Raw genomic sequence first — 72,089 nt, 5'->3', positions numbered from 1 at the left:
GATAAATTTTATAAAACATATAATTAAGCTAATATATCTTTTTTATGAAAAACATGAATTATAAGCCTAAATCATATTTCATGAGAAAAGATAATTAAACAGTTAATATATTTATTTTAATTAAGAAAAACATGGTATACATTTTCTTTTAGTTTTTTTATGAAAACCAATATTTAAACAATTATAATAACTATTAATAATTTTAATTTTTAGAGATACAGAAACTATTTTAAATGTTCATGACATTATTGTGAAGCTAACAAAACAAAAGTTGTTTCGTTTGGACTTAAAATACACATTTGATACTGAAAATACCTATACAACAACCCATTTGCAATAAAATATAGATTACTGGGGTTAGGAACTAAGAAAACAGGGCTGATAGCTTAGTTATTCAAAAATACTAGGGCTATGATGCAAGAAGACTGCGGGTTCATTGTCAACCTTACGACAACGGCGCTAGCGAACTCTGATGCTGGGCTATTTCATAAAATAAATTGCGCATAAAATGAGAAAAACTCAAGGGCCAGACCGAAAGATGTTCATCGTCAACCTTGCGGAAGCTAAACTAGTGAACTCTAATGATGAACGAACGACCACAACGACACGAGATTGGGGCAAAGGAGGTGCAGGGAAGTAAGAGAGCACTTTGGGAAACTCTATTGTGGCCTCGGCGGGGTCGGAGAATCTCCGAAGAGCTTTGTCCACGACGAACAGCGGTGGCAGCACAATAGTGTATGGGGGTAGAGCAGAGTAGGGCTTAGGAGTAGGGATGGCAGTGGGTACAGGTATGGGTAAATAATCATGGATAATTATCCATTGGATATGGGTATGGTGGAATTCGATATTCGCGGGTATGGTTATGGATATAATAAGGTATCCACGGATATGTTTTTCGCGGGTATGAATATCCAGAATCCATACCCATTACCCAGTGGATATCTAACATGTGGGCCATCTAGATTTATATATTATCATAAATTCTTATTTTCAATTTTTATCCATAACATGTTGTTTGGTGATGAAATTATCATTTAATGCTATTGGAATGATAATTATTTTGAAATGTAATAAAATTGTTGTTTGGTGTTTAATGCTAAAAGTGTAGTGGGCGGGCGGGTAAGGGATATCCACTAGATAGCGGATACTCGGCGGATACGGGTATGGATACAGATCCATACCCACGAACGTTTATGGGTACGTGTATGGGTTGAGTTTTGTCTCGTGTGTATGGATTCGCGAACTATATATTCATGTACTACCCGCCCGATTGTCATCCCTACTCAGGAGAGGGCAAGGAGGTGCAAAGGAGAGAGTAGGGGTCAAAGGTTCTTATAGGGGCCAAGGGGAAGATATAGGAGTGTTGGTGCGGTTTTAATTCCTCGCCGAAGTGCGACGGGGAGAGGAGAAGGTGGTGACGCTTGAGTTGACGAAACGACAGTGGGAGTGGGTTTTCCACTAAGCGAGTGCGAGTGTGGGTGGTTTGCAGTGCATGGGGAGGCTAGCGGACACGGCCACAAATCCAACTAGTAACTGGCGCGCGCCAACGCGCGTGTAAATTGTTTCGTGTTCAGAAGGCTCCAGATGCATGTAAACCGTTTTTTCTAGTTCTCTCTAAATGTAAGGAACACCTACTTCTTACGGTGACATAATCTTCAAGATTTATGTTTCACGTTGTTGTGCACAAAAGGAACCATGCAAATTAGTTTCGATTAATCAAGGACAAATAGTGACTGCTTCATATTCAGCTAGAGAAACTCGTTGGGGCTTTATGACTTCTTAGTATCACTAAGCAAGCACAGACTTAACAAAGGGCTTCATGATTTGTTAGTAATACTAAGCAAACACAGGTCAAGCAAAGGGCTTGACACAGGAGGTATTTGATAAGGTAAAAATGGAAGTCGTAGGACCTCACCCGTTTTATATGAATCCATAGTTCTCTGAATATGCGGTCCTTAAGATGTTCGTTAAGCAGAGCACATTTATAGCTCATAAAAAGGTTAGTGATAATCTGAGATCGTCTCTTGTTTCCAAGAATGAAGGAGACCTGTCCTCTTTAAAATAAGAAGAAAAACAGATTTAGTTCTTAGTTCTTACAATGTGTAATCCACCTCGCGAGGAAAACAAAGGTAAACAATTCATTTAAGATATATCTAAGCTTTCTAAACGAAAAGAAAAATGAATACAATTTGTAAATAACTATATAATGAACGAAACATAATTTTATAAGCAAGTTTAAAACACATACCTATCTTGAATCGAGCTCCTTTTCTAGAGTATATTGGATGGTAAGTAGAGTAATAAAATGTTCGTGTGGCAGAGAGCAAAGGGAAATCATTAGTTTTCAATTCCTTATGGTTAAAAAACACTGACGTAAGTGACAGACATTTGAAAAGGTAAAAAAGAAAGCAGTAGTACCTCACCTATTTTATATGAATCTACAATTCTCTGAAGCATCGCTGCAGTCCTTAAGATGTCCATCAAGTAGAGCACATTTAGTTCCTAAAAAAGTTAGTGATAATCTGAAATTGTCTTTTTTTTCTTTTTTAAAAATACAGGAGATCTAACCCCCTTTAAATTAAGAACAAAAAGATTCAGCTCTTAAAATGTGTAGGCCACCTAGGATTGGTTCTAGCCATTTGAGCCTGGTGGTGTGAGACTGACTGTGGATTGCCAATGTCACCCTGTACACCATTGCAAAAGCACGTCTATTCTCCTTCAACTCCATGGTGAAGGAAAAGATCAGGCAGTGACATTCTTATCACCGTACATAAAACTTCAGTTTCTGTGACAGGATAAGCTAGAAACATAAGCTAGATAGATAAGTACGTAACAGGTAGCTTCGGTCTTCAAGACAATAAGATAATTTTAGTCTCCTCAGCAGTGCTTTTCAGTCTCCTGGACACCACTCTTCACGGTAGCAGCAAGTGCAGCACACAACAGGGAAACATAACGAAGGAGAAGATCAGACAAACTTCCAGGAAAACGATACAATTTTAAAAATATAGAGGACATGACATAGTATATCCGAAGGCTACTAAAGCAATACAATCATGAGTTCAAATGCATTTGCAGGTCGCTAACAAAACTGCATCACCATACTTGCGGCCAATAGTTGCATAGGGACAAGATGTGTAGATAAAACACGAAGCGAAAGGAGATGGGAAGGGAGGAGTCGCACGGATGCACCCGGACATGGCTAACTGCACCTGGAAGAAGGGGTAATCTCAGAGCGGCACGGGCGCGAGCATGTAGAGGACGTGGTTCCCCATGCCCATGGCCGCGCCGGCTGCGATGGCCACCTCCATCTTAGCACTCCTCTTGACACCCGCGACCCACACTATTGTTCCCAGTGACCTGCCCCGTCGCCGCGCACTTCGCTGTGTCGCCCTGCCCCTTCTTGAGGTTGTTCAGACACGCACCAACACCCACGAATCCACCGTGATCCACTGGGCGTGCGGCCGCACCGCCGCCACCAGCAGCAACTCTCTCCCCCACAGCGGCACCAGCAGCGCTGCCCCGTCAGCAGCGCTCGGCGTGAGAGTGCGAACCAGCATCGTGTGCTATCACGCTGCGGATGGGTGGCACATGAGGGAGGGAGGGGGACGACGCCATCCCCCGCGGGGTCACCAGATTTGGTCGCCGGGTTGGAGGTAGCGAAGGTTCGAGAGCGCATTTGCGAGAGATATTTTCGAGCGTCCACTACGGCTCCAACTAGACGTCAATCGTTATTTAGTCGTCGGATTGAGATCTGGCAGTTGGAATAAAAAGAATGACGTGGACACCACCAGAAGCGAGCTTTGCTCCCTGCTCTATTATATAAGAACTAGTAGTTGACACGCGCATTACGCGCGTGGTTCAAATCCTATACATCGAGGTCTCTGAGTGGATACAATTATATAGCTAAATTAAAACGAAAGTCATGTGTGTGAAAGATATTGTCCTTTCATAAATTCACGCCCTATGTGCATTATTCTTTTATGGTCCTACTAAAATATGTACATTTTAAAAGGATTATATATATTTATAGTATCGGTATAACATAATATTGATTGTTATTTTGCCACACAAACAAACGGATGGTATGATTACATATACACAATCTTGCTAACGGTTCGAAATTGTTCGTCTTCTGAAATTCACAGGTTGCAATGATCATTTATAGCTTGAGTAAGTAGTACTAAGACTAACTATGTATACATCGATCGTACCTACTTAAAAAACGACAATACATGCAGATTGTACCTATTTACAAAATGTCAATATATACAGAGTAGTGTTTTTAAAGTCTAAGGCGAGGCAAGTCATTGGACCGCCGCTTAGACGCCTAGGCGAGCAAAGCGGGCAAGGCGTCTAGGATTTATAGGAGTTGGTCCACTGACTAGACGCATAGGTGACGCTTTAAAAATATGATGCAGAGTGTTGATACCATATCTAAATGAATCGTCGTACGAAATAAATGTAATTGATGGTGCTTTAATTTCTCTTTAAAAAAATTGCGTCTTTGGTTTGAAGTTTCTCCATGCAATACGTATGTATGAAGTGTAATTAGACACAAATTTATATTTTGGTTGTAATTAGACACAAATTTATATTTTGGTTTCTAAATTAAGAAGATATAGAAACATCATTAAGAGGATCAACTTCTCTTCAGCTTACCTGATTAGGTAAAATCTCAAGCTGGTGCATTCATCTTTAGGTGACTGATTGCAATCTGAATCTGAATTAGACTGACTTTGGAAGCTGAAAAAAATTTGTTACCATGAAACTATGTATTCTCTTCACGAAGCCCACTGCTAGCTCTGTTGCATTGCTACTGCATACTCATGAACATGCTATTCCAACTATGACACAGACATCAGAACACATGCATCTTTACAGATGTATATAATAATACTAAAGAGGAACTAAATATGGCCATTCTCACAGTAACTATGCAACATGTTTGGTGCTCAGTTCACAACCAGCATATCGAGTTCAAAGTGGAATAAGGTTTGATGCAGGAACCCGATTTTGGTAAATTAGATGGTAAATATAACCATAATGTTGCTAAACATCTGAATTGACTTTCATAGTGCAAACAATAAATTAATGACCTTCGAGCTGAAACAGTTTTTTTTGCAAAAATAAAAGGAGAAATGTGATGTTTTCAATGCATGTCTATATATTCTTGACATAGCACAGAGTACCTTATTATGTGCAATATCCAAACTGAACCATGATGCTTGCATTTAAATTTTTTCGACATGAGACAGACAAGCAGATTGCAGCCACACGCGACGAATGAAAAAAGAATTTCACAAAATCCCTAAACCAAAATTGCAGGATCAAACCTTCTGCAACCAGCAGCCCCATAACTGGAACACCTAAGAAACAGCAAAAAATAAATGAAAGCACGGAGCCAGCCGGTGCTCACCCAGATCAATCGTGACGCGCTCGCTCCTCAGTCGTGGCCCTTCTCTTTCGTCTCTCCTTTGCCTCAGCTTCGGCATTGAATATTTGGTCCACCGGCTTGTTTTGCTACAACTCCCTCGCGTGCTCGCTTCTACCAGCCTCATCCTAAGAGAATACGACGGGGTAGAAAGGGGTGACAGTGCGGCAAGCGTGGCCATAGTGAGGATGCAGAGAGACAGTGGATCCGTGGATGGCAAGCCGTGGGGAAAGGAGGAATAAAACATCGAGATGATGTGGGGAGAGGAGAGCGTTGAAGGCTGGGGAACGAAGGAGGCGGTGGAGCGTGCAAGACACAGAGGCGATGGGAAGTAGTTCGGTGATGGGGTCAAGGGAGAGGATACACGGAGATGACGGGAAATAGTTCGGTGATGGGGAGGAGGGAGATGATGCGCTCACAGAGGTGCAACAGCAGGGCATCCCAGGGTTGAGGGGCAGGTGTCGGCGTCGACGGAGGCCATGGCCACATATGGAGATGGGGAGGGTTGGGATTCCGCTCTCCTCTCCGATGTTTGTGGTGGATAGTGCTGGTGGCGGCGTGCTGTGAGCGAGCAGGCGAGTGGAGCCGGCGAGCTGCTATAGATGCTTCGGGAAAGGTCAAGCGAAGATGTTGTGTGCGCCGTTTAAACCACATCCAACGCTCTAAGCTTTTTTTGCCGACGTGGACTATCGAGAAGCGGCTTTTGCGTCCGCGTTTAATATATAGAATTTAGTTCTTAGTTCTTACAATGTGTAATCCACCTCGCGAGGAAAACAAAGGTAAACAATTCATTTAAGATATATCTAAGCTTTCTAAACGAAAAGAAAAATGAATACAATTTGTAAATAACTATATAATGAACGAAACATAATTTTATAAGCAAGTTTAAAACACATACCTATCTTGAATCGAGCTCCTTTTCTAGAGTATATTGGATGGTAAGTAGAGTAATAAAATGTTCGTGTGGCAGAGAGCAAAGGGAAATCATTAGTTTTCAATTCCTTATGGTTAAAAAACACTGACGTAAGTGACAGACATTTGAAAAGGTAAAAAAGAAAGCAGTAGTACCTCACCTATTTTATATGAATCTACAATTCTCTGAAGCATCGCTGCAGTCCTTAAGATGTCCATCAAGTAGAGCACATTTAGTTCCTAAAAAAGTTAGTGATAATCTGAAATTGTCTTTTTTTTCTTTTTTAAAAATACAGGAGATCTAACCCCCTTTAAATTAAGAACAAAAAGATTCAGCTCTTAAAATGTGTAGGCCACCTAGGATTGGTTCTAGCCATTTGAGCCTGGTGGTGTGAGACTGACTGTGGATTGCCAATGTCACCCTGTACACCATTGCAAAAGCACATCTATTCTCCTTCAACTCCATGGTGAAGGAAAAGATCAGGCAGTGACATTCTTATCACCGTACATAAAACTTCAGTTTCTGTGACAGGATAAGCTAGAAACATAAGCTAGATAGATAAGTACGTAACAGGTAGCTTCGGTCTTCAAGACAATAAGATAATTTTAGTCTCCTCAGCAGTGCTTTTCAGTCTCCTGGACACCACTCTTCACGGTAGCAGCAAGTGCAGCACACAACAGGGAAACATAACGAAGGAGAAGATCAGACAAACTTCCAGGAAAACGATACAATTTTAAAAATATAGAGGACATGACATAGTATATCCGAAGGCTACTAAAGCAATACAATCATGAGTTCAAATGCATTTGCAGGTCGCTAACAAAACTGCATCACCATACTTGCGGCCAATAGTTGCATAGGGACAAGATGTGTAGATAAAACACGAAGCGAAAGGAGATGGGAAGGGAGGAGTCGCACGGATGCACCCGGACATGGCTAACTGCACCTGGAAGAAGGGGTAATCTCAGAGCGGCACGGGCGCGAGCATGTAGAGGACGTGGTTCCCCATGCCCATGGCCGCGCCGGCTGCGATGGCCACCTCCATCTTAGCACTCCTCTTGACACCCGCGACCCACACTATTGTTCCCAGTGACCTGCCCCGTCGCCGCGCACTTCGCTGTGTCGCCCTGCCCCTTCTTGAGGTTGTTCAGACACGCACCAACACCCACGAATCCACCGTGATCCACTGGGCGTGCGGCCGCACCGCCGCCACCAGCAGCAACTCTCTCCCCCACAGCGGCACCAGCAGCGCTGCCCCGTCAGCAGCGCTCGGCGTGAGAGTGCGAACCAGCATCGTGTGCTATCACGCTGCGGATGGGTGGCACATGAGGGAGGGAGGGGGACGACGCCATCCCCCGCGGGGTCACCAGATTTGGTCGCCGGGTTGGAGGTAGCGAAGGTTCGAGAGCGCATTTGCGAGAGATATTTTCGAGCGTCCACTACGGCTCCAACTAGACGTCAATCGTTATTTAGTCGTCGGATTGAGATCTGGCAGTTGGAATAAAAAGAATGACGTGGACACCACCAGAAGCGAGCTTTGCTCCCTGCTCTATTATATAAGAACTAGTAGTTGACACGCGCATTACGCGCGTGGTTCAAATCCTATACATCGAGGTCTCTGAGTGGATACAATTATATAGCTAAATTAAAACGAAAGTCATGTGTGTGAAAGATATTGTCCTTTCATAAATTCACGCCCTATGTGCATTATTCTTTTATGGTCCTACTAAAATATGTACATTTTAAAAGGATTATATATATTTATAGTATCGGTATAACATAATATTGATTGTTATTTTGCCACACAAACAAACGGATGGTATGATTACATATACACAATCTTGCTAACGGTTCGAAATTGTTCGTCTTCTGAAATTCACAGGTTGCAATGATCATTTATAGCTTGAGTAAGTAGTACTAAGACTAACTATGTATACATCGATCGTACCTACTTAAAAAACGACAATACATGCAGATTGTACCTATTTACAAAATGTCAATATATACAGAGTAGTGTTTTTAAAGTCTAAGGCGAGGCAAGTCATTGGACCGCCGCTTAGACGCCTAGGCGAGCAAAGCGGGCAAGGCGTCTAGGATTTATAGGAGTTGGTCCACTGACTAGACGCATAGGTGACGCTTTAAAAATATGATGCAGAGTGTTGATACCATATCTAAATGAATCGTCGTACGAAATAAATGTAATTGATGGTGCTTTAATTTCTCTTTAAAAAAATTGCGTCTTTGGTTTGAAGTTTCTCCATGCAATACGTATGTATGAAGTGTAATTAGACACAAATTTATATTTTGGTTGTAATTAGACACAAATTTATATTTTGGTTTCTAAATTAAGAAGATATAGAAACATCATTAAGAGGATCAACTTCTCTTCAGCTTACCTGATTAGGTAAAATCTCAAGCTGGTGCATTCATCTTTAGGTGACTGATTGCAATCTGAATCTGAATTAGACTGACTTTGGAAGCTGAAAAAAATTTGTTACCATGAAACTATGTATTCTCTTCACGAAGCCCACTGCTAGCTCTGTTGCATTGCTACTGCATACTCATGAACATGCTATTCCAACTATGACACAGACATCAGAACACATGCATCTTTACAGATGTATATAATAATACTAAAGAGGAACTAAATATGGCCATTCTCACAGTAACTATGCAACATGTTTGGTGCTCAGTTCACAACCAGCATATCGAGTTCAAAGTGGAATAAGGTTTGATGCAGGAACCCGATTTTGGTAAATTAGATGGTAAATATAACCATAATGTTGCTAAACATCTGAATTGACTTTCATAGTGCAAACAATAAATTAATGACCTTCGAGCTGAAACAGTTTTTTTTGCAAAAATAAAAGGAGAAATGTGATGTTTTCAATGCATGTCTATATATTCTTGACATAGCACAGAGTACCTTATTATGTGCAATATCCAAACTGAACCATGATGCTTGCATTTAAATTTTTTCGACATGAGACAGACAAGCAGATTGCAGCCACACGCGACGAATGAAAAAAGAATTTCACAAAATCCCTAAACCAAAATTGCAGGATCAAACCTTCTGCAACCAGCAGCCCCATAACTGGAACACCTAAGAAACAGCAAAAAATAAATGAAAGCACGGAGCCAGCCGGTGCTCACCCAGATCAATCGTGACGCGCTCGCTCCTCAGTCGTGGCCCTTCTCTTTCGTCTCTCCTTTGCCTCAGCTTCGGCATTGAATATTTGGTCCACCGGCTTGTTTTGCTACAACTCCCTCGCGTGCTCGCTTCTACCAGCCTCATCCTAAGAGAATACGACGGGGTAGAAAGGGGTGACAGTGCGGCAAGCGTGGCCATAGTGAGGATGCAGAGAGACAGTGGATCCGTGGATGGCAAGCCGTGGGGAAAGGAGGAATAAAACATCGAGATGATGTGGGGAGAGGAGAGCGTTGAAGGCTGGGGAACGAAGGAGGCGGTGGAGCGTGCAAGACACAGAGGCGATGGGAAGTAGTTCGGTGATGGGGTCAAGGGAGAGGATACACGGAGATGACGGGAAATAGTTCGGTGATGGGGAGGAGGGAGATGATGCGCTCACAGAGGTGCAACAGCAGGGCATCCCAGGGTTGAGGGGCAGGTGTCGGCGTCGACGGAGGCCATGGCCACATATGGAGATGGGGAGGGTTGGGATTCCGCTCTCCTCTCCGATGTTTGTGGTGGATAGTGCTGGTGGCGGCGTGCTGTGAGCGAGCAGGCGAGTGGAGCCGGCGAGCTGCTATAGATGCTTCGGGAAAGGTCAAGCGAAGATGTTGTGTGCGCCGTTTAAACCACATCCAACGCTCTAAGCTTTTTTTGCCGACGTGGACTATCGAGAAGCGGCTTTTGCGTCCGCGTTTAATATATAGAATTTAGTTCTTAGTTCTTACAATGTGTAATCCACCTCGCGAGGAAAACAAAGGTAAACAATTCATTTAAGATATATCTAAGCTTTCTAAACGAAAAGAAAAATGAATACAATTTGTAAATAACTATATAATGAACGAAACATAATTTTATAAGCAAGTTTAAAACACATACCTATCTTGAATCGAGCTCCTTTTCTAGAGTATATTGGATGGTAAGTAGAGTAATAAAATGTTCGTGTGGCAGAGAGCAAAGGGAAATCATTAGTTTTCAATTCCTTATGGTTAAAAAACACTGACGTAAGTGACAGACATTTGAAAAGGTAAAAAAGAAAGCAGTAGTACCTCACCTATTTTATATGAATCTACAATTCTCTGAAGCATCGCTGCAGTCCTTAAGATGTCCATCAAGTAGAGCACATTTAGTTCCTAAAAAAGTTAGTGATAATCTGAAATTGTCTTTTTTTTCTTTTTTAAAAATACAGGAGATCTAACCCCCTTTAAATTAAGAACAAAAAGATTCAGCTCTTAAAATGTGTAGGCCACCTAGGATTGGTTCTAGCCATTTGAGCCTGGTGGTGTGAGACTGACTGTGGATTGCCAATGTCACCCTGTACACCATTGCAAAAGCACATCTATTCTCCTTCAACTCCATGGTGAAGGAAAAGATCAGGCAGTGACATTCTTATCACCGTACATAAAACTTCAGTTTCTGTGACAGGATAAGCTAGAAACATAAGCTAGATAGATAAGTACGTAACAGGTAGCTTCGGTCTTCAAGACAATAAGATAATTTTAGTCTCCTCAGCAGTGCTTTTCAGTCTCCTGGACACCACTCTTCACGGTAGCAGCAAGTGCAGCACACAACAGGGAAACATAACGAAGGAGAAGATCAGACAAACTTCCAGGAAAACGATACAATTTTAAAAATATAGAGGACATGACATAGTATATCCGAAGGCTACTAAAGCAATACAATCATGAGTTCAAATGCATTTGCAGGTCGCTAACAAAACTGCATCACCATACTTGCGGCCAATAGTTGCATAGGGACAAGATGTGTAGATAAAACACGAAGCGAAAGGAGATGGGAAGGGAGGAGTCGCACGGATGCACCCGGACATGGCTAACTGCACCTGGAAGAAGGGGTAATCTCAGAGCGGCACGGGCGCGAGCATGTAGAGGACGTGGTTCCCCATGCCCATGGCCGCGCCGGCTGCGATGGCCACCTCCATCTTAGCACTCCTCTTGACACCCGCGACCCACACTATTGTTCCCAGTGACCTGCCCCGTCGCCGCGCACTTCGCTGTGTCGCCCTGCCCCTTCTTGAGGTTGTTCAGACACGCACCAACACCCACGAATCCACCGTGATCCACTGGGCGTGCGGCCGCACCGCCGCCACCAGCAGCAACTCTCTCCCCCACAGCGGCACCAGCAGCGCTGCCCCGTCAGCAGCGCTCGGCGTGAGAGTGCGAACCAGCATCGTGTGCTATCACGCTGCGGATGGGTGGCACATGAGGGAGGGAGGGGGACGACGCCATCCCCCGCGGGGTCACCAGATTTGGTCGCCGGGTTGGAGGTAGCGAAGGTTCGAGAGCGCATTTGCGAGAGATATTTTCGAGCGTCCACTACGGCTCCAACTAGACGTCAATCGTTATTTAGTCGTCGGATTGAGATCTGGCAGTTGGAATAAAAAGAATGACGTGGACACCACCAGAAGCGAGCTTTGCTCCCTGCTCTATTATATAAGAACTAGTAGTTGACACGCGCATTACGCGCGTGGTTCAAATCCTATACATCGAGGTCTCTGAGTGGATACAATTATATAGCTAAATTAAAACGAAAGTCATGTGTGTGAAAGATATTGTCCTTTCATAAATTCACGCCCTATGTGCATTATTCTTTTATGGTCCTACTAAAATATGTACATTTTAAAAGGATTATATATATTTATAGTATCGGTATAACATAATATTGATTGTTATTTTGCCACACAAACAAACGGATGGTATGATTACATATACACAATCTTGCTAACGGTTCGAAATTGTTCGTCTTCTGAAATTCACAGGTTGCAATGATCATTTATAGCTTGAGTAAGTAGTACTAAGACTAACTATGTATACATCGATCGTACCTACTTAAAAAACGACAATACATGCAGATTGTACCTATTTACAAAATGTCAATATATACAGAGTAGTGTTTTTAAAGTCTAAGGCGAGGCAAGTCATTGGACCGCCGCTTAGACGCCTAGGCGAGCAAAGCGGGCAAGGCGTCTAGGATTTATAGGAGTTGGTCCACTGACTAGACGCATAGGTGACGCTTTAAAAATATGATGCAGAGTGTTGATACCATATCTAAATGAATCGTCGTACGAAATAAATGTAATTGATGGTGCTTTAATTTCTCTTTAAAAAAATTGCGTCTTTGGTTTGAAGTTTCTCCATGCAATACGTATGTATGAAGTGTAATTAGACACAAATTTATATTTTGGTTGTAATTAGACACAAATTTATATTTTGGTTTCTAAATTAAGAAGATATAGAAACATCATTAAGAGGATCAACTTCTCTTCAGCTTACCTGATTAGGTAAAATCTCAAGCTGGTGCATTCATCTTTAGGTGACTGATTGCAATCTGAATCTGAATTAGACTGACTTTGGAAGCTGAAAAAAATTTGTTACCATGAAACTATGTATTCTCTTCACGAAGCCCACTGCTAGCTCTGTTGCATTGCTACTGCATACTCATGAACATGCTATTCCAACTATGACACAGACATCAGAACACATGCATCTTTACAGATGTATATAATAATACTAAAGAGGAACTAAATATGGCCATTCTCACAGTAACTATGCAACATGTTTGGTGCTCAGTTCACAACCAGCATATCGAGTTCAAAGTGGAATAAGGTTTGATGCAGGAACCCGATTTTGGTAAATTAGATGGTAAATATAACCATAATGTTGCTAAACATCTGAATTGACTTTCATAGTGCAAACAATAAATTAATGACCTTCGAGCTGAAACAGTTTTTTTTGCAAAAATAAAAGGAGAAATGTGATGTTTTCAATGCATGTCTATATATTCTTGACATAGCACAGAGTACCTTATTATGTGCAATATCCAAACTGAACCATGATGCTTGCATTTAAATTTTTTCGACATGAGACAGACAAGCAGATTGCAGCCACACGCGACGAATGAAAAAAGAATTTCACAAAATCCCTAAACCAAAATTGCAGGATCAAACCTTCTGCAACCAGCAGCCCCATAACTGGAACACCTAAGAAACAGCAAAAAATAAATGAAAGCACGGAGCCAGCCGGTGCTCACCCAGATCAATCGTGACGCGCTCGCTCCTCAGTCGTGGCCCTTCTCTTTCGTCTCTCCTTTGCCTCAGCTTCGGCATTGAATATTTGGTCCACCGGCTTGTTTTGCTACAACTCCCTCGCGTGCTCGCTTCTACCAGCCTCATCCTAAGAGAATACGACGGGGTAGAAAGGGGTGACAGTGCGGCAAGCGTGGCCATAGTGAGGATGCAGAGAGACAGTGGATCCGTGGATGGCAAGCCGTGGGGAAAGGAGGAATAAAACATCGAGATGATGTGGGGAGAGGAGAGCGTTGAAGGCTGGGGAACGAAGGAGGCGGTGGAGCGTGCAAGACACAGAGGCGATGGGAAGTAGTTCGGTGATGGGGTCAAGGGAGAGGATACACGGAGATGACGGGAAATAGTTCGGTGATGGGGAGGAGGGAGATGATGCGCTCACAGAGGTGCAACAGCAGGGCATCCCAGGGTTGAGGGGCAGGTGTCGGCGTCGACGGAGGCCATGGCCACATATGGAGATGGGGAGGGTTGGGATTCCGCTCTCCTCTCCGATGTTTGTGGTGGATAGTGCTGGTGGCGGCGTGCTGTGAGCGAGCAGGCGAGTGGAGCCGGCGAGCTGCTATAGATGCTTCGGGAAAGGTCAAGCGAAGATGTTGTGTGCGCCGTTTAAACCACATCCAACGCTCTAAGCTTTTTTTGCCGACGTGGACTATCGAGAAGCGGCTTTTGCGTCCGCGTTTAATATATAGAATTTAGTTCTTAGTTCTTACAATGTGTAATCCACCTCGCGAGGAAAACAAAGGTAAACAATTCATTTAAGATATATCTAAGCTTTCTAAACGAAAAGAAAAATGAATACAATTTGTAAATAACTATATAATGAACGAAACATAATTTTATAAGCAAGTTTAAAACACATACCTATCTTGAATCGAGCTCCTTTTCTAGAGTATATTGGATGGTAAGTAGAGTAATAAAATGTTCGTGTGGCAGAGAGCAAAGGGAAATCATTAGTTTTCAATTCCTTATGGTTAAAAAACACTGACGTAAGTGACAGACATTTGAAAAGGTAAAAAAGAAAGCAGTAGTACCTCACCTATTTTATATGAATCTACAATTCTCTGAAGCATCGCTGCAGTCCTTAAGATGTCCATCAAGTAGAGCACATTTAGTTCCTAAAAAAGTTAGTGATAATCTGAAATTGTCTTTTTTTTCTTTTTTAAAAATACAGGAGATCTAACCCCCTTTAAATTAAGAACAAAAAGATTCAGCTCTTAAAATGTGTAGGCCACCTAGGATTGGTTCTAGCCATTTGAGCCTGGTGGTGTGAGACTGACTGTGGATTGCCAATGTCACCCTGTACACCATTGCAAAAGCACGTCTATTCTCCTTCAACTCCATGGTGAAGGAAAAGATCAGGCAGTGACATTCTTATCACCGTACATAAAACTTCAGTTTCTGTGACAGGATAAGCTAGAAACATAAGCTAGATAGATAAGTACGTAACAGGTAGCTTCGGTCTTCAAGACAATAAGATAATTTTAGTCTCCTCAGCAGTGCTTTTCAGTCTCCTGGACACCACTCTTCACGGTAGCAGCAAGTGCAGCACACAACAGGGAAACATAACGAAGGAGAAGATCAGACAAACTTCCAGGAAAACGATACAATTTTAAAAATATAGAGGACATGACATAGTATATCCGAAGGCTACTAAAGCAATACAATCATGAGTTCAAATGCATTTGCAGGTCGCTAACAAAACTGCATCACCATACTTGCGGCCAATAGTTGCATAGGGACAAGATGTGTAGATAAAACACGAAGCGAAAGGAGATGGGAAGGGAGGAGTCGCACGGATGCACCCGGACATGGCTAACTGCACCTGGAAGAAGGGGTAATCTCAGAGCGGCACGGGCGCGAGCATGTAGAGGACGTGGTTCCCCATGCCCATGGCCGCGCCGGCTGCGATGGCCACCTCCATCTTAGCACTCCTCTTGACACCCGCGACCCACACTATTGTTCCCAGTGACCTGCCCCGTCGCCGCGCACTTCGCTGTGTCGCCCTGCCCCTTCTTGAGGTTGTTCAGACACGCACCAACACCCACGAATCCACCGTGATCCACTGGGCGTGCGGCCGCACCGCCGCCACCAGCAGCAACTCTCTCCCCCACAGCGTGCAAGACACAGAGGCGATGGGAAGTAGTTCGGTGATGGGGTCAAGGGAGAGGATACACGGAGATGACGGGAAATAGTTCGGTGATGGGGAGGAGGGAGATGATGCGCTCACAGAGGTGCAACAGCAGGGCATCCCAGGGTTGAGGGGCAGGTGTCGGCGTCGACGGAGGCCATGGCCACATATGGAGATGGGGAGGGTTGGGATTCCGCTCTCCTCTCCGATGTTTGTGGTGGATAGTGCTGGTGGCGGCGTGCTGTGAGCGAGCAGGCGAGTGGAGCCGGCGAGCTGCTATAGATGCTTCGGGAAAGGTCAAGCGAAGATGTTGTGTGCGCCGTTTAAACCACATCCAACGCTCTAAGCTTTTTTTGCCGACGTGGACTATCGAGAAGCGGCTTTTGCGTCCGCGTTTAATGTATAGAAAATGGCGCAGTAGACGGGACACCGACGACGATGTAGGGCGATGAAAGGCCTGATAGGTGGGCCCCACCTGTCAGCTAGAGCAGGATACAGGAAGTGTGTGCCAGTACACGAGTTATTGGGCTGAGCAGGGCGATTCATGTTTTCCTTTTTTTATTTTCCATTTTTTCATTTACAAATCCATATATATTCCAAAAATCTGAATAAATCCAAGAATATTATTAACTCAATAAAGTACTTATTTTGCAGAAAAGATTGCTTTATGAAAATCCTATTAATAAATAAATAGGGTTTCACACTAATAGATAGAAATCAATAAAATTGGGAATTTGATAAATCCTTTCAATCAAAAATATGCTCCAACATGAGTGCATCAAATACTATATTGTCGAACTATATCTTTATAGGTCTATTTATCCTTATTTGTTGTGATGTTGCCATATTATGTTAGGATCTCGATTTATCTTCCATTCCGACAAAATCTCTTCTAAATTTGTGCTTCTGGAATCATCCTAGCGGCAGACCTCCTCTTGTTCAGTCCTTGGGCTCTCAATCGAGCCCATGAGCTCGTCCATACAGGTCTTAATCTTCACGAAGATTCGTAAGTATACCCATGGTACATATTGTTGATAATAATTTTGGGGAAATAGTTTTATTTCTTATGGTTCCTAGACTAGATATTTTAAGCAACACATACATTAGGCATCATCACCATTTTATAATACAAATATTAAAAAATTATACATATTCTAATGAAAATATTCATAGCACAAGCTATTGTGTCGGTATTGTGTCGACACTAGTTGTTTCTCGTCGTTGTACGCCCATAACGTCTAATGCCCCATTTCCTCTCTAGAACCTCACTGCATAATTGTCGGACTTTGTCGTTATCGAGGCCTCTTGTGAATGTGATGGTGGGACTATTCAGTACGCTGCCCTTCCCTCAATGAGTCTTCTAATGTCTTTGTTGAGGTGATGATCATCTCGATTACTACTTTGATATCACCCATGTCCATGTTGCACCCATTGGACTATAATAAGAGACATTAGCAAATATTGTGAGTCCAAATAATTATGTTGATAACCAAACACAACAGGAATCAGGATGACTCCCGTCGGCCAAACGAATTCCTGATGATTTTATAAAAAACCATCCAAGTGGTGGTTATCCCTGAGTATGGTACTTTTGGTCGTCTTTGTTTCTTAACTTGTGGATGGTTTCCCACAGTAACTTAAACCAAATGGTGGTGGTCTTTGATTTTTAAACTTTGAACCCTATGTGTTTTCATGAACTAAACACTTTAACTTATCTCGTTGTTGCTATTTGAAATGGTTATGTGAGTTGTGTTGGTGATGTGAAGTTTATGATGTGTTAATTGATTGTGGTTGTAATGTGAAGTTTTGTGAGCTATGTGAATGAATGTGTTGGTAATATGTGACCAATATTGATGTATGTGACTTTACGTGATGATATATATCATATGAGTACTATTGTGTATAAATTTATAGAGAAATTGAGTCTAATTGGTTGCTGGTTTGCACTAGGAAAGGTTAATTCCCGTCGACCTGACCAGAGCCGATAAGGATAAGAAAGTTAATTACCATGGGCGGGCTAGACCATAGCCGAGGGGGATAAGCAAGATAATTCCCATGGGCCAGACATAGCCAACATGAATTAGCTAGTTAATTCTCGTCGGCCTTTCTCTTGTCGACGGGAATAAGGCCAACTAATTCCCATGGGTCAGAAGACGACTAACGAGAATTAGCTGACTCCTACTTTCAAGCCGATGGACCAAGTAAGCCGACGGAAATTAACTAAACCCCGTCCAGGGATTCCCGTCGGCCAAGAGGAATTAGTTATTCCTGTCGGTTAAGGCTCCTTTTCGTTGGTTCTTGGCCGACGGAAATTACCTGGATTTCTGTTGTGAAATATGGAAACCCTATTATCGAATAGGTCTCACCGCTCAGTCCATTTTTTAAAACTAGATGAGTACTCGTGCGTTGCAACGGGAACATATAATAACATGATAACTTATATACAAAATGTGTCTTATATTGTTCAAAAAATGTTTCATGATCCATTTGTAATCCTGGTCATACATAAATTTTGTTATTTTAATTTAGCTGTTTCACTACTACATTGCAACCATTAGTATCATGCAGACTTCGATATATGCCACGACTTGCATGGTCTCATCATTGAAGAGCACGTGCCACACCTGCCGGTACAAGTTCCCTCGTACATTGTCAGTCATCAGGTACGCACCACCATACACGCTTGCTTAAACAAAAAAGGCAAGTGTATGTGTCTGCGAAGAGAATTAAAGGCAGGCCGGCACAAAATCTACCCTGACGATGGCAAGTGGTCATTTCTGTCGGTCCTCTTCTGCGTCACCTCTGGCGCCAAGATGAAGCCACATACCTTGATATAGTAGTCGTCGAACGCGCACGACATGGCGAGTACCGATGACTCTTGGCTGGGCTGCAGTGCACCTCAGGCTCATCAGCGAGGTAGTACACCTAGTCATTGCACCATCGGATGTGCTACTCCTCTACATACATCTTGTTCGAGGACACTCACACAACGTCAGCAACGGTCGTCGTCCCAGCGCACAAGAATTCATGGCCGACCAGTAGCGACTTACGTGACAGGTTGAGCTTCAGATGGATGATGAGCTGAACGACGTGACAGCGCCGTCGTCGGGTGTGGTGCCTAGAACAACCCGAGAGTCGACAGCGTTGGGGACGACCATGAGGTCCCCTGTTTGAAGATGGACAGCGCGGTGCAGCCACTCTGGACCACGTCCAAGCGGCGGCTGCGCCGGAGCTTGTCGAACACATCGGCGCATGCGGACACGTAGGACTGCTTCCAGAGGTCGAACTGGCAGTCACCAAGCTTCTTCTCGTCGTCGATGAGCAACGCCAACGCGAGCGCCTCCTGCCAGTGGTGTTTGTTCGGGGTTTCCAAGTAAGAAACATGGATTCATCTTTGGCGTTGGTTTATGAAAATGACTTACAAGTCAGATTCATGGAAAAAATATTACGGAGAATAAATGTCACACATATAAAAAAGGAATTTAAGCTGAAAATATTATAAAAATCAAAGAAATTGCATGCATGTCTCTTCTTTAAATATTACTGCATCCGTCCAAAAATATAATTCAGTAATAATCTCGTTGATAATTATCTACTACTACACATTGTGCAAGGGTAGCAGGTGGGATTTGGGAGAGATATAGTAGATATTTTTACTATAACAAATATTGACATAAACACACATGTGTTGTAGTGATAGCTACCATTTGTGTTTTTTAATTTAATTTTATCTATGCGTGGGATGCACATGGGAATGGGAATGAGCTTTGTGGAAGGGGGATGAGAAAGACAGTGCGAGGAGAGCGGAATGAGAATGATAGAACATGGAATGGCAGCCGGGAATTGGAATGGGCGCGGAGAGGGCGGAATGGGAATGGCAGAACACGGAATGACAGACTACTCCTTACCGCCTTAATAAGTAGTAGAGATTTACAACATACCGTCGTTATTTTGGAGGCGATCAAGATAGATGTATTTCTACAGCAACCACCACATTAATAAGATTAATGGAGGCGATCATGTTGTCCGTCTCTGTAAAGAACAATTAGCGCAGACTTTGAATTGAAGGAAGACGACCTGTCCGCCTCTAAAAATATTTAAAAAATAGTTGACTGGAATAACCGAACCACATCTGAAAAATGCTTGTCTCAGATAACTGAACCCATATTGAGATATACAGAGTTAAATATTTCGCTCGAAATCCGGCGGTTACCGCCTGTTTTTCTCGTTCCCGGATTAAGGCGGTTTTTTATCCTGACGTTTTTTCCCGTAAATTTTGTTGGAAATTTTTAAATTTCAAAAAAATCAGAAAATCAGAAAAATAAAACTTATTAAAAACTAGAGGGTACCATAAACTAAAAAAATTGTTGCCCAAAATAATTATCTTTTGATGTGAAAAAGGTGCTCATTTTCTCGACTCCTCATCGGTGAGATCCGGTCGCTGGAAGGCAGTTACCGATGGGAAGTTATCCTCAAAGCGGATGCACACAAGTTGTGGCTAGGCTCGTGGTAGTAAATTCCTGCAATAAAATGTCTACTACATATACATGTCCATTAGGACGTGCCGGGCCAACCTGGCTCTAGCACGACTTGGCCCGGCACGGATATAACTGGGCCGAGCCCGGCACGCCAACAGTTCCATGCCAGGCCGTGCTGCACTGTTTGTTGTGGATTAGGCCTAGGCCCAGCACGCCTACCACTTAATCGGGCCGGGCCGGGGGCACAATTTACAAACCGTGTCGGGTAGCCCATCAGCCCGGTAAAGTACACAAATTTCAATATAGTAACAACAATACACAAATTTAGATGACAGTACACACATTCAAATAACATAATTCTAGTATACTAACAAAATTAAAGTACATAAATCTAGAATCTACAGAATTCACAACATTCAGATAAGAGCACAACACTAGTGAATAATAATGGAGCCTTAGTGCAATATGCTGCCTCGTTAAAAACCTTCCTAGGTAAAAACTCACACCTCGCGAAAACCCTAGGAAGGAAAAGAGTACAGCCAGCTCCTTTTAGGTTTTAGTCCAAATGTCCAACAGTTCATGTCCAGGTCAGGTTCATAGACATTACAAGAGGTATACAAAACAAATAAACAGAACTCATCACTACTTGCTTAGGTCTTCATCCAGGTACGTAGCATCAAATGTAGCTTCAAGTTCTTTGGTTTCCTTGTCCACTGCGTGCTGCTTATGCCGATCTCCTAGTTCCCGATCCTTGATGCAAGAGAGAACATCCACCATGTCTGTTGTTAGGCATCGTCGCCGCTCCTCGAGCACCATGCCAGCTAAACTAAATGTAGACTTTGAAGATATAGTGGAGGCAGGAACAGTCAAAACATCTCTAGCAAGTATTGAAAGAATAGGATAAGTAATCTTATGTTGTTGCCACCATTTGAGTATATTGAAGTCAGGTCCAAACTTAGCTTCAGGATCACTGTCAAGGTATGAAGAAAGCTCAGACATAACATTTGTAGAGGTTGATACTATAAGAGTCATCATCACCATATATATCATCACAAGCCTTTGTGGCATTACCAGAGCCACCTGATGGTTGGGGATTGATATTCAAGCAAACCTCACCAAACTTGAGTTCATAGATCTGAAACATCCTAGTTAACTTGTTACAAATAACTGAATGAAATCTGGAGTAATCGGTATTAGTTAGATAATTTAACCATAGAAGAACTTTATGGAACTCCCTCATCGTAGCTCAAGGATCAAGAATGAAAGAAATGCATAGAGAGTAGGGATATCCCTCCAGTATTTTAGAAACTTTGATTTCATAGGAAATACTGTATTTCTTAGTTGTCTGTCATTCTCATATGTATTTAAATACCAAAAACAGAGAAGTTAGGAGGTAATGGAGGACAGGAGGGGACAATGGTAGGTGGTAGAGGTCCTATCACCTGCGCTGCGCAGCCGGAGCACCAGATTCGCCGAGAAGGGGAAAATAGAGCGGAGATCTTGAAAGATCGACGATTAGGGTTTCCAAACAGAGAAGTTAGGAGGTAATGGAGGACAGGTGGAGTAGCTAGAAGGTAGTAGAAGGCAAGAACAGAGAGGATAACACAGACACAGGCACACAACACTAGAAGTCGATACCTAGAGCAGATCTCAAACCTAGCAGCGGAGCAAGCGAGCAACGAGCCAGCGATGGAGCACCAGACCTAGAACCAGAGCACCAATTGGGAGGACGAGAGGAGCTCCAACGGTCGAACCTGGACGCCGAGTCATTGAGCACCGATCGGAGCAGGAGACGACGACACGAGCGAGTCCGTCTGCGAGAGGCGGCGAGGGAGGCAAACTAGGGTTTCTCGAACGGGCGCATGTGTGTGCGGACTGGCCGACTGGGGATGGCCAGGCGATGGGGGCAACCGGGCAGGTGTACATGCGCGCCATAGCAGGCTGGTGTCGAGCCGTGCATGTTAGCTGGGCCGGGTCGTGCTTACACCATGGCCCATACATGCAGCCCAAACACGGCCCGTACATCGTGCTGGCCCAGCATGGGCACGCCATCTACTAGGTCGGGCCGTGCCGGGTTTCTAGCGGGTCGGGTTGTGGGCCGGCCGACGGGTCGGCCCATGTGGACATATATACTACTACATGATGAATTGAACTAGCTACTACTACTAGCACAGCCGACACAGCTGATGATGGTCTGCATGCCTCAACTTGCACGTAACTTGCACGTCGGCTGTCACAGTCACACTGCCAAACGTGAAAAAGTATTTCCCAGGGAAAAAGCATCGAAAACCGGCCAGGATTTAACGAAAACCGTCCGAGAGTAGTGCTGCAACTTGGGTCGTGCCGTGCCGGCCCGGCACGAGCCCGCCGTGCTTCAGGCCTCAGTTAGTCGGGCCTAGCAAGCACGGAATAGAATCGGGTCGTGCCTTACCGGGCCTGGTGAGTAGAAATAAGGCCCAGCATGGCCCTAAAACACGACGGGCTTCCGTCGGGCCGTGCTGGCCCAGGCACGACACACAATTCAAGTGGAGCTTGGGCAGTCCCGATAAGCACGCATCGGCCTCTGCATCTCGGTCGTCGTGGCCCGTGGGGAGATCAGGAGATGGCCACTGGGCTGAAGGCCTGACGCTTGGGAAGATGGCGCTTGGGGAGATGGTCGTTGGGCGCCAGGGAGATCCGGAGATGGCCGTCGGGCACCTGCCTGGCGTGCGCGCCTGCGCGGTGCGCTCTGCGCATCGTGGCGTGGGCACCGAGCACAGTCAGGCACCTAAGCTGAGATAGGGCGTATCTCACGGAGGATGCGCTCGACGTCCTCGACGGGTTTGGCGCTGCTCGTGGCCGTGGCCGGGTCCGCGCGGTTGCCGAGGCTGCCAGCGATGTAGACGAGGTGGCGGTTGACGAGGAGCGTGACGAAGGCGCAGAGGAACCGAGGAGGAGGGAAGGAGCGGCGGTTGGCTGGGCGGTGTTCCTAGTCGCGGACTCGCGGTCGCGGTCTCGCGGAACGGCGGAAGTCGGAAGAGAACGAGCGGACTAGCGGAGGAACCAAGGGAGGAGGAGAAGTAAAGGGACCGAGAGCCGCCGCGGCACCGCCACAGGAACCGAGCAGTCGCTCAACCCTAACCCTAACTGAGAGCCGCCGCCAATAAATATCGCGCTAATAAAAATCGTGTCGGGCTGGCCCGAGCACGGCCCACGAAGGCGTGCCGGGCTACTTGGGCCGTTGGGCCACAAGCCGGAGCACGGCCCAGCCCGTCTAACGTGCCGTGTTAGCCCGGTTTTTCCTAATTCGTGCTGGGCCGGGCTGCGTGCCTTCCATTTCGTGCCGAGCTCGTGCTGGCCCAGTAAGCACGGCCCAAACTTGCAGGACTATTCGAGAGCAACGAAAATCAGGGTTTTCAAATTTGAAGTAACAAAGCGCTCGAGATTTACCAAATTCAACGAATTTCTAGCGATTTTTCGTTTTCGCAGACGACCACCGGAAAAATGCGTTCAAAACCTGCACGTACTAATTCATCAAAGAAGATTACTACGTACGTGCATCGCTTTTGAGAAACGAGCAGAGCAACCTGCATTGTATGAAACTGGAAACCGTTGGCCATGGCTACTCAGAAGATCAAAACGGTGGCAAGCTTGGCCAGTAGCTCCTTGAGAACAGCAGGGCAGCTGGCGTTGAGCACCTCGAAGCCATCCGTCGTCTGAGTGAAGGAGCCAAGGTTGCCGCTAGAAGAGAGGAAACGGAAGCACGCCTCCTTGAGCGCAGGGCAATGGTGTCGGTCAGCTAAAACCAGCATCGTGGCCACCGAGTCCGCGCGTATGTGCTTGCACAGCTTCTCCTGGCAAACCAGCTTCATCCTGTCGACGCCGTACCTGTCCGCGGCGGCAAGCAGAAGCTGATACTGCACCATGGCTTCATCGTCGTCGTCGTCGTCGTCGTCGCCGCTGCCAGTCTCCGGCGGCAACGAGTCGGTGTAGATGAAGGCCAGCAGGGCGCTGAACACCTGGGCTTCCATGTCCTCAACCGGTATGACGACGCCGGTGCCCTTGCTGCTCTCCATCATCTCGCCGAACAGCTGCGCTCTGAACACGGGCGACCGCGCCGCGAGCACGCACCGGTGCGCGGAGAACGTCTCGCCGCCCGCGTCGACCAGCTGGAACGTGACGTCCGCGCCGTCCTTGCGCGCCAGCAGGTCGCCGAGGTGCCGGTGGAGGTCGTCGGACGGGGGCGCCGCGACGAAGGCGTCGCCGTCGCCGGCCGTGGCCGCGGCGAAGGGCTTGATGGCGATGTCGCAGCGGACGCGGAAGCAGCGGCCGCCGTCGCTGTCGAGGTAGTACTCGTGCCGCTCTAGGTCGTCCCTGGTGAGGAAGCCCGGACACTCCCACTGCCACATCTGCTGGATCAGGCAGTTCTGGAACAAGGTGGCTCGGGTCCTGGACGGCACCGGCAGGCCTCCTCGGTCCAGCAGGCTGAGCTTGAACGAGGCGTTGAGGGGCTCGCGGGTGCTGCTGTAGGGAAGAGAGACGGTGAAGGACGCCGTACCAGCAGCGGGGTCAGCGGAGCAGACGCATCGCCAGTGGTAGCCCTGTATGCAGGGAGACCATGAACAGTAGTCCTCGTCCAAGAAGGCAGAGCTACGCTCGAGCCGGGCGGCCGCGATCTCGAACAGGTGGTGCTCACTCTCCATAGTGGTACGTCTCGTCTCGAACTCGACGGCGGAGGCTCAGGGTGCTCGTCGTCGGTGGTGGTGGATGAGGCGCCCGGCAACAAGTTATATATACTAGGTGTTGATGGCGTAGGGTCACAAGTACGGATGGACGGCTGCCGATGAGATGAGGTGTGGGGCTGCTGAGCTGCTGAGACCCTGAGCACCAGACCAGAAACAGTTTGCAAAGTTGCACGATGTGCATGCAGCTGGTTGGAAGAGGGAAAGCTCAATGGTGGTAGCCACCATGTGACTCTGAGAATAAAGGAACGCCGAAAGTGCTTTCATCTGATACCCTAGCTGACGCTGCAATGGTGCTTTATTAGTCAGTACGTACTAGTAATTCAGTAAATTTTAAAGTTTCTTTTATTTAGAAGGAAAGGAGACATATGCACATCTTTATATTTTCGTCCAAAGATTCCTCCTCCCTCTTTAACTTTTTTCCCCGGATGCCCCTATAGAAATAGGGAACCCATCAGGTATATATATATAGGCTTTTGGTGCACATATTAAATCACAAGCATCCATTTTAGATCTAACGTCATTCTGCACCTCTTGTTACTGTCATGTATATTTTCCAAGAACATCCCTCCATCATCCTTCTCTGTTTTCTCCAAAGAGCCCCCTCCCTTAAATCTAAGATGGATGACAACGATTCAATATCATCGTGATTGGTTGCCGGCCTCGCTTCTGCCCGGCTTGTGCTAGCCTGAGCCGATAGAAAGGCTCCAGCCTCTCGTTTCCACGCATGCTAGACTACTAAGAAAATACCTTTGTTGTACCCGCACGTACAGATTAGGCGCATGCTATACAAGTAAATAATCAGAGGCACAAGCACGGTCAACACACGTGCTTGGCCTATGCACCGTTGGCCTGGTAACCAATCACACAGTATTGACCTGTTTGTTTGTTTTACGCCAGCGTGCATATGCACCCGTGGAATTTTAAAGCAAGTCGTGTTTGGTTGACTGCACTTTATGTACTGGTTCAACAGATGTAATTCAAGGGCTGCAATCAGGCTGAGGGCATACGCGGCTAGCGGACGTATGCCCGCGTGTAGGCGCTGCCAATGCAGCGGCACACAAACCGATGTAGAGTTTATGTGTGTTTAGATTTAACCACTACACCGATTTTATATTCAAGTTCCTCATATTCTTGCGAACAAAACTATACCACACATATTGTATAATATGTGGAGATTTATTCATAAATTTTTCTCTAGTACATGTTCTGATATAAACAGCCAAACAAAGTCTGTGTCTGGTCTGCACGTGTCTGTATGAGCAACCAAACAAAAGCGCTTACATGAACTCATTCTGGTTGTATCAATACTGGCTAAGATCATACGAGCCAGGCTCAACTTCTAAGAGAACCAAACACACCCTATGTGTTCTATGTGCATCTTAAATGGTCATAAGAGACCATTTGGGACGGCTCCCACTCTGGCTACTAGACAGAGCGCTCCCAAACACGTCAGCTAAAACAGCTCATTGGAGGGAGCAGGAGTCGGTTTAGCCCATGAGGCCTTGTTTGGCAACGGGTGTAAAAGCGAGTATTGAGGCCCAATACATGTCCCACGTGTAATCAGGTCCACGACGGGAGCATGTTCCCTGTGTGGCCCATATTTATCTTTGGCAAATCAGGTGTTCAAGTGTATTAGGGTCCTATACACGCCAATACGCCGGGGATAGAAAAATCCCCACCGAGGCGTGGAAGACAGCCTGTCGTTCTCGCGTGGCGGCGTCACTAACCCTAGATCAAGACGAGTGCATCCACGGCTCTCCACGCCGCCGCCGATCTCGTCGAGAGGCATCCACGACTCTCCACGCCGCCGCCGATCTCGTTCGTCCAGCGTGTGAGTTTTACTTCATCATGTACTGCATTTCTTCCTGTTCTTGAGCGTCGGCACTGGCTGGGCGCCGGCACCTGTGCGGGATGAACGAACAAGAGAAGAGAATAGACGACACGGAGAGGGGGGAGGAGCCGCGAGGTGCGAGAAAAAGGAGGCCAAAAGCAGCCGCTGCTGCCTTGTTGGTTGAGTGGCACGGATAGGCCAAAAGCAGTCGCTGCTGCCTTATTGGGTGAGCAGCACGGATCTTGATTTCACGCATCTGGCAGGGTGAGCGGCACTAGAAAAGCAGCTCCAGCTAGCAGCTACTAATCCTATAGCCAAATATTGGCCAGAAGCGTAGTCAATGGTAGAATGGCTGAAAAAGTTATTTCCTCATGCGTTTGTTTTTCCGACTGCAATTATTTTCTAATCCTGTGTTTTCCTTTTTTTCTCTGTTTATGAAATAGTTATTTCCTCATACATGTTAGCAATAATAATTAAGTTTTGCATATACAATGACTCTTAACCTTTGATTTGTTATATTCTGAAATTTATTAGCCCATTTTTTTGTTTTGTATGCTATGATATCAGATTGCATTGTACCAAGGATAAGAAAAATGGATCAACTAATTAGGAATAGAAGAGAAGAGGAGGACGAGGAGTTAATGCTCTTTCTTTTCCCTGCTCTTTATTTAATTAGTAATAGAGGGAGAGAGAAAAGAGCAAGGCATGCTTCTATTCTATCTCGCAAGGAGAGACTTAATGAGATTCTCGAAGGACATGAGAAGAATTGTCTTGTCGCATTCCGTATGGAGCCTAGTATATTCAAAGATATAGCATCATTTCTTAGAGAAGAACACATCCTACGTGATACAAGGGGTGTTACTTTGGAAGAAAAATTGGGAATGTTCCTTTTCATGTTGTCCCATAATGCTAGTTATGAGGATTTACAACATGAATTTAAACATAGTGGTGAAACTATCCATCGACACATCCAATCAGTTTTCCATATAATCCCATCTCTCATGTATAGATTTGTGAAGCCTGCCACTGGAATTTCAGTTCATTGGAAGATTAGCATGGATGAATGGTTCTTTCCTTACTTCCATAATTGCATTGGAGCTATTGATGGAACACATGTTCCAATTACCATTTCAGCAGAAAAGCAAGCTCCCTATAGGAATAGAAAAGGCACACTAAGTCAAAATGTAATGTTGGTTTGTGATTTTGACTTGAACTTTACTTTTATATCATCTGGTTGGGAGGGATCCGCTACAGATGCTAGGGTTCTAAGGTCTGCGCTACTTGGAGGATTCCATGTTCCTGAGGGAAAGTATTATCTTGTCGATGGGGGATATTCTAACACACCATCATTCATTGCACCGTACCGTGGTGTTCGATACCATTTGAAAGAATTTGGCCATGGTCACCAACGACCAAGAAACTATAAGGAATTATTTAATCACTAGCATGTTTTATTGTGGAACCACATAGAGAGAGCAATAGGAGTTTTGAAGAAGCGTTTCCCCATTCTAAAAGTTGGAACACACCACTCAATTAGGAACCAAGTGAAAATACCAGCTGCAGCAGTGTTGTTCCATAATATTATACGGATGCATAATGGGGATGAAGATTGGTTGAATAGCCAAACAAGTAACATATCGCCAGAAACTTTTGTTGATCTTCCTGGAGGAGACAATTACTATAGCAATGATGTCGTGTCGCTTAATAGCCAAGTGGATAATGGGAACTCTGTTAGAGATATGATTGCATTGAATATGTGGAATGATTATAGTCAACATCGTTCATGATATATGTAAGTCTCACTTGTTTGGATGTTTAAACTCATATATTTCTATATATGTAAGTCTCAATTGTTTGGATGTTTATATATGCAGCAAGAATGTTTAGAAGAGGATCTCCTAGGATGAACCTGATCCAAGCTGCAGCTATGCAAAGAGTATCCCCTAGATCTACTACTAACAAGCGCAAGAAGAGAACATCACCAAAAGGTACTTTGTTACCTATTCTTGCTTATTTTATACTATCACCTACTCATTTGCTTTATTTTCTTGTCATAGTTGGTCGTCTTAGAGCAAACTGGAATAGTGGACTAGAAAAGGGTTTAGTTCAAATTCTTCAAGACCACAACAATGACTGTTATAAGGGCCAAAATGGGTGGTCATCGGAAGCATGGAATAGAATTGTCAAGTTATTCCATGAGAAATTCCCTTATGTCACATTTACAAAATGTCAAATCCAAGATAAAGAGAAAGAGTTAAAGAGAGACTACAAGGCTCTTAAAGAGGCAAGACAACAAAGTGGGGTATCATGGGATGAGCGGTTGTGTAGAATAGAGGCAAAAGAACCCATTTGGAATAACCTCACCACTGTAAGTTAATTGTTTCTGTTATAATTTTTATCCAGGTGTTAAATTCTGTTGAAATCTGGATTTTTATTTTGATTATTTTTGTTATAATTGACTAACTCAAGTGAACCACTTTCTTGCTTTGTTTAGAGTAACGAGAGACTTAAGAAGTTTCGGACTAAATCTTTCCCACTATTTGAGGCTTTAGGAGAGCTACATGATGGTATGTTATCTATGTTTTTCTTTATCTTAGTATTGAGCCTCTTATTTTTATCCTAGTATTGAAGTCTTAAAGACTTACAACGCTTCTTGGTTTAGGGAATATTGCTGAGGGAACCATGAATTTTACTTCTATTGAGCCTTCTCGACCTCCAGTCACACAACCTTGTCAAGGTGCTGCTACACATCCTTCTCAAGCTGCTTTTACGCTCACACAGCCTTTTCAACCCGCTTTCACACAACCTTCTCAACCCGCTTTCACACAACCTTCTCAAGCTGCTTTCACACAGCCTTCTCAAGCCGCTTTCGCATAACCTTCTCAAGCTGCTTTCGCACATCCTTCTCAAGCTACAATCACACAAGCCATTTCTAATGAAGATGATGACCTTAGAGTATTAGATCTAATAGCCCCTACATCAATGAGCAAAAGGGCAAAAAATGTTGGTGCTGGTAGTTCAAGGACAAGAATTGACAAGCGTGGACAAGATGGGAAGGTGGTTGAAATGATGGAAAGGTTTCTAGAGATGAAAGAAAACAAGATGAGGTGGAGAAAAGGGTGACAACTAATGCAAATGAGGATGATTTCCCTACTACAACATGCATTGCTATTGTGGATGGAATGGAAGAGCTTTCTGATGATGAGAAGGTTGATGCTTATGATGTGTTTAAGGACGCCCAAAATAGGGCCATTTTCATGACTACCAAAGATGCTACACGCATAAAATGGTTGAGGAAGAAGATTGCTAGAACATGATATGGTACTGATCTTCTTGTTATCCCTCTTATACTGTTTACTAAATATTGTTTGGATATTGAAAGTTGGGATGTTTGCATCAAATACTCTGATAGCAGCAAAATATAGTGTTTAACTAGTCTTCTATGGATGTTTCACTAGTAGCAACAAATACATGCCAAGAAGTTGGGAAATAGTTCATACTATTATTAGAAAATAGTTCATACTTTGATATTATCTTGTCTAATCCCTTTTGTGATCCTTATCTCCTGCAGTAAGTAATTTTTCCTAGCTCACAATGTGTCTTTGTTTTGCAGTGTTGTTTGAAACTTGAGGGCTCAAAGAAAATGCAACGAAGAATTTGGAAGACCTTGAAATTATTACTAGCAATTGTTTGAAAGCAATCTAGTAGGCGAACTTTCAGTTGGAACATGTCATAGCACTTGTGAAATCTTCATTTTTTATAAGCACCTATGAATGTGATCCTTCTTGTCATTAAATCAAGACTACAAAGATGGATGTTTATTTAATTTGACATAAGCACCTCTGAATGTAATACTTCTTGTTATTAAATCAGGACTAGAACGATGAATGTTTTTTCTAAGCACTTTTGAATGCTATGTTAATTTGCACATTCGATGTGTCATGGTCTTTAGTATTTGTGCTAATTTTTCAGTGCTATTTTAAATTTCAATATGAATATTAGTATTTTTGTTTTATTTTAAATTTCAAATATGAAAATTACAATACTTATTTAGTATATAACGCTAGCAAAGCATATTATAATGTTTTTATAGTGATGGCAAACAGTCAATATGTTACACTTGTACTTATATGGAAATCAATACACGTGTGTGGGGATCGGTTGGAGGGGGATTGGGTGGCTAGACGGGATCCATCTTATACACGGGTGATTTAGGTCACATGTGTATTAGATCCTACACTTGCCAAACGAGGCCTGAAGCTGGAGCCCCCAAAAACTCGCTCCCGCGCCGCTCCACGCCCAGCACAGCCACCACGCGCAGCCTTTGTACTTTGTAGCCACCTCAAGTGGTTCACATTTACATCTAGGGCCACACAGATCATTGACTGGAAAGTCGGATCCGTGACCGTGAACCAAGGCTTTCCCAATGGGAAGAAACCATATTTTCACCAAAATATGTTGCTTTTCCAATATTAGTCCATAAAACATTTTTTCACCATAATATTCCTTTGTTGTAATATTACTCCTTAAACTATGTTGCTTTGTCTAAGTCATAGAAATGCTCAAGAAGTCAGCCAAACCAAGACAAAGAAGAAAAGCCCCAAAAGAACTTAATTGTGCTGCTCTGCGTTACATAAAGAAGGATTATTCTTGCCTTGGATGGGTTAGTGCACCGAACCAGTTTGGTGGTGCATCGGACCAATCCTATGGTGCACTAGATCCATTACACAGAGATGATGTTTCTAGACTTCATGGAGTTGGAGCATCGAACTTCGGTTTAGTGAGCACCGGTCCACCCGTATACCCAATAGCCGGATGAGTTTCCTCAGCGATCGAATGACGTAGCATCGACATGGCAGGTCCAATGGTGCACCAGACCGGTCTAGTGTACCTAACAAGTTGATAAAGGGATCAGAATGGTCACTGAATCTATAGGCACGGTAGAGGTTCAGTCACTGTAGCAGGTCCGGTGCATCCATAAACTATGCAGTTTGGGAACTTGTCCCAATGGCTATTTGGGTGGTTGATGGCTATAAATACACCCCATCCAGCTCATTCAATACATTAGAGCTAAGCAATAAATCTAATACACTAGAGCAACACTCCCAAGTGATCAAAGCCTCCCAACTGCCACAAAGAAGAGAATTGAGCAAGTGATGGCCATCCGAGTGTGAATTGTAATAATGCCTTGTGAAGAGTGCAATATAGAAGAGTCTGTGCTGCATTTTTGTGATCTTTGAGCTTGGAGCTCTGACTCTGATTCATTATAAAGCTAGCAATAGGCTTCGACGTGGAAGGTACCTTGCGGAGACTTTGGTCTCTCAGTCAAGAAAAGCAAGAGGACTCAAATTTGATCTTTGGGGGTCACTTAGGAGAGTTGCAAGAGACATGATCCCTTGTGACACCTCAATGGAAACATAAGTTATATTGGAAAACTGAACTTCGGTAAATAAATCATCGTGTCATTTGTGTTTGTTTGTTTGTTTGCGATTTTATTTTTCTTCTTCCTCTCTAAGTTCTCTTGCTTTGATCCTCATTCAAATCCTTAAGTGTTGCTTCAAAGTTCATTCAGCACATTTGCAAGAGAAACACTTTATTGCAAGGTAGAGCTTCCCTTTATACTCTGATTAAATTACTTCTTGTTCTAACACCTAATTGAGGATCAAGCTTTTGTTATTAAGTGATAAATTTCAGATTTCACCTATTCAACCCTTAGGTTCTTGCTTGTCATGCTCTCCATATACGATAATAAGCATTTTATACAGATTTTGTATAGTGTATTTCTGAGAAATAGTACAAAGCAAGCAGTCGAAGCAGTCGAACTCGTGGAGGAGTCGGCTTTCCTCCGTTTTGTTCCTCATTGAAGACTATCTTCTGAATACGTCTATCAAAAAGGTATCATATCATCAATGTCATTGTCGTCGTCGATCGCAAGATTACAATCCAGAAAGTTAGGGTGCTTGCATCACACAGATTATTATAGGCAAATCAACCGTGCGCATCAGAAGGAAATGGTTCTTTTGATCATAGACAAGCAAATGAGTGAACTTAAATGTTTATTGGTACACACACAGTCACACACACACATACACTGAATTGAAATTGAAATTAAAAATAAGAAACGGTGAATCTGCAGAAAGAGCACATGCTGTGACCGAGAGGTATTTATTAGTTGGAGTTGAGATTGCTCTTGCGTAGCTTGCGCTCGTCAGAGAGCTGCTTGGCGAAGTCAGCTAGCGACTGTGCATTTGTGCCCTCACCCTCGCAGGACTCGTACAGCCCTGTGTCGATGTTCACTCTCGCCACTGGCTTGTTGAGCAGCTCCTGGCCGATCGATATCAGAGACTCCATGTTCTCCTTGGTGGCGATGTCCACGGACGATGCGTTCCCAGTCAAAGTATCATCCTATACATAGTACATGGGTTTTTTTTAAGCTGGTGTCCTTTTTGTTGGTGTCATCATTTTTACTTTTAGTCATTTTTTTCTCAGTTTTCCCTTAGTATATATTAGCAAGAACAAGATATATATCTATATGCATCAGTATATATATCGTACTCGTACCTGGATGCGAAGGTACTTCTTCTCGCAGTGCAGGGCCTGAAAGAGGATCGACGCATGGATGTCAACCATGTCGGAACTGGCATGCGAGAAGATGTCGATGATCGGCGTGAAGCCGCCGTTGTAGAGCCACTGGATGAGGCCCCACTTCGCGCACTGCTCCGCGGTGTACTTCTCCGCCTGCTTGGCCGACCCGGTGCCGACGGAGATGATGAGGTAGTTGGTGTACTCGGTGGGGCTGCCGGCGTTGAAGTTGGGGTTGCGGCGGTGCACCTCCTTGGTGAGCATGGACATGGCGACCATGGTGGGGTTGTTGGCCGCGACGCCGCCGTCCACGAGGTGGTACTCGCGGGGGGGCCGGCCGTCGGTGGCCTCGGTCTTGAAGAAGTGCGCCGGGAAGTAGGTGGGCGCCGCCGACGTGCTGATGCAGATGTCGGAGAGGTGCGCGTTCTTGAGGGTGTCGGTCTTGGCCTCGTACGTCGAGAAGATGATGGGCTGCAGGGACTTGACGTCGAACGCCGGCACGATGACGTTGGTCACCGTGTCCGCCACCCTGACGTCGTGCGTCAGGCTCTTGATCTTGTCGTGCAGGAACACGCCGTCGTACTTGGGGCCCCGCACCAGGCCCAGCAGGTTCCTCAGCGGCGTCAGCAACCCAGCCCTGCATATGCAGTGAGTGCAGCACCATTAGGTAGGATCGATAGATGGAAGAAGAACAGAGATGGATGAGCATACTTTTTCTGTGGGAAGATCTTTGGGCCGTTCTCGAGGTAGAACGTGGTGAGGTCCTTGGCGGCGAACAGCGGCCGGTTGTTCTCGTCCGGCGCCGCCAGCATCGACGCGAGCAGGGCGCCGGTGCTCGTCCCGGCAATCACGTCGAAGTAGTCGGCGATCCGAGCGTCCGGGCCGTCCAGCTCCTGGAGCTTGGCCTCGAGGTACGCAATGATGGTCGCCGGGATAAGGCCGCGGATGCCGCCGCCATCGATGCTCAGGATCGTGATGAGCTTCCCTGTCGACGGCGGCGGCTGCGGCACGGTGGCGCAGTTGGCCGTGCCTCTGCCAATGCTCCCCATGTGTGTCTGAAACTTAACTGGACTAGCTGCTAGACTGAAGAGAATCCAACCAACAAGTAGTGCTCCTCGCTTCTGTGTGTTTCTTGGGTGTCTCGTGCTCTGCTGGATCCGCTGGCTCTGGCAAGCTATTTATAATCCAAAGATGGTCGCAACAGGATGAATGGTGAAAATAAATGAAAGGTTTTAGCTCAGCTTGAAGGTGCACGTTTTCTACATGACTTATTAATAGCTCTCTCTCATTCGAGTTACACGCCCGCAGCAGCGATTGGACTTTCTCTGGCCCTTTCCTCTCATGCTTTTCCCATGTTTCTTGGCTCGAAGCAGTCCCCACTAGCTAGAGGTCTGACCATGGAATGATGGAATTGGGTTGATAAGGACGAGGAAAGAGTGTCACAGAATATGATTGCTTGTGTCGTGGACGACGATGATCACCGCTAGTAAAGCTAGATGCATGGTCGACTGTTGCACTGTAATCTATAAAAATAAAATACTGTACAACTAGTAGAAGTTGATATTGCTTATATCTAGGACACTGCTAACGCACTCTCCCACCATGAAACTAACTTGTTAACAACCATTAATAATCTTGTCACTGCCCACTTGTTACAAGCCTACAAAAGCCTGCACTCAGAATAATACTCAAAACAACACATTTATCGAAGGCTGATAAACCAGTAATCTATCGCTAAGACATGATCGAACGCATCCGACCGAGTCAACCACCTGTGTCTCGTTGATCCGACTGCGTCATTGGCTACGGGTGATGGATGGTTAGGTCCCTCACTTGAGATGACAAATAATATATATACTAGTACATATCCGCATGTTACGACGACACATAAACATTCGATACCCAGCAATATATATATATTATTATCGACCATAATATATCACAATTTCTTTGTCAACAACTAACATAAAACTAAACTCGAGATCCGGAGCGTCTCCTCCTCTCACTCGGTTGTTCTTGCCTTATTGTCTCTCCGAAGCGCTTGTCGACGGGGGAAGGTAAAGACGGTGTCGCGGTGGGGCGCTGCGGTTAGCGAGTCGGAGACCAGCAGGATGGCCTACTCGATGTCATCTATGGTGGTACAGAAGAATTTGGGTGAGGAAGAAGCAGACGAGGAAAGAGATGGTAGGTTGTTGAGGTTAATATACGACATCATCAACAAGGGGGAGGAGAAAGCACTCGTGGTGGTTGTATGGTTGGTTGCTCATGCAAGAGGTAAGGCTTATCTTATCTAGTTGTTAGACGAAACTTGGGAGAGAAAATTAGATATATGTGCTTCGTGTATGACACACAATACACGAAACTCATGCTTTAAACGAGTATATATGTAAGCAAAGTGCATCAATGGGCCTCGAACTTGGCACGATGTGTCACTTGGGTTTCTGAACTCAGAAAACTAGGAAAACGAATCCTAAACTTGGTCGACCCATTCAAAATCATCTAAAACTGGATTTGCTCAACCGGATGCGACGTCGCGTGCCATGCTAGAACCTCCCCCTATGCGCGTCGTGCGCCACCTGGTATGTGCAGTCCCTAAACTTGACATGTTGTGTCACTTTAGGTCCCCGAACTTGGCATTTTATGTCACTTGAGTAATCGAACTTTCTTTAGTGCGCTCCAACGTGGCATGCCACATCAACATCTAGTTTGAGCAAACCCGATTTTGCATGGGTCGACCAAGTTCAAGACTCGTTTTCCTGGTTTTTTGAGTTAGGATACGCAAGTGATAAATCGTGCCAAGTTTGAGGATCGTTGATGCATTTTCCAACCGGTAATGGCTAAAGATTGCTCGGTCATTTCACAGTAATGACTGAAGATCATTCAGTATCAATAGTTGGGTGAAGCTTCACCTAGGATGATGAATAGCGTGTGTGTGTATATATATATATATATATATAGTGATGCTTGATCATGGAGTATAGTAGCCCCAGTTGTCTTCTTGAGTGAAGTTGATTTCTACAATCCATGACATTAACATATATATTTTACTATTATATGCGAGTTTCTCTTTTATTTCTCTTTTATTGGACCTTGAATTGACATGCTAACATATATAGGTAGGGGTGTTAATGGATAGCGATCCAAATGTTTCTTCACAATTTCTTAGGGCTCTAAATAATTTTGGTTCAAAAATTAATAGAAATAGAGCCCGACCCTAATTCAATCTTATCCTTAAATTTTATAGTGTACAAATTTAGAGTCCATTGTCATATATATATATATATATATATATATATAGCAGGTATAATGGGAGCCCTAGGCTTCCAATAGTTAAAGGAAGCCCAGGCCGTCACCCCTGCAACCTGTTTCAACCCAGCGCGTCGACTGAACAAGGTTGTCGGTTGCGCCATCCGCCCCATGTCTGTGCGCGCAGAAAAGAAATGCATGCATGAGTCAAACACGTTCCCTTGCATGCGCGTAAATTTAGGAAAGATATGTGTGGCGGTTTCTATTTTTAAATGCTTTATTTCCTCCATAAATTTAGGATCGCTGCAACAGTCATGCAGCTAGACTCGTAAGGACCATTTTATGATATATACTGCTACTAAATATGCTATCATGTGTAGATAATTATGTAATTCGGTATACTGCGTAAAAATCTGTTACCAGCTGTATGCGCATGAATTTATGATGGAAATAATGTGCAATGAAAGGAAATAAATTGCACGCATAAAAACAAAAAATCATATTTAATGTTTTATTTCCTTCATAAATATAGGATCCCTCCAACAGCCATGCAGCTAACCACATTAGAACTAGTTTATGATATATACCAATACAAATTATACTACACGGTGTAGATATTTATGCAATTCGTTACACTGCGTAAAAAATCTGGCATGTTGTTCACTGGTGGACGCATCTCCGGGTTGGAGCGTAATAACCTTAAGTTTCGAGCATAAAATCTCTCAATTATAAGCGTAAATATCGAGCCAATGTTAGAGGTTGATAGCTCTAGTAGGTTGTTATTACGATCTTATTTTTATGGCAGATCCAAAAAACCTGGCAGCCGCATGCATGCGGTTTCTATTTTTATACAGATCCAAAAAATATGGCAAAATGTATGCATTGGTCAAACACGTTCCCTTGCATGCACGTAAATTTATTAAAGATATATATGGCGATTTCTATTTTTAAATGCTTTATTTCCTCCATAAATTTAGGATCGCTGCAACGGCCATGTAGCTAGACTCGTAATGATCATTTTATGATATATATATACTGATACTATATATGCTACACTGTGTAGATAATTATGCAATTCGGTATACTGCATAAAAATCTGTTACCGTCTGCATGCGCATGAATTTATGATGGAAAGAATATGCAATGAAAGGAAATGAATTACATGCATAGAAACAAAAAATTGTATTTAATGTTTTATTTCCTTCATAAATATAAGATCCCTCCAACAGCCATGCAACTAAACGCATTAGAACTAGTTCACGATATATACTGATACAAATTATACTACACGGTGTAGTTATTTATGCAATTCGTTTCACTGCGTAAAAAATCTGGAATGTTGTTCACTGGTGGACGCATCTCCGGGTGGAGCGGAAAAACCTTAAGTTTTGAGCATAAAATCCCTCAATTATAAGCGTAAATATTAAGTCAATGCAAGAGGTTGATAGCTCTAGTATCTTGTTATTACGATCCTATTTTTATGATAGATCCGAAAAACATGGCAGTCGCATGCATGCGGTTTCTATTTTTATACAGATCCAAAAATTATGGCAAAATCGTGGGAGTTTCCATTGCATGCGCGCAAATTATGAACAACATAAATTAAGGAATTACCTTTCCAATGTGCATGCAAAAAATATGCATGCAGTAAACTGATATACGAACTCCGTGTTCAAGCATAAAACATAATAATCGAAAAGAAAACACGAATCGAAGGAGGTAGTGGCCGGAGGACGTCGTCGATAACACAAGCACAAATGTAGGTCGTCACTCGGGCCGCCCAAACTGCGCCAGATTGGAGTATGTCACGCGCGATCATCGCTGCACGCATCTCGCGCCTTCCGTGACGCCGCTCGCTCGAACCTCGCGCCTCATGCGTCGCCATCGCTACTCGCACGTCGACGGGCGCCGCTTGCTCGCCGGCCTTGGAAGTGCCGCCTCCTCGGGGCCTCGGGGACACCGCCGCTTGCCCGCACAAGGGCCCCGTTGTCGCTCGCCCTCTGGATCGGGGAGCCGCCGCCACCGACCTGAGAACCGCCGCCACTACTTCGGATCGAGGAGCCTCCGCCACCGTGCGTCGAGGTCATGGAGCTACGGCCACCGCACACTCTGGGGCAACCGCCGTCGTCGCACGCGGCGTCGCTAATGAATCGGGGTGGAGCGTAAAAAACTGAACCCTAGCACTCCGGGTCCTGTTTTATAGACGTCCGGACGTGATCTGGCTCGACCGGATTGCACCGTCCGACCTGGGATTCCTCTAGTTATTGGAAGCTAAGGGCTCTTAATATATAAACTATATATATATATATTTTGATTCAAAAATTAATAGAAATAGAGCCCGACCCTAATTCAATCTTATATATATAGTGTAAGAATAGGGGGGCTGGCAGCTCTAACTAGAGCTCTAGCATATTAGAGCAGCAATTCGTCTGTCAAGTTTGTTTCAAGTAAAATCACATAGCTATTGAGTACTGGCACATGTTTGATAAAAGTTTATCCTAGATCAAAAACTTGTTGTGTTTGATATAGGCTCTTATCATACTGATCCAAGCTAGTACATAGATTCAGTGCCATCGATCACATAACTAGAGAGCTAGAAAGCTCGCTATGAGAAACAACTATTAAGGAGCTATAGGAAGTTAAAAAACCGTAGGAAGTTTATGTTTTTAGTGTAGTGGAGATCAAATTCACGTCGCAAGTGGATCAGGTACTAAAAAGTTAATTTGATCATACTTTATTTACTACTCATTATGATTGTTTTATACTAAAAGATGTATATACATTACCAAATACAAGAAAAAAATTGTCACTGTCCATTGACTCATATCAGATAACTCAATCTTTATTGAAGTAATCCTACTTTCTTTCTCATTAAAGATAAGAAAACTAAGACAATTATGCTTATAGGGAGATGCATACGAGGGCTATATCCACTTCCAATTTCAATAGTAAAGGAAGTTTGCAATGTTAGTAGGTCGTTTAATAAATATAGCAATCTAAGAGTCAGCAGAAAGTGTAAGTCCAAAAAAATATTATGTAACCTTTATTGACGAATATAGTAAATTTACTTGGGTCGTACATCTCGTAAAATATAAGCTATTAGTATTTCAGGAAATTTCAAGGGTTTTAGACTCTTGTAGAACAATAGTTTAGTCATAAGATTCTTGCCATACAATTAGACTAGGGAGGCACATCTCGATACCTCAGTAAAGATACTAGAATCGTCAACTTGAGTTTGTATCTCCATCGTCCCCAAGCTTTCACATTATATTTTAGACCTTGGTTGTGTGCTTTACATATATTATATATAGCACGATGAGGAGGATCCGAAGTGCACTAATAAAGTAATAAGTTATGCAACACCTTGAGCGGGGACGAAGGGATCGGTAGGACGAGCAGGGCTCAATTAAAGCCTCCTCTACCGCTCCCAGAGTTCCATTGAGCCCGATGACTCAAGTCCCCCCCCCCTAAAATTTAAAATGTACACATTATAATATAGTAGGTGCTCATATACTATAGCGGTTTAGTTCAGTAACTCCTAAAAAAATTTCTGGCTCCACTTGTAGAGTCTGACTTAGGCATCAATTAGATGGCTAGAGCTTTGGGTCTATTAGTTATGCTCCTTAAGGTTAATTTGGTTCCGCTATAACTGTAGATTGTTATAGTACACTTATATGTGTCTTATTTAGAGTATTATTATGTGATGATACTAATATCATTTTGTATGTAAAATTGATCCTACCTTACATATATATATAGGGCAGGTATAACGGGAGCCCTGGGCTTCGGATATTAAAGAAAGCCCAGGTCGGTTACGTGGTCTGGTCCGCTGAGACAAGCGTGCCTGTGTTACGCGGACAGACGGCATGCAGGGCAGACGACGCCGTTACGCGGTTGGTTCAATGGCAAGGCGGTAAACATTTGGAAGTGGTGCGGAATTATAGGGAATAATTTCCACATGCAAACGTGATTACTCTGTTACGTGGGCGCGAAATTTATGGATCTTGCATGGTGGCGGGTAAATAGAATGTAGAATAAGATGTTGAAGGATATGTCATAAAATCGGTAATGTACAAAAAGTGCATAAATAGTATATACGTTGTGGCATAAAATGTTGAGTCATTGTTCGTAAGTATTGTGTTAGGGAAATTAGTTTTATATGTACATCGCTAGAGTATCGGGACGGTTTCGGAAAATAATGGAAAAACTCTGGAAACGTGGATGCGGTTACTTGTATAGTATCTGTGATTTCCTTTCATCGGAAAAAACACCACAAAGCCTGCATAACCATTTGGAGGTGGAGATGGCCGGCTCTGGAGAGTCGCCGGCGATGGTAGAAGGTGGCGTTCATCTTGATCCAGAGACAGAGGGAGGAGTTGATGGTAACTCACTGGTCACACCACCTCCTGCTCTACCGGGTCCTGTAATCGACGAGATGAGCATAGGGGAAGAAGGAGAACAAAGGGTCCGACCTCCTATGTCCAATATTAGCTCCAGGGAGATGGATACGCCTCAAATACTGCATTCACATGTAAGTCCAATTGTTGTGTTTGATTCTTGATTGATTAGATTGTTATGATCATATTCCATCGTACAAACAACAATGTCAATTAATTTGTAGGAAAAAAACATTGATCCAACTATAGTGCCAATGGTAGGGATGACTTTCAAGGATGTTGATGATGCATATAAATTCTATAAAAGGTATGCATATGAAGTTGGATTTCCACTGAAGAAATACAGAGAGAAGACATTCAGTAAGTGGATAAATTGTTCACGTGAAGGTAAAAGTGCACCAAAATCAAATGATACACCTAGGATGAGGAATAGGACTTCGGGGCGTACGCAATGTAAGGCTGGAATAAAATTAAAAAAAATATATGATGATGAACAAAAATTGGTTGTAGCTGCAAAAATTGAGATGGTAAACTTGGAGCATAACCATGAGTTCATAACTGACGAAGCAGAGAAACAACATTTATGTTGCAACAAAAGTAGGGATGCTGAATTCATAAATTTTATTGATGCAATGCATGATAGCCGAGTGCCGCAGCATTGCATAGTTGATTTTATATCAGAAATGCATGATGCGCCAGAGAATGTACCGGTAACTGCTCAAGATCTGAAAAATATGTAAGCAATATTTTTTGTTTCATGTGTATACATTTAGTGCCATAAATATTACTATAGCAAATGTTTGTATAACCATTTTTTGTGCAAACAAATGTAGGAGGGCAGCAAGGAGACGAGAAAACTGCGCAAATGATGTAGCCAAACTTTTGGCTTTCTTTACAGAATGCAAGAAACAGAATCCGCAATTTTTTGTGATTTTCAGCTAGACAATGATGGAAAAATAGTGAGTATTTTTTGGTCACACGCAAGTATGCAGGGGGAATATGCAGATTATGGGGATGCTGTGACATTTGATACAACACACAAGACAAATATATATGATAAACCACTGGGCATGTTTGTTGGAGCTAACAGCCATCTGCAGTGTACAGTGTTTGGATTTGTTTTGTTGGGAGATGAAACAGTGCAGACTTTTGAATGGGCTTTCAATTCATTCAAAACATGTATGGGATGCGAGGGTCCGAGAGTTATGCTAACAGGTATGATGTATGTCAATTTGTTATGCAAAAAAGTGAATTAATTTATTGTGAAAGTAAATTAATAGTTTGTGAGCAATTGCAGATCAAGATCCTACAATGCCAATTGCTCTAAGAACTGTATTTCCAAAAACAGTTCACAGACTGTGTTTATGGCATGTCCAGAACAGATTTATGTCATTCTTAAATGAGATATATGCAAGGTTTGTTGATAAGGATTTTAAAACAACATTCCAATCTATTATACATCATCCATTAACTCCTCATGAGTTTGAATGTGCCTGGGAAATGATGCTAGAGGAGTTCAATCTTCATGAAGGTATGACTCTACGCAAACTATATGAAATAAGGAAAGAATGGATACCAGCATTTTTTAAAAATGACTTCTGTGGGGTAATGGTATCTACACAACGAAGTGAGAGCATGAACAAATTAGTGAAGCAATCATATGTAGATGCGAACACCCCTCTGCATGAGTTCGCTAAACAAATGATGAAAATGTTGCACAACAGGAAAATGAAAGAATCAAAGGAGGCATTGATGAGCAAGGTATGTCGTGCTTATTATTATTACTGTACGACATACATGTTTATGTAAATACTATGTTTAATTATGATAATAACGTCTTATAGGGACCAAGGACAACAGATACATTGTATAGGTTCGAAGTAAGAGTGTCTAGAGCATACACCAGAGCTGTTATGAATAGATTTGAGGAATCAATGAAATACGCCACTGCATACAAAATATTAAAGGACACAGACGGTTGTGATAAAGATTGGATCGTACAACATACAAAACGGTCTAATAAAATTGTGTGGGGACAACATCAATTCAAGATAACAGCGGACATAGAAGCTGGGGAGTATACATGCGAGTGCAAACAGTGGGAACATACAGGTTTGTACATATTGTGTTGAGTAAAATAGTAAATTTGCATGCTAAATAATTTGTTTATTGAAGTACAAATTAATATATCATTAAAAATAAGGGTTGGTTTTAATTTGTTTTAAGGTCTATTGTGTGTTCATCTTTTAAGAGCCTTCATGCATCTTCAAGTAGAAAAGATACCTACAAAGTATATATTGCAAAGGTACACTGTCTCATCAAGAAAAGATGTACCGTTTGAAAGAATTGATAAGAGCTTCAGGGGAAAGGATGGAGTTACTAAATCATACAGACAGAAAATGTTGCTAACGAAAACAATGAAAGTGGTTCGCCAGGCGTGTATGTCAAAAGTAGGGTACGATAAGGCAATGGATGTGTTGGATGAGCTCGATGGCGTTCTATGCCGATTAGAGCCAGATATTGGATGTAATGAGTCATATGATGTTAGTGATGATGAGGAAAAAACAAGGTAATAATATTCCAGTTGTTTAAATGTTATATTATTTGTAACATATAGTATGCATGGTAACATATTATTTGAACCAGGAAGGAGAATTAAATAATAATAATGCTGGCGATGGGATGGAAGATGACAATACAATTACATGCCAAAAAATGGTATGTAAAAGATAAATATATAATATTGCATGAAGTATTGTATATAATGAATATATAAAATCAATGTACTAAGCAAATTTTATGTTGTAGGATGAGCATAACACCATAACTGGATGTGAACATGCGTTAACAGTAATAACATCTGGTAACCAGGTACATATTAAAAAAATTTGTTCATTTGTATATAATGAAAATATATGTTTATGCTGCATGGAAATGTTGATGTATGTGGGTTGTGCTATGTAGGTGGACAACCTGAGATTTCCACCTGAGGTTGGTGATACAAGTTCTCCGTGTCACGTAGCACATGAACAAATGGAACATATTGGTGCATCTTCAGAAGCTAAGAAGGTGACCATTGAAAAAGGATTTTACTGATCAGTATAAAGATACTTTATGTAAATATGCGTATGCTAATTAAGAACTTCTTTTATTATACAGAGGTTGAATTTTAATGTGGATGTTATAAATCTGAGTATGCCGGATCGTGCAAGGCCAAAAGGACGGACAATAAAAAATACAAAAGATAGGATTATGAAACTAGGTGCGAAAGGAGAAAAAAAGAAGAATATGAGATGCCAATTGTGTGGGATAGCAGATGGACATAACAGCAGAACGTGTCTGTCTGTGGAAGAGAACAGGGCAAGACTAGCAAAACTGGCTAATTGAAAGAGAGGACGACCAGCCGGATCAAGACTAAACAATAAAACAACTGCTCCACAGTGGAATGAAACATCGACTGCTAAAAAACATCATATTGATGAAGAAGTAGAAATTGAATAAGCCGCTGAGCATATGGAATTGGGTGAATAATTTGAAGTGTGACTAAAGAGTGGTCGATGTAGTATAAAGTTGTAATAGCACAATGACCTATGTTTTAGTTTTTGGAAATTAATATTTTGCATGGATGGTTTATATAATGCGTTGATATAATACTATTATATGTTGCGTAAACTAGACCATTACACAAATTATGAAAACTGAATATATACCAACACTTGGCATTGAAAAGTTCAGCAACCGGCCGATCTTGACATAAATGGTATAAATACTCAATACACTTAACATAACTAAGCAAATGAGAGTGCATACTTCGGGGTTCACACTACATATACACGAGGAAAGGTTGTAGCATAAGCATTGGTCACAGTTAGCATAATTAGCATGGTAAATGTGTAAAAAATTGACCTATTGTATATAAAATACGACAGTATATAGGTTGCATAAAACTTGAATATTAAATATAATATGATAATAGAAATACGCCAAACATTGGGCAAAAACGATTAACCATCTCACAATCTGGAAATGAAAACCATATAAGTTCATAACAGATACCATACGTATACAGTCTGGGAACACTTATGTTTTACACACTTGAAACAGAAACTGATACGAAGTAGCATAGACACTGGACACATCAGACATAAGTGTCATGGGGAGTATCATACACATGAGCAACACCTAACATAAGTGACTTAAGTAACATAAACATTTTGGGGATCCCATAGGGAATCAAGTTTAGCTGTGATATCTAAGTCTTGGCTTTCGAACAACGTCGTTTCCTTGGAACATACTTGAAAGGCAGCAGTTCTACAGGGAGGGGGCAAACCCTGTTGTTGCAATGAAAGGTCAGGTAATGCAGAACAAAGGCGCGTTGGTCCAATGGTTCATCCTGAAATAATCATAATAGATGAATTAATGCTAAGAATACATATGAAGGAGTAATATATGCATGATCAAAACACTAATTTAGTAAACATACAGGTACAACAAATTCTGATAAGTCGCCATCATCAAAATCGTAGCATCGGAGGAAGTTTGCGACAAAAAAACCACAATCATTTGACCCTGGAGACATGGTTGGACAATTGGGAAGAAGGCCAATCTTGTAGTTGCCAAACTTTGGTATACTTGAATCTGGTCGAGCTTCATGTAACGCAATGCTAAGTCTTCTCATTATTAATCTGGACCAAGGTACCTTTGTTCCATTTATCAGCAATTGATCATTGTGGATTTGTTTCCAGGTAGTGCCTCCAAGCAATGTCCCATAAGGATTTGAATCTAGAATGTCTATTCGACGAAGTTCAAAGTTGATTGCATAAAGGGTCCAGTGGCTACGGCGTAGCATAGGAACCAGTATCTGTCAACGTATATGTATAAGTTTATGAATGAACAATAAGAGGTGTATGGAAAATTAAAGATAACGTAAAATATAAATTATAACCAGCAGAACATTAAAATATTCTTACAAATAAAACTGATTGGGGCTCACCAATTTTATTTGGTTCAGAACTTCATCTGGAGGAAGCATCGGTACTAGTTGTTCTTTAAGAACTGATGTTGAGAAGGGCTGGGGATTTGAACTGTGCTGTTCAAACTCCTCGATATTCAAAACGGTCTGGACAAAAAATATAGTGATTAGTATTATATATTTATACAGTAAGGGTTAAAATATGATACAAAGTTGTAGATAAAAAAATACCCCAACATTGACATTCAAAATTAGAGTGTTGATTAATGTATCTGGATTGTATAATACATCATCATCACGAATACAGTCGATAAAACCCTGCATGAAAATATTCTCAAGGCATTTATTAGGACCAAACGATTGGACAACATCGAGGACAGAACCTCCAAATCCTCCAAAATCAATGATGGACCTAGGAAAAAATGAAACTTTAATTAGAAATCATCTAATTATACTTAATTGAAGTTTGGATAACGAATACATACATGCTCGGATCTAGTTGTCCTGATAAAATGAATTTATATAGTTTGCGAGCACATTCTTCGCGCGATACGTGGGGAAGATCAGCAACCTTAGATTTAGAGGGACTATCCTTTGCAACAAGTTCAGTAGTTGCCTAATATATATATAATTGTTAGTAATGAATGGCATAAATTGTTATGTATTTTAGTGTGTGTATATATATATATAATATAATAAGATGAAATTACATGACTTACTTCTGTCAATGGGGTTTTGTCAAACTGGGTGCACCAGATACGGGAGTATCATGTTTAACAGTTTTTTGTCCTTCCTAAAAAACAATAAAATTATAAATATAAACGTAATCAAACATAGGTTCTAACTAATATTAACATGATATGATGAAGGTATAAATACTGACAGTATTTATGTTTGGAGTTAATTCAGGAGCAGCAAGCTTGTCGGTTGTGGGAGCCTAGTGAATAAAGTAAATAAAAACATGCATATATATTATTGTTACTGGCATAAATTGTAATTGAAAAATATAATAACTGTGAATAAAGGAAAACAAACATGGGATTTTGGAGTCTTGTCAAAAATAGGGGCATCCATAACTGAATTTTTTTCACAAACTTTTCTACTGACAATCTGTAATGGAAACATAGAAAATTTGAGTAAACAATAACTTGTATGTTATATTTAATACATGATTTATATATAAAGTTTGAATGAAAAAACTTACCTGTTCTGATACTTTGATATCATCAGAAGGAACATGTACTTACTGATCATGTTGCTTATTATCATGGGTTGGAACAGGTGGAGAGGATACTGGAGCATTTGTTGGAGACATTGACGTAGTGGGGGGATACCTACATTTGGAAAATATAATAATAAAGTAGTTGTTACTGAAATGAACCAGAAATATAAATGTATCGTTAAAAAAAGGTTAAACATACACATCATCGCAAACTACATCAATATACTATCAGGATGCATAAATAAATGAGATCTATCAAAATAAAATCAAATGTAATGTGTTGGTGACTGTATGAGTATAAATTAATGCATAAGTTATATATACAATGCTGTATAAACTAAAGTATCTGAGATCATATAACTAAATATAATTTTCCCCGCAATAATTCGTGAGCTTGATTAATATAAAAAAATAAACATAAATAACAAAACCTTCTTGTTGTGAATCGCGCTGTTGCAGCTCTCAGGACTTCATCGATCATTTCACCAAATGTTTCAGATAGTTCAATCTGCTTCAAAACAATCATCTGATGGCTCAGCTGAAGAGAATCACAGTACTTATCCACCTCTTTGTCATGAGCGTCAAACATTGATTCAAACATTGGTCGATGCTGAGAGGGCAAACATTTCAACTTGTTGCCAATCAAATGCTTGATACGTGGCACATATATGTTGAAAACGGCAGAAACGGGCCGTTCTGGTGCAATGACGTAACACGTTTCTGAACGGCTAAGAAACTGTATAAAGCCTAGTTACAACTGTTAGCAGTAATTAAAATTGAAACTTCTGCAAAACAGGACAAAAAATGGATATGTCTAACCTCTGCATAGCCAAATGGTTCACCAGTTTTATGGGGTGGACGTCTGTCACCCCTTGCCAAATCTCTTATGGTCTCATTATCAAAAAACTTAATGCGGGGAGTACCATATTTGTTATCAGGAGATGCAGGGTGATGTAAGTGATCAAGATAGTAAATCTGAAAAAAATGAATGAAAAAATATAAACTTAGTACAAAACAAATATTTGCATATCATATATATGCACAGTGAACAAAATAATTACTTACTAGAACTATGAGTGAACATCCATATATTGTTGCTGTAATGTTTGTTTTGTTCCTTTTGTGCCAACGTGTGGCAGCATCACACAAATCCGTGTAAACTAGTTGACACCAGTCAATATCAGCCATTCGGGCCATGTTTGAAGTCATTAGTACCTCATTGTTTGTAATACCCCATGAAGCAGATGGAAAAAGAAGTCGATTGAATAGAATCAGAAAAAAGCATCTGATTGATAACTCGTCATCAGTGCCAAGCACTATCTTGTCCTGAAGCTTGACAACATCAAATTCTTCTTTACCAACTTTGAGATCACGTCTAAGTTTTGCAGCAGCATCCACTTCACCATACCAATCAGTAAACTCCCTGCCCCCTCCAACACATGGCAAACCCAAAATAAGACGAACTGTCTCTTTTGTTATCTTCAGTTCCTTGCCAGCCCCTGGGCGTATGGTCATGTCATGTGGATCCAATTTATCCATCAACCACCTAATGAGAGATCTGCTCTCTAAGGCATCAGTTCGCAAATCAAATATACTGGAAAATCCCAACCTAGCGACTGCATCGCGCTGCCGATCGCTCATTATCCAAGTTGAGACAATAACATCATAAGGAATGCAGCGGATATTCAATTTCTGAAAGCATAAATGAATATGCATTAATACACAAGGCATATATATTGTTATAACTAAGGATACTATATATACATACAATTGATATTTATTAGAGCCTTGTGAATAACTATTCTACAACACTAAAAAAAATAAACAGCATACTTTGAGATAATAATATACATAAATGTAACTTGGGGGGAAATACAAAATTGATTGGGCACCAAAATTAACACATAAAATAAACAGAAATATATACATAGTACCTGGGATTTTCTAGGAGTCTTCTGTTTAGGAGAACTTTTTTGTAATGATATTAGACTTGGCATCTATATCAAACTTTGGACTGCTTTTCACACTCGGAACTTGTGGAGAAGGGACCTTTATCTTCTTTGCACTGTTTTTTCTATAGGGGAAGGTGAGGTTGATCTGAATTGGCGCTTCAACGATGGAGCATCCATGAAATCGTCGTCGAACAGTGTGGATGGAGCAGAAGGAGGTTTTCTTTTTACACGACAAGCTAAAACCTTTCTGCGAAAACGATGGATTGGTGTTGGTTGTGGCTCATTCTGCTTCTGATTATGTGGATTATCATCTTGGTGAGCTGAACTGCTAGATCTTGTACGTCTGGAAATGTCAATGGAAAAAACCTCCTGACTGGATTCAATGGTTAATCTTTTTGGATTACTTGGAGGGCGATCAACAGATCTCATGATTAAACACTGAATAAATCTGTTGAAAAAAAGTTGTTTTTAAATACAGTGATTTATGCATGAATATATGCCAAAAAAACTCTAATTTTTACTATAACTATCTACAATGCTTACTACATAATGCTAAATGGAATTACATAACTTAAACTACCTTTTACATTTATGTGACAGCATTTAATGAACAATGGTTATATATACAAACATAAAGATTAATTTAATATTTCATATAATTGGAACTGGAGCATGATAAAATAAGTGTCTTTTTGCATCAACTAACTATACAACATGTTTTAATAACTGGTTCATAGTAATATACACATTTAGCTCATATTCAAAAATGAATATTTAAATAACTTTTGCATAAATAACAGTTTCTGTATGTATTTATATATAATAAACAGTAGTGTATACTACTGATTCAGTTAAATAGAACAATACAATTATGCTTATTACCTTACATAAACATCTGTACAAATGAGCATAGACAATATTGCCGATATGCATAAATATCAAATCCAATAAGTATATTTTATATATAATACAACATGTGTGTAAACTAATGATTGAAGTAAATAGAACAATACAATTATGCATATTATCTCGACCAATATTCAAAACATTTGTACAAATGTGCATAAACAGTCTTGACGATATGCATATATATCAAATACAATAAGCATATATGTGTTACTAATGTTGTATAAATGTACTCTATGCAAACTCATGAATAAATACCTGATCCACTGCCTTCGTCTAGGTCTATGAATGTCGAGAGATACACTGGATCTAGAAGAAATGCAGATGCCCTAAGATCGGGGCTCCTGAACAAAAGATAGATGCAATGAGCGACGCAATAAGCAGATTAGAGAGATGTATAATCGGATACAAATCACACATTTAGACGAAGAATAAGGGTTACAATCAAATCCACTTCAATCAACGAAAAATGCTTCAAGAATCGACGGAAAACACGATGTATTTCAAGTTGGATTACCTGGAACTTCTGGGAAAGCATTGGACGCTCTTGAATCGGGCTCCAATGCTCGGAGATTGAAGGAGCTCAGCTGGATTCGAGCGGCGCTGGATTGGAGCGGCGGAAATCGCTGGCGAGTCGCCTCAGACGCAAGGAAGGACGGCGCGGTCAGTGGGGTTTCCTTCCTATCGACGCGGGTTTCCCTAGGCTGATTGCGCGAAGACGGTTTTAGAAACCGGGAAACAAGGGATCGTGGCTGGGACTGACATGGGCAACGGTGTAACGGCGTCGTGACCGGATACTGTTGACCAGGTCTGGTTCAACCCAAATAATCATATTGACTAGCCTAGGCTTTCTCTATTATTGGAAGCCCAGGGCTCTTAGTATATAAACTATATATATATATATATATATATATATATATATATATATATATATATATATATATATATATATATATATATATATATATATATATATAGTTTATGTATTAAGAGCCCTGGGCTCCCAACAACTAGAGAAAGCCCTGGTCGGTGTCTCTCGGTCCAACCATATACATCTGAGACTTTCCCACCGAACCGTTGTGGCCCATTTAAAAGCCCATTAACCAAACCCTACGATCGCACACAGCCGCCGCCGTTTTTTCGCCATCCACCTCCGTCTTTCTCGCACTGCGCAAACGCATCTGGGCGATCTGCGCCCGCACGACGATGTTCCGCGCCGCCGCAGGCTCCTACTCCGATGAGTTCATCTGCCTCCACCGACCCCTCCTCCCGCCTCCACTATGGCAGCACGTCCCTCAAAGCCGACGATATGACGGCGAGCTCACCTGGGCGCTCGCGAACCGCTTCTAGGGCATCGGTTCCTTCTTTGCTCCGGCGGCGCTTGGAGGCAGAGGTGTTCTGTGTCAGCCAGATCTGGGCGAGATGGCCCTACACATGATTTAGCGACGGTCGTGGACGACACGCCCCGTGTGCCTCGCTTGCTTTGCTGTAACAGGGGCAATGGGTTCTCGCCCAATCGGCTTCGCGTGATGCTGCTGGGGGTGGACAAGCGTCGCAAGGGCAGGACGGTGCCGCCGTGGAGGAAGAGGACAGCGGTGGCGGCGACTACGACACTGTGCTGAAGGCCCACGCTAGATCCGGTGGCGGCGACTACGGCGCCGTGCTGAAGGCCCGCGCTAGATCCGGTGCCAGCGACGGTGGGTGCGTCTGCTTCATCCCGTCCACCCTCGTTTCGATTCTCCACTCCTCGCGATGCTGCCATCTCGTCTTGTCATTCACCTCGTTTTGGATTATTGGGGGTTCGCTGGATAGGGTTGCTGCATGACTGTCTTCTCATGTATGAGGTGGTGGAGGCGCCATGTGTGAAGAAATACAAGAATGTTTATGTGGTGAGCACCATCTCAGAGTTCTCATCCTCGCTGGAGACAGCGGGTGGGCACTGGCGGGTGGACTGTCTTCTCCGTGCTAAAGGAATGCCATCCTATTTCGCCGTGCTGGACCAGGGTGCTCGAAGTGTTTCTTCAGGTTGAGCTATTACTTTTTGGCCATTGCTATATTATCTAATACTTTATCCTATTGCGCAGCAAGAGTAATCATTTCAAAGGAATGCCATTTCTGCTTACCTCATTTGTTGGAGCCTTTCGGCACATTTTGCTACCAATTGGCAGTTGTCTCATGATGCTTTACATATCATTGCGTGAGTTTGAATTACATTTAGACACTTTCTGTTGCCTGCTTCCACTATCGACCAAGCGTTGAGCACTTAGCTACTCCAACGTCATGATTAGAGTTATTCTCTGATGATTTTGTTTTTTATCCATGTGTGCCATATACCGAACTGGATTAAACTAAATGAAACAATGATTATAAATTGCCTAAAACAATTGGTCATGAAAATGTTTATATCACCTTTATCTACACGATCAGGTTGGCACCTATACAATATATATGTGGAGGCATAAAAGAATTTTTGGGAATTCTAGGGAGAGTTTAGAATATATTTCCTAGTATTCAATTGTGCCTAGATGTTCAACTAATCCTGCATATTTTTAGGTATGCGAGGAAAAGTAATGGAGATGCTAACTGCATGTTCTGATGCATTGATGGATTAGTCTTTTATCCTCCCTGTCTGTTATATATGCCTTTATTATTGTATGGAGCTAATAAATCATTATCCCTACTGAGATTGAATTTTTTTTGCATTGATATCAAATAAATCGTCCATTGAATCATTTTTTCTATGTTTTCAGAATGATGGACAAGGTACACCATGATAGTAGAATTTTTTTTACACCCTGGTTATCTTGTTTTAATTCATCCTTTCTGTGCTCCAATTATTTTGGTGAATCTTAGCATAGAACTTGACCTTCTATTATTTTGTATGTTTGGTTTGCATGGGATAACTGGCATGGGATATATTTATGAACATTGATATCATTTTTATGCTTACTCACATGGGATAATCTGATCTTCTAACTCAAGATATTTTTATTTTGGTAATCTGATCTTCTAACTCAAGTTTGCATTCAGTTTAGACTTTAGGTTATGGTAGTCATAACAAACTTGAAAAGACATATTAACAAGGAAAGATCATATTAACAGTTCATGTTACATTTGCAGATATGGACCTCGGTGGTTTTCTCCACATTAGGAAAGCTGGAAGAGCCTTTTTGAACTCAGATTTTTTTGCTAACAGTGGTGTTATGGTGAAACAAAGTTTTGTTTGTATGTACCAACAGCTAAAATGTAAACACGACATTATCATAGTTGAGTACAGGAATAATTATCTCTTATATCTTATTGCAAAATCTGAAACAGTTCTCCTGTAGATGGTTAGCTTGCATTTTACGCTACAATTACCTCAGATCACTTGTATCTTACACCAATTTACAAAATTTGTTGATGCGTTTTATGACAACCTCATGCGCTGAGAGATACAAAAATTTTATGCTATTTTGTATACATATTTATGCCAATGTCAATAGGATTTTATGACCTATATTTCAGTTCATGGATCCGCTTCCATCTATTTGTCTGTTTCTGATATTTCTATTCATTTACGCTAAAATTTATACTCATTTACGCTGTTTTGGTTCACGATTTACACTTAAATCCGCTCGAGCCAGAACCCGTCATTTACGCTATTTTGGTTCACGATTTACACTTAAATCCGCTCGAGCCAGAACCCGCGCACGATTTTTACGCCGTAATTTGTCCCCATTTGCCGTTACGAAATCAATCGATGATTTACGCTAAAATTCATACTCATTTATGCTGTTTTGGTTCACGTTTTATGCCGAAATCCGCCCGAGACAGCGCCTGTGGCGATTTTCATGCCGTAATTCGAGACCCATTTGTCGTTACGAAACAGATCGATGATTTACGATAAAATTTGTACTCATTTACGATGTTTTGGTTCACGTTTTACGCTAAAATCTACCCGATCCAGAACCCGCGCACGATCGGGTGCACACGATTTTCACGCCGTAATTTTAGGCTCCGTTTGCTGTTACAAAACAGATATAGGAATTACGCTAAATTTCGTACCCATTTACGCTGTTTTAGCTCACGTTTTACGCTGGAATCCGCCCGAGCCAGAACCCGCGCACGATCGGCTGCATGCGATTTTTACGCCGTAATTTTAGGCCCCGTTTGTTGTTACAAAACAGATATAAGATTTACGCTAAATTTCGTACTCATTTACGCTGTTTTAGGTTACGTTTTACGCTACAATCCGCTCGAGCCAGAATCAGAACCAGAACCAGATCGAGCGCGCGTAGATATACCTGACTGGGGCTTCCCATACTAATGGAAGCCCAGGGCTCCCATTACCATCACCCTATATATATATATATATATATATATATATATATATATATATATATATAATTTGCATTTGGTTGTTGTATCGTTGAAACCGGGCCGGGTGCAAACAGAATATAAAACAATAACCACATATAGGCAGGAGACACACAAGCACACTGTGCAGCCCATACAGATACATAGTACATCGCACGTGCTACTTGCATACTAGCTAGGTTTACGATGGTTCCAGAGGCAGGAGACACACAAGCACGAGCTAGCTGGCCAAACGTACGTACGTCTCCTTGCACGGATCCGAGGACCACATAGGCAGCTAGCTAGCTAGTGCGGTGGTTGGGACACTGTGCAGCCCATGGATCGACGACTGCTGCACGCAAGAAGCGTGCATATATGATGGAATAGTTGTACACTTGTCAGTGTCGCTCTGTCAAGCCAGCCATCTTGCATTGCATGTGGTCACATACAGTGCACCAAGCTAGCTAGCTAAAGAGAGAAGTGTCCCGTGGCTAGCTGCTGCATGCGTACGTCCTTGCGATTGCGAAAGCTGGCCGGGGCTGGGACCGGGACCGGGAGAGACGACGCACGCCTTACCAGCAGCCTGACACCCCGCTCATAGCATGTGCAGATGTGCTGCACACATGCATGCATGTACACTCACGTGGGATCCGTCGGAAGGACAGGGACGACGACGGCCTCCTTGTGTTGCGCTGCGCGTCTGGTCTCCCGGCAACAACAATGTTTCCACCATTGTTTGTTTCGATCCATGCATCCCCAACTTCGTAGTCGTAGCGTTATAGCTTCGACTTTTATTTACATTTGAGGAATTTTACTTGTTTTAGCACACTTATTAACTAGCAGTGTCCAAAATATTGGTTATTTTTTTGTATCTTATTCTCTTTGTCCAGGTTTTTTATTTGTTTGTGTATACTGTGGTATACATACTGTTGAGCGCTGAAAATGAACACCGGGGGCCGGTCTGGCCCTGTAGACCGGACAGTCCGCGGTACCGACGTGGACGGTCCGCACGTGCGTAGAATCAGTTAGGCTTCTAGATTTCTATTGGAATATGTTAGCAAAACCTGTGGGATTAACTCGTCAACCAACTTATAACGGGTCCAGACATCCCCTTTATATGATGAAGGGATGCGGGCGATTGAACCCCACAATCGATTCAATCAAATCTACTTATCAAGTTTACCTTATTTGCACTGTTCTTTCCATTCTTTAGGAGTAGGAGTAATATAGTTGTCGGCGTTTCGAGACCGGGGGTCCCTAAACCGACGAGTGAAATGTCGCCGCGTGCCCCAGCCCAGATGGGTCGGCGCGAGGCCGAGCGCGAAGGGGGGAAGTGAGGTGGCCGGAGATGGGCGTGAGAGAGGTGGAAATCCCGCGGCCTTCGTGTTCGTCCCGCGCCCAGGTCGGGTGCGCTTGCAGTAGGGGGTTACAAGCGTCCACACGGGGGAGGGAGCGAGCGGCCTCACGCGAGCGCCTGTCTCGTCCCCGTCCCGCGCGGCCAACCCTCTCTAAGAGGGCCCTGGTCCTTCCTTTTATAGGCGTAAGGAGAGGATCCAGGTGTACAATGGGGGTGTAGCAGAGTGCTACGTGTCTAGCGGAGGAGAGCTAGCGCCCTAAGTACATGTCGTTGTGGCAGCCGGAGAGATTTTGGCACCCAGCTGGTGTGATGTTGTGGCCGTCGGAGGAGCGCTGGAGCCTGGCGGAGGGACAGCTGTCGGAGCTGTTGAGTCCTTGCTGACGTCCTCTTGCTTCCATAAGGGGGCTGAGAGCCGCTGTCGTCACAAAGTATGCGGGGCGCCATCATTGCCTATCTGGCGGAGCGAGCCAGATGGGACGCCGGTCTTGTTCCCCGTGGCCCGAGTCAGCTTGGGGTAGGGTGATGATGGCGCCTCCTGTTGACGTGGCTGGTCTGCGCCCTAGGTTGGGCGATGTGGAAGCTCCTCCGAAGCCGAGGTCGAGTCTGTCTTCCGTGGCCGAGGTCGAGTCTGAGCCCCTGGGTCGGGCGAGGCGGAGACCGTCGGCTGAGGGCAGGGCGGAGTCCGAGCCCTAGGGTCGGGCGAAGCGGAGTTCGTCGTCTTCTGGGGCTGAGCCCAAATCCGAGCCCTGGGTCGGGCGGAGCGGAGTTTGCCGTCTTCCGGGACTTAGCCCGAGTCCGAGCCCTGGGTCGGGCGGAACGGAGTTCGCCGTCTTCCGGGGCTTAGCCCGAGTCCGAGCCCTGGGTCGGGCGAAGCGGAGCTTCCTATGGTGCCTGCGGCCGGGCCTGACTGTCTGTCAGCCTCACTCTGTCAAGTGGCACCGCAGTCGGAGCGGCGCAGGCGGCGCTGTCTTTCTGTCAGGCCGGTCAGTGGAGCGGCGAAGTGACGACGGTCACTTCGGCTCTGTCGGCTGAAGGGCGCGCGTCAGGATAAAGGCGTCAGGCCGCCTTTGCATTAAATGCTCCTGCGATTTGGTCGGTCGGCGCGGCGATTTGGTCAGGGTTGCTTCTTGGCGAAGACAGGGCCTCGGGCGAGCCGGAAATACGTTAGCCGCTGGAGGGGGGCCTCGGGCGAGGCGAGATCCTCCGGGGTCGGCTGCCCTTGTCCGAGGCTAGGCTCGGGCGAGGCGTGATCGTGTCCCTCGAATGGACCGATCCCTGACTTAATCGCACCCATCAGGCCTTTGCAGCTTTATGCTGATGGGGGTTACCAGCTGAGAATTAGGAGCCTTGAGGGTACCCCTAATTATGGTCCCCGACAATAGTCTTCGCCTAGCTATATTATTATTCTTTCTCGATCTATTACTTCGTGGAGAATAAGATCTCTGCGACAATCGCGGACCGTCCAGCAGCGCGCAGGGAAGGAGCAGCTCCTGCGCCGAGGTCACAGACTGTCTGGTTCTGTGCCGCGGACCGTCCACGCTCCCGCGGAGAGCACCATCAGGTGGTCCATCACCAGTGATTGGCACCTAGAATGGCATCAACATACTTTTTGATGACTCCAATGGGGACAACAATGTTTAGATCTATCCAAAATCGCCCCCTAGATGGCCGATTCCAAATATCACACCAATGTCTCCACCACTAACATCATCAAGCCGCCCATGGAGGCACGATAAGGAGGAGGTGATGCGTCAGCTCGCTGAACGGCGCGACAAGGAGGATGAGGAGGTGTTGCGACAGCTCGCCGAACGGTGCGACAAGGAGGATGAGGAGGTGCGCCAACAGCTCGCCGAACGACGCGAAAAGGCGAAGGAAAAGTACCAATCATACTTCACGGTGGACCGCTACCAGAACATCATTCGTCGAGGAGAGATCGATATGGAATCTCTCCTACCTTCACCTCAGGCTCCCATTGTAAGTATTTCGAATCTATCTTTTAAGGCTTTCGTAGAACAACGAGGTCAGTTAAAACAATAAATAGATGAATCTATTAAAGGATGGGCACGTTCATATGAAAAATCTACTCTTTCTAGTTTTCCATCGCATGATTCTAATACGGAGCCACCCGCTCCTAACACATCGGATGCAAATGGGTCGTCTTTGACCTAGGCATCGTATGGTATGTCGATGCATGTGTTCGTGTCACCATCATAGCCGTCGCCGCCCGTCACGCGACCGACTTTAGATACATCTAGACAGTCTGTGGGTCATCTTGGACAGTCCGGTTACATCGTGGACCATCCGATGTATTTCGCCGGATAGTCCGACCCTACACAGGCCCGTGCGCAGACCACTCAGGTAGCGCCGTATACGGCCAGAACGTCTAGGTATACCCCCGGATCGTTCGGCCTGGTCGCGGACAGTATGACAACTTGCGATGGATCGTTTAGCTACGTCACGGATCGTCTGGCATATATCGCCGGACTGTCCGACCTTATACAAGCCTGTGCGCAGACCACCCAGGCAGCACCATATACGGCCGAACCGTCCAGGTACACGTACGCATAACCAAGGGCTGTGCAATATGCACAATTTCCGCAACCATCGCGGCAGCACTACGCTACCCACCATCAGCATATTATAACCATGTCGTGCCACCTCATAAACATAGAGACGAATATTCTTCAGCCACCAAAGAGCGTGAGAGATATAAGGCAGGAGATGGTGGCATTAATAGGACACCTAACATGCATCTTGAACATCCCTGGGAGGAAAGTTGACAAAATAATGTCATATAGCCTGAGATTTGCACCCTCAAACTTAATGGATGGTCACCAGATATGGTGAAAAGATTAGGGATGAGGTAGCCAGGTTGTTCAGGGACATACTCGGTGTTAGTGTGTCAGGCATGGGGCAGTCATATCGGAAACCTTATAGTCACCGATTTGACGATGTTCCATATCCACAGGGAACCAGGATACCTGATTTCTCTAAATTTTCTAGTGAAGGAGGGAAAAGCATGCACGGACACATAAGCTAGTTCTTAGCACAACTAGGAAAATTGGCTGATAGGGAAGCCTTTTGTATCCATTTTTTCTCGTTATTCCTGACTGGTACCATATTCACATGGCACGCAACCCTGCCACTTAATTTTATTAACTCTTGGGAAGAATTAGAGTAGAAATTTCATTAACACTTTTTCTTAGGAGAACATGAGTTAGAATTAGCTGATTTAGCTTCAGCCAGACATGGCCCAAAGAATCGGTTAATAACTATATTCGGAGGTTCCAGGACACTAGAAACCGATGCTTTTAGATTCATGTCACGAAAAATAGGTAGCAGGACTGGCTTTTAATGGGTTGCGATCTTACTTATAAGAGAGATTAGATGGCACTCAGTTCTTTTGTTGGTGCACTTGCACCAGCGGGCTTTGGTTTGTGAAAAGCGAAGTAGAGAGGCATCAAAATCGGCTAACCATTAGATGCATCTAGTGGGGCGCAATAGTTTCGATGATGAATCCGCAAATGTGTATACCGTCGAGCTTGTTTGGCCAACAATGGTCAAACCTTCGTCATGTTCTTCTTTGCAACCGGTTCAAAAGAATCGGCAAGAAGAAGATAAATTTACTTTTAATGCTTCTATGTGTAACAAAATATTTGACGAGCTAGCAAAAAGTGGCAATATTAAGGTAACTCATATCATTTCTCTTCTAGATGAATTAAAGAGACGTGCTTATTGCAAGTGGCATAATTTCATTTCCCATGCCGGGGGGCAATGGTGATCAGGCAGCCGATCAAAGCTCCCTGTCTCGCGCATCGCGGATGGTCTGGCGTCTCAGCTCGGACAGTCTGGAGCCCACGCGGACAGTCCGGTAGTGAGCAGAGGCCACAACGTACGCGCGCCTTCAAGCATCGAAACTAGAAATAGGTACATCGAAGCAAAAATCATCTAAAACTTCTGATCCAGTCATGTAAAACCAGAAAAAGGCGAGATCCAAGTTCTTCATGGAGAAGAAGATCTCTGCGCAGTCGCGGATCGTCCGGCAACGCGCAAGGAAGGAGCAGCTCCTACGCCGAGGTCGCGGACCGTCCGGACCCGTGACACGGACCGTCCGCGTTCCCGCAGAGAACACACCGCTAGGTGGTTCATCTCCAGTGATTGGTGCACAGGTCGCACTAGTACACAGAAGCTCTATAGTGGCGGTTCTAAACATATTTACACTGGCGTTTTTCAGTACCGCCAGTGCTAGGGGTCAGTGGAAATCAGCATTTCCACTGGCGGTTATTTTGGAACCGCCAGTGAAAAGTTCATTTTCACTGGCGGTTTTCTTAACGAACCGCCAGTGAAAAGTGCATTTCCACTGGCGGCTGAATAAAGAAAACCGCCAGTGGAAATGCATTTACACTGGCGGTTTTATAAAGCAAACCGCCAGTGGAAATGCACTTTTCACTGGCGGTTTTCTTTATAAAACCGCCAGTGGAAGTTTTCCCGCCTTTTTTCAAAATTTCAAACAATACTGAATTATATATATATTTATTTACACACACACAAACATATATATATATATATCTATATTGATATTGAAAGCAACATGAAATTAAATTCTATCATACATTTATATACATCAAAGTATTCTGTTTACAACCATATATGCTTCATGCATTCTATACATCATAAGTTTTCACCTAAGCTCTAATAACTATCTCGGCTAAGAGATAATCTACTAATTTCTGTTAGTATTCTGAACTCTGGCAAAGCTAATGTCCCGGAAGCATCGTGATATTTTCCTTCTGCGGGAATGACCTCTTTCAATATGAATGTGCAGAGGTCCTCGACTATGCCATACAATGCAGCTTCGGTCAAGTTCTCCGGGTTTCCTCGTTGAAATTGCTGTAAAGGAATTTTATAAACATCATCTATTTATACTCAATAATAACACATTTGCATCTTTAATGACATAAATACATACTTAACTATTACTAATAATACCTTGTCAGGGTTCGTGATGTATCGTCCGTTCACTCTCATGAACTCGCACGCATAGAATCCACATAGGACCGATCCTTGTGGTTGCTTGTGGCACTACATAACGGGAGATTGGTTATTTAGTTGCAACATTGTGTATGATATGTATTCATAAAATCACATACTTACCGGCCAGTGATGATGGATGTCTAGTGGCACGAGTTTTTTCGACAGCTCGTACTTTCCACCTCTCATCTTATAGAATCTATAAGCACTGTGATCTCAAATAGAATCACCATGTTATTCTCAAATTTTAATCGATAAAAGTATGCATGCATAGAAAAGGCTTACAGCTCTAAGATGCTGAGGAATGTTGCATATGTCGAAGGGTCGAAGTTCAAGGAGTCGAGCACCAGCACCTTTCCATCCTTAGGATAAATGAGGAAGCATATCCAGTGGTCCCTGTACGAATCAAATTTGTGATGCATGTGTATTGAAATTATTAATTTTATTTATGCAAAATCACACTTACTTAAAGTTGTACGGGGCCATTATGGCTTCCCTGTCTTGAAATTGAAGCATTGCATGTCCTATGTATGTGGCGTATCGAGCTTCAAAATCCTTCTTCATTTCCTTTATACGCTTCTCAACTTCTTCGTCCGTCTTTCCCCTTATTTCATCGTTGTCTTTCCCGATTCTAAAAGTGTGGCTTTCCTCGGATATAAGTATTGGGTTGAGATACCCAACCCTTTTACTGGCATTAGCATTGGGCTTGGTACCGTAAAGAATCTCCTACTGATCATGTTGCATTCTGCAAGTCACACGTGCATGTCAGATATTGAAATTTTATACAGCTCACTAATAATAACACACTTATGTGGAAGTATGAGCGACACTTACAATGCAAACATCGTTACAAGTTGCACGTCGAGTCTCTGAAGGTTCATCATTAACCACATGTCCTCGAATGTAACAACGGCCTTTTGGTTCGAACCAATAAAAGCATGGTCTGGTATATGCACACTGATGGTGTCGATGCCAACCGATGATGCCCGCATGTACCAGTCATGCCTCTTCGGTACAGTACCCCTCTATCATGGATGCCTCGGGACGAGCACGGGTTGATACATAGCCATTCAGTATTGACATGAAACGTTCATACGTCCACATTTCATGCAAGTACATAGGACCCAATGCCTCTATTTGTGGCACCAAGTGCACCACAAGGTGCACCATAATATCAAAGAACGATGGAGGGAAACACATCTCAAACTGTGATATTGTCTCCACTGCGAATTCCTGAAGAGATGCCAACTCATCACGGCCAATTACCTTTTGTGAAATCCTGTTGAAAAAGTAGCACAACCGTGTGATTGCCATCTTTAAAAACAAAGGATTTATAGCCCTCATGGCAATAGGTAGGAATGTAGTCAGCATGACATGGCAATCATGTGAGTTGTAGTTGGTGATTGTCAGGTCTTTCATTGACACAATACTCCGTATGCTAGAGCAGAATCCGGATGGGACTTTCAAATTCTTGAGCCAAACACACATCGCATGTTTCTCATCTACATTGAGATTGTAGCTTGCTGCTGGGAGATGGTACTTCCCATTTTCTTGAAGAACGGGATGTAGTTCCTTTTTTATGCCTAAATCTACCAAGTCCATGCGTGAATTGAGCCCTTCTTTTGTTTTGCCCTTTATGTCTAGCAAGGTGCCCATTATGCTTTCAAACACGTTCTTCTGAACGTGCATACCATCGATCGCATGCCGCACATCTAACTCTTTCCAGTAAGGCAAGTACTCGAAGAAAATAGACTTCTTCTTGAATATAGCCCCCGAAGCTGGTTTGACATCCTTCCTTGTTTTTCCGTCTTTTGTCTTCTTCCCGAAAACAAACTTGATATTCCTGACTATTTCAAAAACTCTATGACCTCTATTGTTACCCGATGGAGCAGTAGAATGTAGTTCACCATTATTGTCGAAGTACTTATCCATCTTTCGCATGCGGTACCTGTGTCCTTCCAATAAAAAGCGTCTGTGCCTCATGTAAACTATCTTCCTAGATGCAGCAAGGGATACGTAAGCAGTTCCATCAATGCATACTGTGCAACCAACCTTTCCCTTAAACTGGCCTGATAATGTGAAGAGAGCAGGGTAATCGTTGATCGTAACAAAAAGAATTGCTCTCAGCGTGAATGAACCTTTACGATACTCATCCAACATTTGAACACCCGTTTCCCACAATATTTTCATATCCTGCATTAAGGGCTCCAAAAATACATCCATGTCAACTCCAGGTTGTGTAGGTCCAGAAATAAGGATGGTTAGCAAAATGTACTTCCGTTTCTGCATCAACCATGGAGGAAGGTTGTATATGGTGAGGATCACCGGCCATGTGCTATGCTTGCTGCTCCTCTCAGCAAATGGGTTCATTCCATCAGTACTCAGTGCGAACCTAACATTTCTCGGTTCATCGGCAAAGTCTCGGTGGTTGTCATTGAAATCTTGCCACTGCTTCCCATCGGCTGGATGTCGAAGCTTCCCATCGTTTTTGTGCTCATCAGAAGCATGCCAGCTCATAAGTCTGGCATCCTCAGGATTAGCGAACAAACACCTCAATCGATCGACGACGGGGAGGTACCACATCACCAAAGCAGGAATCTTTTTGAGCGCATAATAGTCTACTTCTTCTTTTTCTTTGCTCGTGGATTTTGAAGTCTTTTTTTGGGCTTTCTTTCGCTTCTTCCCTTTAGACACGGATGCAACACACTCTTCGTCCTCTCGATAGTCTTTATTCGTCTTGTACCTACTTGCACCGCACTTTGGGCAGCTCTCCAAGTCTTTATAATCATCACCTCGATAAAGGATACAGTGATTTCTACACGCGTGGATCTTCTCCACACCCATAGTGAGCGGACTGATTAGTTTCTTTGCATAGTACGTGTTAGCAGGCACATTGTTCTCCTTTGGAAGCATGTCTGCGATAATACTCAAGAACGCATCGAAGCCAGCATCAGACACACCATATTTAGCTTTTAACATCAACAGCTTTAGCACAGACCGGAGCGTCGTGAACTCTTTGGTACAACCCTTAGACTCGTCGTACAAAGGCTCTTCTGCTGCCTTCTTTAGGGACTCCATACCTTTCATTAAGAACATCGATTGATCTGTATGACGACGCAACATTGCCTCTAGCAACTCTGCATCTTCCTCATCCATAACACTTGGCAGAACATGAGGTCTATCATGTTCATTTCCTCCAGCGTAACCATGATCAGTAACATTTTGCACTACATGTTCGCTCTGTGGAAGAGGTTGGTGTGTCTCGTGAACGAACTGAAATCTGTCGTCGATGTTCTCAGGGTTTCCAGTCGTATAAGGCGAAGAGCTACCCTCTCCATGCTTTGTCCAAATTGTGTAATCCTTCATAAATCCTCGGCATACCAGATGAGATATGATTTGTTCTGTGTCATTAAATACAGCAGCATTTTTGCAGTCCATGCATGGACAATATATGTGTTTTGTCTTTGTTCTCCAAGCATGGTTCGTAGCGACATCAATAAACCTATGGACCTCGGATATGTATGATGGATCTAGCCTTGATAAGTTATACATCCAGGATGTCCTCTCCATCACCACCTGTAAAAAAGTAACATAAAACACATGGTGAAACCCTATATCCAAAAATGTGGCTAAAATGTGAAGGACGCGTTGGAGTGCGACATCTGCTAAAAAGTCAGATTACCATGCATGTATATATACAGTACATATTGATCGGTATATATACAAATGTAGTTAGACTACTTTATCTCTTCCAATAAAAGTAGTTAAACTACTTTATCTCTAACACATGGTGAAACCCTATATCCAAAATGTGGCTAAAATGGAGGAAAAATAAACAAAATTTGGCAAAAGAAACATAAGCCAAACTTTCCTAGCAACTAATAAACAAAAAAAAATTAATACCCAAACCTATCTTTAACATATGGTGAAAGCCTAGTTTCAAAATGTAGTTAAAATTGAGCAAAAATAAACAATAACTAACAATTGAAACATAATTAAACTAATCTTCCATACAACACATTCACCATTCATTAAGCAACTAAACATGAAAAAGAGAGGGAATAGACAAAAACTAACCATCTTATGCAACCTCATTTGAGAAAATAGAGAAAATTACCTATCTATACTCTTCTCTCTCACATGTGAAACCCTAGATCCAAAATGTGGCTAAAATTGAGCAAGAATGAACAAAAATTGACAAAGAAACATAAACCAACCTTTCTTATCCACCTTCTTGCAAGAAATGAAGACCAAAACCTCCCCCCTTATATTTTTGTGAAATCTGGACCTCCAAAATCGCCTCCAATGGAAGCTGGCTGCGAGCATACAGTTCACTGTCGCGGGGAAGATGGGTATTTTATAACAGACAGTTCACTGGCGGTTGGTTTGAAAAACCGCCAGTGGAAACCTATTTCCACTGGCGGTTATCTTAACACAACCGCCAGTGTAAATAGGGTCTTTACACTGGCGGTTCTGTTACACCAACCGCCAGTGGAAATAGGTTTCCACTGGCGGTTCTGTTACACCAACCGCCAGTGGAAATACCCTATTTCCACTGGCGGTTGTGTTAAGATAACCGCCAGTGAAAATGGGTTTCCACTGGCGGTTCCTAAGTCGGGTCCACCTTGTTTTTTTTACTGGCGCGTGATAACTGAAACCGCCAGTGATAATTTATGGGTGCCGCAGGCTTTGAGCTCTTTTCTACTAGTGTCGGCGTCAGCACATACCGATATATATACTCCCTCCGTTCTTTTTTATTTGTCGCGTTTTAGTAAAAAAATGAACTAGGAGACGATAAATATTCGAGAACGGAGGGAGGTATAAGTTAAGACGTTACATACAATTCTCTTGTTTTGGATACTAATATTTTGTTGGGATTGTCGTCGGGAGTCCTAGATAATGCCTGCACGAGTCACACGTGGACATTTTACAATAAAACCTGGTTCTACCTGGTGGTTCTAAGTTAAGCTATGATCAAAAGAACAATTTCCTTCAGATGAGCGGCCGATTAGTCTAAATAATATATAATCCGGCGTGATGCAAGCACCGCCATTTCTGGATTGCAATGTTGTGGTCGAGGACGACGACAACAATCCATGCATGATATGATACTATATTTTTTTTAATCCTGCGCCGCATGTACCATCTGATTGATTACGTACGTGGCGCATACAGTCAAATTAGTGCCGAATTCCCTCCGCCAAAAGGATTTGAAACACATGCAAATTAAAGAACGGATGTGATGAGTTGTATGAAACACGTTCTGAGGAGGCAACCTGCGTCTTCGTCATTTGTGGTCGAGCGTCCACATCATCGCCATCTCGATCGCCCGGCCGGTTTGAGATCAAGACGGTTTTTTTTCTTTTCTTTTGCAAATGTTTGGTGTAATCTATACTGGTGACCCGCGCGAATATTTAATTGTGTGGTAAGCTTGTTGTGACAACTAGCAGTGAGATAGTACTGGTAGACAACGACGATAAATCTAAAAGAAAGGACAGACTGATTGGCATGCATGTCATCTCATTTTCTACAGTGGTAGATTATTAGATAACGACAAACCTAAAACAATGATGGACTGCAAATTTATCTGTCAACTTTTACAACGCAATTACACACATCTGCAGGACTGCTATATATACATAGCGACAGATCTTAAACAAAGGACAACAATGATTGATATTAGCATCGCGTAGAATTCAAGAACTGATAATTATTAGGGTACAAATAGTAAGGTAACGTGTCGGTGCTAACGATACAATAAATTTAAAATACAATAAAGTAAATATACATTAAGAATCGTGACAAAAGTGATCAGGATAACGTGGTAGAGATTATAGAACAAACAGTTTGTTTTATCTGAATGGCAAGTTGGTCTCATCGAGCAGTGGCGCCACATGCATATGTCAATGGTTGCTTCCTAAAAAACGAAGGCACGAAAGCAAAACCCTTGTCGGCGCCGGTGACGGCCTCTTGACAATGAACACACCAGTGTAATGATGTTACTATTGGCACTGATCTAGGCGCCAATCACTGGTGTTCTACCGCCTGGTGGTGCTTTCTGCGGTGGCGTGGACGGTCCACGACCTGGATGCAAGAGCGGCGCGTTCCCTGCGTCGCACCGGACAGTCCGCGCTTTGGGCCAGACGGTCCGTGATGGCGCAGGGTCATCTTCTTCCTCGCGGGAACCTAGATCTCGCCCCCTAGGGGAGATATCTTAGGGTGCTCCGGGTCGGCAGGTCACCCAGGGTGTCCTTAGACGACATAGAATCGCCTAGAAATTAATAGACCAACTCGAGAAAGTGATCTCTTAGATTGATAACCAGATCTTGCCCCTTGGAGATGTAAGATCCTAGGGTCGTCTTGGGGTTAGTAGGCCAGCCATGATGGATCTAAACGACGTAGAGTCGAATAGGGGTGGAGGTGGATATACGGAAATATATAACTAAGCTATGCTACATCTACTCCTAGGGCAGGAATGATAAAGAAAGTAATTGGTTCGATTGGAATGTGTTCGGGGGTTCTCAATCGGTCGTACCCTTCATATATAGAGAGGGAAGGTCTGGACACGTTCCTAGGTGATAGCTAACAAATCTCACGTGATTAGATGGATAACCATGCACGAGATAAGGATAATCGTCCGAGTTAATCTGATCACGGGGGCGCGGACCGTTCGGGGCCTAGGGCAGGGCCGTCCGCTACTGTTGGCGTTCAAGCATGCCTCCTGCCTTTTGGTGGAGCTTGGGGAACCAAAAGCCCCATCACACTTTGGAAACAATAGATCCCATGATTGTTTTGTTCCCTAAGTAAGGACTCAGCTCGATGCAAGTCATCAGCTCTTGTGATCAGATAATATAAATATTTGATAAAACTTTGATGCATATAGACCGTTTTGGATTGCATCCTCTTCGGCCTTGTCTACCTGATCAACATGTCAATAGGCAAAAACTTGTGGTGTCCTCCAACCCGAATAAGTAAATAGATTGGGCCATTAATACAGATTCATCGTCGTACCGCCCCAAACTTGAGTTTGACAACACATCAGCGATGAATAGACTGAAAAGCACCATGACATCCCTAGAGGAGGATGACCAAGTAATCTTGATTGCACCACTTTTTGGGCTGGTTTAGTCGGCTTTTGCTTTCGCACAGATCGCATTTTTTACTTCGTTTGTTTTATTTACTGATTGTGTGGAACGACCTTCTTCTTCATATATTTAGCAAGATCAAAAGTAGGGCCGACTCTGCTGAGTCGGCCAGACGTCTCGAAAGTGTTTTGCTTCCTAGTACTTGTTTTATGACATTGTGGTCTAATGGTCTGAGGTCACTGCTACTTCTGGTCGTCTGCGGATCGTCCGGCCTTTATAGCCGGACTGTCCGCGCCTGTCCCGGACTTTTTCGGCCTTAGTGTCCGGACCGTCCGACGTACGCAGGACAAGAGACCGTGATCGGGTGTCTGATCGTGCTTGCCCCCAGCGCCTCCGGTCTTTCTTTTGTTCGGACCCTTTCAATTAACCACTCTGCGTGACATATTTTGCGTGCGAAGATCCCCAATGACGATATTTTTATCTTTCCTTTTATCAGTCGCACATGGCCGAACTAAGACTTTTTTCTCGTTGGCTCTAATGTGGTGACAGGGACAGGTGGCCTGTCAATCTTCACCTCTTGAAATCTCAACCGACCTTCATTTATATCCGGTTGTATTTGCCAACGGAAAACAACAGAATCGTTAGTGTTATGGATAAAGGAGTCATGTCATTTACAATACACACACCCTTTTAATTCTTCAACTAGAGGAATTGTATGTGACAATTTAATATTACCAAGCTTAAGTAGCTCATCAAATATTTTATTACATTTAGCAATATTAAATGTGAACTTAACTTTCCCTTTTTGTGTCAAGTGCGGGTGAGAGCGAGCAAAAGATTTGGCCTTAGCAGGCAAAACAAACTCAGCAACGTGTAACCTTTTCGACTCCTTGGGCTTAGATGAACATAGTTGTTAGTGGTTCACCATACTAGAGCGACGAAAATCTAGCTCGTAGAGAGCGGTTGGTCCTTGCACTAACAACAGAGAGCGACACCCTTGCATGGGTGCTCCTATAAGTATTAGTGGGAAGTACTGACTCTCCAAGACCTCAGCGAAATATCAAGGAATCTTTTAATCATTTATTTAGTTTATACATTTATGTGTAGAAATTCAATTCAAGCTTTGACATCATTAGAATTGCAATGCTAGTATAAGATTGGACATTAGAGTGCAAAAATATTTATCACATCATTAGGCACTTGAGGTGAAGTATAGGCTTGAGCTTAGGATTTAATGTATGTAAGAAAATTGAGAACCCCCGCCACCTTTCCTCTTGGACATCTTGATCCTTTCAAGGGGATTGAAGTTGCGAACACACTCGATCCCAAACTCTTGGTCCCCAATGAGAGACGAGGGTGGTAACTTGTGGGAAAGAATATAGAGAGGGAAGTGATGACCAGTGAAGAAGACTAGAAGTGAGAGGGATTGAGGGAAGTCCCGGTTAAGGTTTGTTCGGTTAAGAGAGGATTAGAGGGTATTAAATCTCTTTTTAGTTAAAATTAGATAGTAAGAGATTTAATCTATTCAATCTTCTTGGGTCCCATGTAACTGAACAGGTCTTTAGTGGAGAACATTGGAAGGGAGAGTGAATCGGCAGAATCAGGAAACTGCGGCTTGAGATTGGAGAGGAGCGTCAATCTAGGATTGTGATAGGGTGCTTGTGGTCTTGTAGAGTAAATGGCACTACCATCACCATCGTTGAGGGGGGGGGGTCTCGAGCATCAGTGCTGGCGGCAACCGAGGCCTCAACCTCGCCTACCACGTGAACAAACCAATGAGCCTTGCTAGCTAAAGCGCGCGTGCAATGATGAATTTGTCGCAAGGCTAAACTGAACAACAGCAAAAAAAACTAAGATATGGCCACTCTCGAAAGAAATATATATAGGGATCTCTGAATATTGTTCCCTTTATCTTAAAAAAAACTTCACTAGGTTTTGTGTGACTTCCTGGCCCATGTCCACCACACCAATGCTTTTCTTGACACTTGAGACTTGAGAGAGTGAGGAATCTTAGAACATGTGTTATATATACTAGCATATAGCCCGCTAAGGCGCTAACACTATAATTTCTACGCGGTGGCGACGCGAGGGAGGGGTTGGCGACGGCGGCAGGGACATGGGGAGGGAGAGGATGGGGGTAGTGGGGGTCGAAGGGGAGGGGAAGAGTGGGGGAAGATGAATAATTCAAATAATATTGTCGATTGGATTTAAGTCGGTACGGGAGATGTGGTTATCTAGCTTATGAACCGTTGATTTTGATGGTATGTTAAGTCTACGTATATTTTGTGAATTTATTGAAGACTATGAGGGTGAGATTGATTTGGTTGAGTGAGTTTTGTAAAATTTAAACTGGTGTATTATAGGATGGTATAATAAATAGATATATGTAGATATGGGACCGCGATTGTTAGACATCAATGGACCTGTCCCGCCTGTGTTCCGACAAAAAAAAAGCAGGTACCAGCGTGCAAGCCTTTTTACCAGGGAAGCATGACACATATCGAGAAACACATGCTGCACACATGCAGTGACGCTGTGGGTTCAGACTTGAGAGTTAGCGGCAAGATACACTGAACTGTAGGAGTACCATGAGCTGGCCTTGGCCCACAAAAATAGCACGGGTTGTTTTTTTTTTTGTCTAAATATTTTTTCTTGCAAATAGTTTTTAAAATCCATCATTTACTTTTTAGACTGTCATCGGCACTATGGATTTTTTTTAAGACTGTGGTGAGGATTCCCACCTGATTTTCATTATAGTAAGGCAGCTAGAGTTTATAGTAACCTACGGCCTAGTTTGGATACTCTAGTAATGAAAAGGGATTAGAGTGGATTGAGATGTATTGTGGGAGTTTTTAATTTATTAGAGATTTATACACTTTTCAATCCTTCTAAACCACTTCAATACTAGAGTATCCGAACTACAGGGAGGACGAACGAAGCTGATGAGATTACATAATAGGATTAGAAAACACCAACAACCGAGCACCTAATACTTGTGCCTCTTTCCCTGTTGTGCCTGTACGCGCAAGCTTTTGCTTCAGATTCGCATGAATGCAAAAAGGGGGCCGCAAGAGCTAGTGGCATGATCCTGCAGTCCGAAGACGACGACACCATTTCTGCGTTTCCACAGTTGCCACCACCACCAGCAGCAGCAGCAGCAGCAGCAGCATAGGAGGAGGAGGACGAAGGAGTTGAATTCTGCAGCACCCCCGGAAGGCGATCAGGGGCGACTGATGATGTGTTGGCAGGGCCTGGGGTACGGTGGTGCCCAGATCATCAGCGACGATAGAGAATCCGATGCACGCAGCTCCGAAATTTGGCGCGCAAAACGGGCAGTGGAAGAAAGATGATGTGCCAAGGAGAGTTTCACTGTCTTGGTTTACATATTTCACCGGGGCACTGGCACTGCACCTATTCATCAACCGAACACGAACAGACAGATAAGGGGGTTGTACTCTGGATTTTGAAACGAACCGTCCTATTAAGCCCGCCCATGGGGCTGCAAAGCAAGGCTCTGTGCCATATAGTGGGCTGTGGTTTCGGGTCCGGAGAGGAATGGAAAAGGCCACAAATATAATTTAATGAGTTAAACTAATGATTGATAGACTGTATCTATGTGTTAAATTGGTCTATACGAATATAATTTATGGGTTAAACTGATGAACGTGTGTGTGAATTATAAATTGATAAGTTTGTGTTAATCTGATGCTACCTTGTTGTGGTTTATGAAACTATGAGTATAATTACTATTTTCTATTGTTAAGTTAGTTTGAAATTAACTAGAATATATATTTGTTTTTTTTTTCTATTTTGACTCACGAGCTAAACGAGCCAGCTCGAGCTTGTAAATGAGCCGAGCTAACTCTATAGCTCGTTAGTTTAATAAGCTGAACCAAGCCAGCTCATTGACTTAACAAGCTAGCTTAATAAACTCGGACGAGCCTAATCGTCAGAGGGCCGGCCAACAACGGTTCATACAACAATTGGCTTGCTTTTATTCCACGTACATCTATGCTGCAGCTTGTATTCATTCAAAGCTTGCTTTTCAGAAGAAACAAGGCACTCCTGCTTTTATTCCAGGTACATTTCTACCACAGCCGTAAGCTGTTATATTCATTTCTATACTTTAAAGCCGGTTCAAAACGGCTTCTCTCCAACGTCCACGTCACTTTATTTTATCTTCGCCATTCGATCCAGAATCAGTGGCCGA

The 72,089-nt window shown here is 43.2% G+C and overlaps 4 protein-coding genes across 6 annotated transcripts; 2 read left to right on the top strand and 2 right to left on the bottom strand.

The window, feature by feature from the left end:
* Positions 1-23,643: 23,643 nt before the first annotated feature.
* On the bottom strand, positions 23,644-25,132 carry LOC103652779 (BTB/POZ and MATH domain-containing protein 1). The gene has a single exon (XM_008679741.4). The coding sequence runs from the start codon at positions 24,916-24,918 to the stop codon at positions 23,842-23,844; it is 1,077 nt and encodes a 358-aa protein (XP_008677963.1). The 5' UTR covers positions 24,919-25,132; the 3' UTR covers positions 23,644-23,841.
* A 1,479-nt stretch (positions 25,133-26,611) lies between these two features.
* Positions 26,612-30,721, top strand: LOC103652778 (uncharacterized). Its single transcript, XM_020552440.1, has 6 exons — positions 26,612-26,791; positions 28,666-28,779; positions 28,849-29,159; positions 29,286-29,358; positions 29,454-30,112; positions 30,405-30,721. The coding sequence occupies exons 2-5, from the start codon at positions 28,671-28,673 to the stop codon at positions 29,666-29,668; spliced, it is 708 nt and encodes a 235-aa protein (XP_020408029.1). The 5' UTR covers positions 26,612-26,791; positions 28,666-28,670; the 3' UTR covers positions 29,669-30,112; positions 30,405-30,721.
* Positions 30,722-32,795: 2,074 nt separating this feature from the next.
* Positions 32,796-34,691, bottom strand: LOC100284823 (uncharacterized). The gene is given in 3 exon segments (NM_001157718.1): positions 32,796-33,196; positions 33,353-34,010; positions 34,085-34,691. Coding segments are annotated over 3 exon segments (1,233 nt in total). The 5' UTR covers positions 34,423-34,691; the 3' UTR covers positions 32,796-32,959.
* Positions 34,692-51,058: 16,367 nt separating this feature from the next.
* Positions 51,059-53,579, top strand: LOC103655050 (uncharacterized). Of its 3 annotated transcripts, none has more exons than XM_035967115.1 (3): positions 51,082-51,765; positions 51,881-52,093; positions 53,189-53,579. In XM_035967115.1, the coding sequence occupies exons 2-3, from the start codon at positions 51,904-51,906 to the stop codon at positions 53,395-53,397; spliced, it is 399 nt and encodes a 132-aa protein (XP_035823008.1). In that variant the 5' UTR covers positions 51,082-51,765; positions 51,881-51,903; the 3' UTR covers positions 53,398-53,579. The 3 variants fall into 3 exon arrangements, with proteins under 3 accessions (XP_035823007.1, XP_035823008.1, NP_001351822.1); NM_001364893.1 differs by having other exon boundaries at positions 51,203-51,769; XM_035967114.1 differs by having other exon boundaries at positions 51,059-52,093.
* The last annotated feature ends 18,510 nt before the right edge of the window (positions 53,580-72,089 follow it).

The sequence above is a fragment of the Zea mays genome, chromosome 4 (genome assembly GCF_902167145.1).
Source record: "Zea mays cultivar B73 chromosome 4, Zm-B73-REFERENCE-NAM-5.0, whole genome shotgun sequence".
NCBI lineage: Eukaryota > Viridiplantae > Streptophyta > Magnoliopsida > Poales > Poaceae > Zea > Zea mays.
This window is presented reverse-complemented; position numbering and strand designations above follow the sequence as displayed.

Excerpts from the sequence above, each read along its gene's own strand:
- LOC103652779 (XM_008679741.4), bottom strand. The coding sequence starts at position 24,918 with ATGGAGAGTGAGCACCACCTGTTCGAGATCGCGGCCGCCCGGCTCGAG.
- LOC103652778 (XM_020552440.1), top strand. The coding sequence starts at position 28,671 with ATGTTTAGAAGAGGATCTCCTAGGATGAACCTGATCCAAGCTGCAGCT. Across the intron at positions 29,160-29,285 it reads TTTGGAATAACCTCACCACT|AGTAACGAGAGACTTAAGAA; the intron begins GTAAGTTAATTG and ends TGCTTTGTTTAG. Across the intron at positions 29,359-29,453 it reads TTTAGGAGAGCTACATGATG|GGAATATTGCTGAGGGAACC; the intron begins GTATGTTATCTA and ends TTCTTGGTTTAG.
- LOC103655050 (XM_035967114.1), top strand. The coding sequence starts at position 51,904 with ATGTATGAGGTGGTGGAGGCGCCATGTGTGAAGAAATACAAGAATGTT. Across the intron at positions 52,094-53,188 it reads TGCTCGAAGTGTTTCTTCAG|ATATGGACCTCGGTGGTTTT; the intron begins GTTGAGCTATTA and ends TTACATTTGCAG.